General features: G+C 42.4%; 2 protein-coding genes across 2 annotated transcripts; both read right to left on the bottom strand.

Moving 5' to 3' along the window:
* Positions 1-308: 308 nt before the first annotated feature.
* On the bottom strand, positions 309-27072 carry SHOC1 (shortage in chiasmata 1). Its single transcript, XM_033173789.1, is given in 15 exon segments — positions 309-566; positions 1964-2952; positions 4830-4979; positions 6244-6375; positions 9284-9377; positions 11832-11953; positions 13320-13431; positions 14221-14323; positions 15683-15912; positions 16032-16101; positions 17162-17298; positions 20211-20322; positions 21513-21689; positions 23270-23401; positions 26608-27072. Coding segments are annotated over 15 exon segments (3111 nt in total). The 5' UTR covers positions 27041-27072; the 3' UTR covers positions 309-448.
* Positions 27073-36244: 9172 nt separating this feature from the next.
* Positions 36245-38699, bottom strand: LOC117061103 (protein shortage in chiasmata 1 ortholog-like). Its single transcript, XM_033173790.1, has 3 exons — positions 38620-38699; positions 37290-37419; positions 36245-36336 (listed from the first exon to the last, which is right to left on the bottom strand). Exons 1-3 carry the CDS (start codon positions 38662-38664, stop codon positions 36245-36247), a joined length of 267 nt encoding a protein of 88 aa, XP_033029681.1. The 5' UTR covers positions 38665-38699.
* Positions 38700-72089: the final 33390 nt, after the last annotated feature.

The raw sequence follows: 72089 nt of genomic DNA on the forward strand, positions 1-72089 counted from the left end.
TAGAAAGAAAGTGCCCCTTTCCTGTCCAGTCTTGAAATATGGACTTAGCAGCAGTCCACTGGTAGCTACGGATGACAACTTAGTCTGTTGGCCTCGAATCAGGACAACTGCCATTTGTCCCTGACAGATGTTCCAAATTCTGCAGGCAGAGTTGAAAATATAGGCTGCCTTCTAGAGATGCTCCAAATGCGTTATAAAGATGCTGTATAATTTTAGTATGCAGTGCTTTATTTTAATCGTCATACCACCTCTTTGTGTAATAATTTTCCAGGCTTATCTAACCTATTTCCTAAAATCTTCCAAAAAACACACACCCTCCAACAAGCACTACAAGAAAATATTAAAAACTGTTTAAAAGTAAGTATACAATAAATTATAACATTGTTTTAAAACTGCCTAAAGTTTACCACATATAAACAGAAGTGTGAAAGATGAGATTGCATTTCCTTTAAAGGAATTTGAGACGTGTTTGACCATCGCTTCTCCCAGGGTCTTTTTCGTAGGTTAGACGTCTTTTTTTCAGCTGTGGTAACTGGGTGCATTTTAAACCTGCTGTAGGGGGGAAATGTGTAGAAGTGAGCAATTACCTAGTAGGCATTATGCAGATCTAACTCATTAATCCCATTCAGAAGTAAGAAAAAGTCTGCATGCTTAGGCATTTAAAGGAGTGATGTAGCCAAAATGGAGCACTTTAAGTTCCATTTATTTCAGTTTGAGAGGGTTTAGCTTCTATTTAATTCCCATTGGATTAATTAAAGTGCTTACTGTTGGCTACATTGTGCCCTGAATTTCTGTCTTAAAATGGAATTAATTCCTTGCTAAAGCAATGGTGTGTAAGAGCTTAAAATGGAGACAAGGTTACAACACTGAAATGGCATCTTGGATTGTGTAATTATGGGCTTTAACACTATACTATTTATTTCTTTATGTTATTTCTCTTTACAAAGCTCAGAGCTGCTTACATGGACTCCCACATCTGCTAATTTTCAACAACGGTGCAGCATTTGAGTGTTTCTAGGGCATTAACTGATATATTACTTTTTAAATAAAAGGTTTTTAACCAAATTTATTAATGTGTTCAGCTGCACAAATTCAACATTATTAAGGGGGAAATGTTTATAAATGAAGCTTACAGCTTCACATGAGGAAGAATGCATCAAAAGGAAACGTTAAGATTAATGTGCCCAGCGAAGCAAGGAACCAGTGAAGCACAGTAAGAATGTCAGACTGGCTGAACCCTTAAAGACTTTGTCATAAGAGGCTACTTTCCATGGTTGAACATCTAATTAATGCCTGGTCATTCCACAGATCTCAACTTTTTTAAAAAAGAAAATGTATATTTTTATTGAGCATTTCAATGCTCAACAAAGCAGTAGATTTAGCTAAAAAATAAGTATAAAAAGAGAGTGCATAAAAGTATAGTTACTCAGATCTCAACTTTAATCCATGAGGGCCAGTTGAAAGCATTGTTTACAACTCTCTCATAATCACCCTAATTTCCCTAAGGTTCAACAATATGAGCAACACCACAGATTTCAATTAACTTTTCCTCTGTTCAGAGGAAGCTTCCCTTAATGTAAGCCTGAAGCATCATCGTGACAGAATCAAATACATTCAAATATTTAGGGTTACAGGTAGGTAGCCGTGTTGGTCTGCCATAGTGAAAACAAAATAAAAAAATAAATAATTCCTTCCAGTAGCACCTTAGAGACCAACTAAGTTTGTTCTTGGTATGAGCTTTCGTGTGCATGCATACTTCTTCAGATACAGTGTTTCAGTGTATCTGAAGAAATATTTAGGGTTAAGACTAGGCCCAGCATTTCATTCTGTAGGAATGGCCAATTATCCCATTACACAAAAGGACTGCTCATGGTTCTGAGAATATTTCCATAATTTTGAGCAATAGCAGGTGAAAGGGCACGGAGCTATAAGGGGAGGAAAATAAGGAAAAGCTATTTTTCACTTAATCAGAAAAGAGTGGCAGCAAAGAGTGCTTTGTGGTTTTACTATACCTGCTGAAATGTATTCTCTTTGATTAGATGATAACACATTGGGACTTTTCTTCCTTGTGTACTCTCCTGTTATTGGAAAGTCCATAGTAAAGAATCTATCTGGACTAGATAACACTTTGCTGAAACTTGAATCATGGGAAGATGAATCCATTGCTAGCATGGATGAGTGGTTACCCCAAAACATCTCCTCAAACTGAAATTTTGGACCACTATATCCTGTCACACCAAGTTCTCCTAGAAAACTCTGAGAGCTCTGCTGGATTGGACAATCTTCTCTGCCAGAGACAAGATCCCATGAAGATTTGGAATCCTTGCTAGATTTACATTGCTTTACAAGCGGCTGCTTTTTCACCTCAAGTACATTTTCAATATCTTGATGAGCAAGCTTTTGGCCTGCAGCTTTTGAACGGTACATTCTGTTTTGTGCACCATTTTCAAGATACGTATTTGTTCCACCCAGGTTGTATGCCAAATATGGCACTGTAGCTTCAAAGTTAATATGGGGACATCCTTTCACATCATCTGGTGGTAGCTGTGAAGAAGTTGTTCTTTTTTCCACTTCCATTTTTTTCGCAAACGGGATGTACTGTTTCCCCTCTATGCCTGCATTATCCTGAAAGGAATGAACTTTTTCCTGGTATGGTACTGAAGGTGCTATTAAGCTGCTGTGCTTTCCACCTGATTTCAGAGGAGTATAAGACTCATTTTGGTAGTAAACTGGGAAACAATTTTTGCTGTTCTGTACTTCACCATAGTTTCCAAAATATTCAGTAAAGGAACTGTGTCCCTGAAAGCCAGATAACACTGCCTTGGGAAAGGGAATTTCAGAGCAAGAGCTGATAGAGCCCTTTATGTTTTTTTGAAGTGACACAGTTTCTTCTGGAAGTTTTGGCTCTGCTGGAGGGTTCAAGATGTACAGTGATGTGATGTCACTAAAGTGCTGGAATGGAAGAAGCAGATTTAAGTCCACACCACTAGAAAGACATGAAGCTTTTATTGCCACAGCGTTTTCAACTATTAGGTGATAGGGAATACGCCAATCTGAATGCGCATAAAAATGACATCACCATCAAAACCTTAAAGGGGAAACTATATGAAGATTTAATGCTATAGTTCAAGTATAAAATTCTACTGGCTGTCAAATCAAGACTTAGGATGGCATGTTGAACACAGTGCTGGTGTATTAGAACATCTTAAGGTGGTATAAACAAGATTTTATCTTGAAATATCCAGTAACACTAGGGTGGCAGCTGCCTGGCAAATGCAACACAGCATTATCACAAAAAGAGCAAGACAATTGCAGGATTCCTAAAACTATGGCCTAAAATGGTATAGTTTTGGTATAGTTGCCACTGGAAAATCACAGCTGAAGACCCACACTGTAATGGCAACATCCGTAACCCAGTAAAAACAATGTAATAAATGAGGTACATCAGGGCTACCAATACAGGTGTGGGAGATGTCTTGTTAACAATATTAACAAGAAATTACAAACATTACTGTTGTGGCCTAACTATGCTGCAGCAGTTTTTCAGTGGCAACCAAACTATGGGAACAACACAGAATTAGGTTTATATCAGTGTATGTCTACACTTTTGATATGGAACCTTTTTATAAATGGGTTTGCAAGGGGCCGGGTTGGGCCAAGACACCTTGGCTCCTGAGGTGAATCACAAAACGGTGTCTCCCCGCTGCCAGTGAAGAAGGGGTGAGTGAAGATCTACATTGGAAATAATGGTGTGTGTTGCAATGGGAGTCAGAGGAGGGGGGGAAGGAGCCCACTCATGCTGGGTAGGTGCAGACTCAAGAGGGATAGCCCTCGCCATTTCCTTCCTAGAGTCAAAGGAGACTGAGGGGCCGCTGTAGAGGCATTAGGAGGGGGCTTGCAAAAGAGGCAAACAATCCGGCCTCCAAAGAGTGTGCAGCCGCTGCCACCACCACCAATACATTTATTGGAGTCTAGATCTGCTGCCCCTGTGGATCTTGCCACCTGAGGCAGTCGCCTCATGCATGGATCAGTCCTAGCAAGGGACATACAGAATTTGCAGAACAGTCTTGGCCTATTGACTTTAAATTGCAGGTTTTTGCAGCTGGCATGCATTATAGATACACATATAATAGGGATCAAGTTGTAAAAATAAATAAATTCAATGTCAGGAATTTTTCTTGTCACCCTTTTGTTTCAAAATTATACAGGCGGCACCCGTTTTGCACAAGGGCTCCATTTCTGGGCCCCGTGTGTGTCAGCAGAGTGTGCATAAACCTGTTCTGCCCCACCCCCATTCCTCCCTCTTCCATATCCAAAAGGACCCACGTTGGCGGTTGTGCATCAATTGGACACAATGGCATAGCGGGGGGAGGGGCATGGCCCTAGGTGCAAAATTTTAAGGGGACTAACCAGGTATCCACACACAGGCACCGGCATCCATGAGGATTCTTGTTGAAGGCAGCAGAGCAGCTCATGCCCACAATAAGCCAGCACAAATGGAGGGAGGCAGGTAAGGGGTAACTTCAGTGTGGCCTGGCCCAGCTCTCCTCTCTGTGGGCATTGGGGGGATTCGCCTCCCAAGGGTCATGTTGGCTGGCCAGGCTCCCACCTGCATGGGCAGGCAGGCAGTGCAGTGTGGCCCCACTTGGCTCAGGTGAGGCACCCTGGTGATGCCAGTGGCTTGCTTGCCCTGGGCACCGCAACCCATGCTACGCCACTGATTGGACACACCTAAAGTACTGGATTCTTGCATAAACACACTTGCATAAACACATATAAACACAGTCACACACGGTACACAGGACATGCTGGGGTCCTGAATATCTGACCTTCAGAACTTTCTCAGGCACTTCAGGCAGAAGTGCATGAAGCTGGTCAAAAGTTGCTGACAGAAGCCACTCCAGTGAAGAGCTTTTCTTTAACATGACTTGAGCCACTAGAGGATTCATGCATGGAAATGTAAACAAGGATTTCTCTTCCTGAGGGGAAAAACCAGAATTAACTTTGTTATGTTTTCAAGGACAGTTGCAAGTGATGATTGCTTTGTTTTTACTTCAAAGGTAATAGCTTATGAGTTTGCTAACTGATTGCTGCAAAGTAGGATAAAAGAGGTTTCCTGGGTCCAGAATGCCTACAAATTATCCTTGATGATTAGTGGGCCAAGTTAGCAGGCACATCTGCTGTTAGGGGGGCTACAAGTAAATGGGCCACAATGACTAAAAGATAGCTGAAGACACCTCTGGAAGGCAAGAGCCATTTTGGCAAAGACAATCCTTTTTATTTTCCGCTGTTCAAGCTGATGTTACCTACCTTTCTGAGTGGAAATAAGCAAAGACTGGGCTTTTTGAACAGAACAAAGAAAGAAGCATAGGGCTAGTTTTTAGAAAGTGTCATTTGAAAACTGCCTTTCTGGGGATCCGATGTAGGGCAGCAGAGTTTAGTATTTGTAGGAGTTAAACTATACCTCCACCTATGCCCAACATAATATAAATTCAAATATTACAAAATATTTTAAGTCCCGCCACTTAGAAGGAAACCAAAATCCAGTCGCATGCTGAGCTCCTGGAACTTCTCACCACTCAGGAAACTGGGGCAAGCATAACAATATTATAATTAAGTCAGTTTCCAGGAAGCTGGCATTGTGAAAGAGACATTATAAATTACAATTTCAAGAAGGCATTAAAAACAGCTTGTTCCCTTTCTGCCCTGCCTGCACCTGCCATGTTGAAAGCAACAGTAATGAAAGAGGATGAATCAGATTCATTTGCTGTGCAAAATCAGAGTGTGCCAGTGCCTCCGGCCACGTTTTCCTGGAGCACCCACCAAGATCAGGTAAGGCAGGCAACATCTCAGTCTGGTCACCTCTCTCATTCTTTTCTTTGCTAAGCGATGGGCAGACTGCATTTTTACATCTGGAAGACCCATTAGCAAGGAAGGACTGCAGCCTGCCATGTAAAGTGGGTTGCAGTCCTTATCCTCTGGAGGATCCGTTCATGTGCAACACCTGCATTTGAATGTTTCCTGCTGTTGTAGCCTACACACATTAAGAATAAAAGAAATGCAATGGAACAGGAACTCCCTGTCCCTTGTAAGGAGAGGATGGAACCAGTGGCTTTCCAGCTGCTGCTTCCATCAGCCCCAGCCAACATTGCTAATGGTCAGGGATGATGAGAGGCTGGGAGGTTGTACTTCAGCAACATTTGGGAGGGCCACAGGTTCCCTATTTGTTTAAGAGAAACACACCTCTGATGGTAAGACGGAAAGCCAGGATTTGTCTAGCCATTCCTGAGGATGTCTTTGAGAAGTCATCAAAATGTGGTCAGCAATCTGACGAACCAAAAGGGCTGTCTCTTCAACTCCTGGTGCGAGAACCACCTAAAATGTTGTTATAAATTCAGAACAGAGATTACATAAAATGGAACAAAACAACAAGAATCCTTGGCAATTTAATGCCCAGGTTGATGCTGCATGTTAACAATCTCAGCCTAGACACAACATTAAAATAACCAAGTCTCAGTTACCAATTTTCCAGTAAGCTCTATACGCGGAGCTGCCTCATTAAAAAATTCTATCCCAGCTATATCAAGCAACAGCCTGAACTAAGAATTTACATTTGCTTTCATTTATTTTCCAAGTAGAACACCAGGAGCTTAATCAGGATTTTAAAAAACAACAACAAAAATGTACTCATGCAGGTATCCGCTCACATGCCTTGTCAGTACTTAATTAGCATTACAGAATGAACAAATTAAAGGCAGGGAAAAACACAAAAGGGAATGGCCACTTGTATGAACAGGAAAGACCAATGTTTCTTCTCATGTATGAGTTCAAATACATGTGTACTGTATTACTCTGTTCTAATTCGAATTGGGAGGGGGGGAATGAATTAACAGCTAAAATATGCTCAAATGTGGTAAAGCCCTACAGAGAAACTAAAGTTAGTAATTAAACAGATCATATTACACCTGTGTTATAGCAGCTACCCTGTTTCCCAGGACATTTGAGGATGCCCCTCAAAACCACCATCATATCATAGAATACATGTGCACACACACTCTCTCTTTCTGTCTGTCTAGGGCAGGCATGGCCAAACTTGGCCCTTCCACTGTTTTGGGACTACAACTCCCATCATCCCTAGCTAACAAGACCAGTGGTCAAGGGATCAGCAAACTTTTTCAGCAGGGGGTCAGTCCACTGTCCCTCAGACCTTGTGGGGGGCTGGACTATATTTTTTTTGGGGGGGGAATGAACAAATTCCTCTGCCCCACAAATAACCCAGAGATGCATTTTAAATAAAAGCACACATTCTACTCCTGTAAAAACATGCTGATTCCCAGACCATATGCAGGCCGGGTTAGAAGGCGATTGGGCCAGATCCAGCCCCGGGCCTTAGTTTGCCTACCCATGGGATAAGGGATAAGAGGAGTATGACCCAGGGGAGGGGAGAAGAGAAGCAACCAGAGAAGGTGGTGCCCATGGGGCCCTCTCTCAAAATTCCAAATGTGTTCACAACAGCCCCAAAAACACTGATAATCCTTAATTCTTCTAGAGTAAATCTAAGAAGCCCGCAACTTACATGCATTTAACTTGTGTGCATTCAGTTTTACGTGTGTGGCCAAAAAAAATTAAAAAAATAATAAGAGGGGGCGAGGTTCCGGGAAAAATGTCTCCCCACCATTGTACCTAATATGTTTTGACTATATGCAATTTTGGCTTTAGCTGCGATCCCTGGAACATAACCCCCCAAGTAAGTTGCAGGTTTACTGTACTTCTTAAACAAAATAATGTGAAAGATTGAAAAGAGACAGTGATCTCTTCCTCATCATTGTAGGCATACAGCAAGATATAAAGACAAAGACAAATATTATATAAATCTCAATTTCAAAGCAATTATTTAGAGGGGGCAATCAGGAGGGGGGGCAGAGGGAGGTGAAGAAAAACCTAGAGAATTTACATTAATGATGGATTGCTGAGTTGTGATAACTGAGCTTGCTGACCTCTAGTGGTAACAGGGTGTTAGGTTCTTCTGTTCAGACCACAGTGTTTTTTCCTACTGTTGCAGCATGCCAGAATTATTTGAAACTTATCATGTGCCAGTTACAATGGACAGAGCCTGGGCAGAGCAAACAAGCAATACTTGTGACAATAGATAGCGGAAGCTTGTGTGATATAAATTTGCCACAAGATTACTCAGTACAGGTACCGTGATTTTAAACTGCTGCCATGGCTGATGGTTGACGGAGCAATTCTTCTTCTTCTTCTTCTTCTTCTTCTTCTTCTTCTTCTTCTTCTTCTCCAGCACTCAGGAAATGGGTGAGCTTTGGCGCTGGCCCCAACTCCAAAATGCCCTATTTGGGGACCTTACACAGGCTGCTAATGGTAGGAAAGCATGTGCAGACCAAGGCAGGAGGTCACCTCTGCTACATTCTAACTCCCACCAGCAGCATGGAGCAGGGCTTAGAAATTGCCCTGTACATTAACTTATTGAGTGAGTATAGTTTTGGATTGCATCCGCGCCTTCTTCCTGCACTTCTTCTTGTGTTTTGTAGCACACATTTGGGAATGTAGGTTATGTCTCAAGAAAATTCAATCTGCACTGGTGCCAACTGGCTATGTAGAAAAGTGAGAAATGCAGCACTCCAGGAATCAGGTACTCTCATTCTAAGCCTTCAGCCTCGCAAATGAGAACCAAATGATTGCGGTGGGGGAAGCCAAGTGATGACATAAGAAACACAGCTTTATACCGACTCCATTGAAAACTGTGGCCACGTTCACTTGTAACACAAAGCTATGGTTTGTCTTAACTATAGTTTGTTGAACAAAGCAGGATCAATCTTTGGAGTCTTGTTTCACCTAATGTAGGTTTCTGTTTGCTAATCACTTTTGCTGCATTTCTCTCTAGACAGGTGAGCATCTTGAGGCGGAGCACCAACACTAACCAGGATTATGCTTGCATAGTGGATTTAGATGCAACAGGAAACCATGATTTGCACAAGCTGCAATTCATAAGCCAACTTCAAACGGTGGTTTCATATTTCAATTTGTTGATCACTAACAAGTCATAGTTAATTGGTGAAGATAGATTTGGGTGTGCGAACAGACCATATCTTAGCATTTCATACAAACCAGGTTACTATCAGATCCCACACATCCTTTGAGATTCCTTTACAGCAGATATTAAAATCTAACAAATTTCCTATCTTTTGTCCGTGCATGAAGGACCAAATATTCTGCTAATGGAGTTTCACCAGCAACATTAACGAATATATTTTACGAAAACTACCTTTACGTCAAAGTCTTCCGACTTCTGTGCAAATGAAACCAAGGCTCCATAAATCAAGGTTAGGTGATGCAGAGTCTTTCCAGTTAGGCTATACCTAAATAAAGTAGTATTTCATTACACTTAGTCAACATCTGTGTTCAAAATCTATGAAATATTGAACATTAAGTTACCTGAACATTTGCTGGGGAAACAGTGTGATAAAGTACACACAACATTAATATTCTTTAGATTTATCTCTTTTCATAAAATGTATATATTTGGCTTACACTGCATGCCAGAATTCTTTCCCTATGTATCCTTACTTTGTCTTACAATATTTTTCCTTTTGGTGATATATGTATTTATTTTAAAACATTGATATACCACTTAATACCACATAAATAAAATCTCTAAGTGGTGTATGGTCAAATATAGATTCACTGTTATTATTATTCTTAACATACAGAAAGGATGCAATAAAAACCGAACAGGCAACTACATGGTACAGTCAAAAATAACAAAGTTAAAAATGTAGGACTCTTCAGTAACTGCAAAATTGACAAATGTATACAACTATGTCTTAGAGCAGGCCCACTGAAATTAGTCATGCCCACTGACTTCAATGGGTCAATTCCCAGTAAAACTTAAGTTGGATTCCATCCACGAGAATCAAAGCAAGATATCTCAGAATGGGTAGCATTCATACAACCCAGACTAAGGTTACCAGGTTATTTTCAATGGGGACACTTTTCAACTTCAATGGATTTTGTATGGGGACTGATTTGTAAATCTGGGGGCTGTCTCCGGGAAACGGGGACCTCTGGTAACCTTAACCCAGACTTCTCTCCATAACCTCACAAGGAAAGAGCATTTAAGGTAGCTATTTCTGTCTGATCTGAAGAAAGGCAGACTGCACCAGGAAAGTGAATGTGGATGCAGAAATGACCCTGTTCTCTTGTAAATAATTAGTGAGGAATAACATCTTTATGGCTAGGCTGCAGCATTTTTAAGAGGCCTGCACTTCTTAATGTGCTGCTATCCATTTCCTAAACAGCAGCAGTCAAAGCATTTTTGTTAAGGTATGTGCAGCAATCAGACCCATAACCAGCAATTTTGTGGTGAGGGCAACTGAGGATACACAGGACTGGGATAAATAACTTAACCATAACATACGGTAGTTAAATATATTTAAGGATATTCCGTTGTATGAGATATTAATAAAATAAACATTTTAGAGTACCGTATATCGCGGCGTATAAGACGACTTTTTAAGCCCGAAAAATCTTCTCTGAAGTCGGGGGTCGTCTTGTACGCCGGCAACATCATGCGATGTGACCCGGAGTTCCGCCCCGCCACTGGCTGCATGGAGCCTCTCCCCGGCGCTCCAGCCGCAACCGCTGCCTCAGCCGCCATGGAGCCCGGGCTGGGCGTGGGCGGCAAGCGCGGAGGCTTCCTGTGCGGCGACGGGGAGGTTCTCCCCGCTGCCCCAGGCGTCGCTGCCGCCGCCTCAGCAGCCGTGGAGGCCGTCCTGCGCTTCAGCGGCAAGCGCGGAGGCCTCCTTTGGGGTGACGGGGAGCTTCTCCCCGCTGCCCCAGGCGTCGCTGCCGCCGCCTCAGCAGCCGTGGAGGCCGTCCTGCGCTTCGGCGGCAAGCGCGGAGGCCTCCTTTGGGGCGACGGGGAGCTTCTCCCCGCTGCCCCAGGCATCGCTGCCGCCGCCTCAGCAACCGTGGAGGCCGTCCTGCGCTTCAGCGGCAAGCGCGGAGGCCTCCTTTGGGGCGACGGGGAGCTTCTCCCCGCTGCCCCAGGCATCGCTGCTGCCGCCTCAGCAGCCGTGGAGGCCATCCTGCGCTTCGGCGGCAAGCGCGGAGGCCTCCTTTGGGGCGACGGGGAGCTTCTCCCCGCTGCCCCAGGCGTCGCTGCCGCCGCCTCAGCAGCCATGGGGGCCGCTGTGCGCTTGGGCGGCAAGCGCGGAAATCTCCTGTGTGGCGCGGGGGACGCTCTCCCCGCCGCTGCCGCCGCCTCAGCAGCCATGGATCCCGGGCTGGGTGAGTATACCCCAAACTCTGTTTTTCCACATAAAAAGTTGGGGGGTCGTCTTATACGCCGAGTCGCCTTATACGCCGCGATATACGGTAAGTGTTTCCATACTGAACATTCAGGGGAAAGGTCTAGAGCAGGGATGTCTAACTCCCAAGAGGCTGTGATCTACTCACAGAAAATAACAACTGCCAGCGATCTACCCCTTTGGGGGGGGGGGGTTCAGGTCAAAGTTGTTGAGTTTTTTATAGGGAGGAAAGCCCAGTTATTAAGAGCAAAATGTAAGACTTGAGTAAAAACTCAAGTTCCAGCGATCATGTGAAAATTGAGGGCGGAGGGGCCGGATGCTCTCAGGAAAAGGAAAGGAAAAGGAGCCAATTGACCTGTTGGACATCCCTGGTCTAGAGGATCTCCTCCATTACAGATACAGCCTTGGCAGAAATATTGCAAATCCAAGCTCTCACTTCTTAAAAAAAAGATGGCATGCTTCTAAACCTCATGAACTAGGGTCAAACAAAAGATATGAACTTACTCTGAATTTAGTCTTTCTTGGGAGTATAAAATAATCCAACAGGAGCTGTACTGGAGTGACAGCACCACAAGTCTTAACACAATAATATCAGAAGATTTTTCATAACCAAGTTCTTCCATGTTCTGCAACAAAATAAGTATAAAGCAAGGAGCTGATTGTATATACAAGACTATAGCTATCATCGAAAATTGTTGAAGCACAGGATTTCACTCCTAATTTGGAAAGTGAGTTTCACTTTCTATAAAACAGGGATAATTAAGCTAAGGTGTGCTTTGAGATTCATATTACAGAAGCCTATTAAATCGTAGCAGAATCAGTGAGTGTGCCTTAGATGTTTCAAAAGTCACGAATCTCTTAAACCCTACAACTAATTCATGCAGGATTAAAGTGTGGATTAGAAGAAAAAAAGAACCACCAATATTTTTCCTTCCACATGAGTATTACCACATATTTTTGTGTATAAGACAATTTTTTTCCTTTAAAAAAATAGTGATTAGGTAAAGGTAAAGGTACCCCTGAAAGTTAAGTCCAGTCGCGGACAACTCTGGGGTTGCGGCGCTCATCTCGTTCTATAGGCTGAGGGAGCCAGCATTTGTCCGCAGACAGCTTCCGGGTCATGTGGCCAGCATGACTAAGCTGCTTCTGGCGAACCAGAGCAGCGCACAGAAACGCCGTTTACTTTCTCGCCAGAGCGGTACCTATTTATCTACTTGCACTTTGACGTGCTTTCGAACTGCTACGTGGGCAGGAGCTGGGACTGAACAACGGGAGCTCACTCCATCACGGGGATTCGAACCGCCGACCCTCTGATCAGCAAGCCCTAGGCTCAGTGGTTTAGACCACAGCGCCACCCCTCCATTTATCTGAGGTTTGTAATTTTGCAGGCTCAAAAGTCTGCCTGACAACCTTCATTAATTCACTTTATAAAGTTTATGCCTTGAGTAACAATCACTCACTTGATCTAAAGCTGTGTTTCTGTACTCACTTAATTGGCATACCAGAGTGAGAACTTCTGTGCTCAAGTCCGCCAACCAGGCTCCACCTCCTTGGCAGCCCATGATTGGGCAATTTAGCCTTGGTGGGCTATTCTGCCCTGTAATGTGGCCAGTGGGGGATTTTACAACTGTCGGCTGCTGGGACGTGATTCCTTGCTACGAGGGAAATGGAGGACAGCCTGTGAGGGGCTGCCAACGCTGTCAACCCAGAGCAGGGTAAGTGGCCATCTCTGTACTCACTTATCTAGCAGTAATTTTCACTGACTCAATAAGGTTCACTTCTGAGTAGATATGCACAGGATCATAGAGCAAAATACACAATATATTTAGTAGGTATACAAAAGAACAATCCCCCCTTGGAGAACAGATTATCATGATTATTACGTATTTTTTGACATATTCTCATGTTAACTTATTACTAAGCTGTGAAACATCTTAGACCCCTTCAGTGTCCAGGACAGCATAAAACTACGCAAATACACATATTTTTTACCTGAATAACGATAGCAGTGCATTCATCTACAGTAATCACGATATAACGGTCCGTGCTTCCAAAGAACTGTAATGCCTCACAGCACTTCCTCTCAATAAATGTAATATTGTACCTGTACAGATTAGTCCCTGTTAGTAGACCAGCTGTGTACATTTCAGTAACCCAACTGAAATACTTAAAATTGTGCTCTTCCTGCACTGAATGTCCCAAGATTGTTTCTCATGGTAGTCTTTCTTTGCCCATGTCATCCAGCCCTGCTAAGTTCTAAGAGGACTTTCCTCACCTCTCCTGCACCCCACACCTCTGCCAGTTCATTGCCTGCTACTGAATTACCTGACAAAAGGCAACCCCACCACCACCACCCCAACTGGAAAAAATTATATTTTGCTTGTATTTTAATGAGGGGTGGGATCTAATTCACACTTCCAAAAGCAACAGCCACCACCTGAAATTCACATTCTCCGAATTTTGCAGTACAACCAACCTAGGTGTCACATATATTCAGGTGAAATGTGCATAAAAACCACATATATCAGTGAAAATGACATACAAAAATGCATTATATTATTAGTAACTGCTTGTAAAAATGTGTATATTAGTAAAAAAATCTATAGGAAAATGTTCTTGTTAGGATAAATTTGCACCAAAACGCTGGCAACGTTTTTAAATGCAAATTGCTGAGGAATTGTGGAAAACTGAATTTAGGTTTGGAAAAATGAGAAGCTGTGAGAAACCTAAATTGACAGATTCTTTCACCCTCAACCGGCCACATTTAATTGAGAAGTAGGTTGCAAGTGAGTATTAACATTCAATCCTTATTAACAGCCATAGAGGAGGTGAGGAGGAATTGCAAGCTATGACAATGGAAACGCAAAGAGTGTGCAGGATGCTCACTACTTACTTGGACTCCAGTAACTGAAGGATTTCTGGGGTACTGAGAAGGCCCTCAGAGGTCAGAAAAACATATGGAATTGGCAGTTCCAGGAGGACAGACCCAAAATTATCTGGAGAAATCTCTTCTAAAGAATATTATTGTTGTTGTTATTAAGATTTCTATACCACCTTTCATCAAAAGGTCTCAGTGCAGTTCATAAAAACACAAGATAAAAGTACAATTAAGTAGTTAAAACAGAAAACAAAACAATAACCCCCCCCACAAACATATTTAAAATGCTTTAGAATATTAATCAGCCAAAGTTGAAGAGGAGTGTTTTTGCCTGGCACCTAAAGATATATAACGGAGACGCCATAATCATGCTGCTTTTAAGTGAACTGTGAGTCAGGCAGTCCTGGAATAAAATCTCCTCTCAATCTACAGGTATATGCAGTGGTGCCTCGCAAGACGAAATTAATTCGTTCCGTGAGTCATTTTGTATTGCGAAAATTTCGTCTTGCGAGGCACCACTGTACTGTAGTCATAAAGTAAGCCATACAGTACAGTAGCAGGTTTTTTCCATGTTTGCGAGAAATAAGTCATAGTGATAGGAGCAAAGGAGAGTTCCTGCATCCTCTCTTTCTCTCCCCGCACTCGCTGGAGAATGCGCTCCTCCCCTCCTGCCGATCAGCTGTGAAGCGCAGAACAGGCAATTCACCCATTGTCGCCTCAGCGGCCCCTTCTCCCACATGTCTGATTGCTGTCTCCTTGCTTTTACTGAAGGCATAAAGCAGCCTTTTAAAACCCCTGCTGCAGTGAGGGCATTTTTCTTCTCGCTGTTTGCTTCCTTCTCGCTGTTTAACATTTTGTGGGTAAAGGACTGGCAGTTTACGTATCACACCCTGCTTTCCTGCTGGCTCAATTGCTCCTTAATTGCTACCATTTACCAAGTCAGCAATCTTCTTTGTTTTCTATCTCTTAGCATTTTCTGCCTTCATTTTCGTCTTGCGAAGCACGACCATAGACAAATTCATCTTGCGAGTCACCTAAACAATTGTAAAACCCTATCGTCTAGCGAGTTTTTCGTTGCGCGAGGCATTCGTCTTGTGAGGTACCACTGTAAAGTGATTTTAGGCAAACTACAATCTTTCAGCTTCAGTTACCAATCTTTACTATGAATACTGACATACTTTATAAGGTTGCTGTAAGGATTACTGAAATAATGTATAAGGAAAAGATTCAGATTGCTGAATTATATTTTTTTAACCCCATTGGAGTTGACTAGCACAAAGCAATATATTAACACTATATATTAGTTTCCCCATTAGATCAGAGCACAGCACTAGTTCTTTTCTGCCTCCACAACTGTATAGCTAGGGGAGGAAACCCTGTTTACCACCTGATTTTATGCCACTTTCATTTCCGGGAGCCGATTTTATATAACCAATTGAAAAGATATTGGATCACTTTTTATGAAGCAAGCCCAAACCTATTTGAGTTTTATCATCTATTTAGTATTTAAACATTCACTTACCGATTCCAAATGTTTCTGGAACAGCAGTTATGAAAGTTATGTAAGAAACATTCAGATTTTTGCAAATATCAAGCCAGCAGGATTTTTCTGAATAATTATACTCCACCACTAATGAAAAATGAGTCCAAGGGAAATCGGGTCCAATATTCTGATTATATACAACCACACAAGAGGATCTTTCCAAACTGCAAACGAAGCAAAGACGTGGGAGTTTTAGTATGACTACCTTCAGTTACATCCTACAAATCCTTTCTGTAATAATTTCAAGATCCCAGTATATTTTCTAATAATGAAGTATACTCACCTACTTATTACATCTTGGCTCTCTAGAAAAGTCCCTCTTTCCTCAGAATCTAAATACACAATTTTCAAGCCTGTTGGAAGACAGAGCTGCAAGTTAGCGACTCAAATTAAAGGTTCATTTGAAGCTGTGGAAATTGTCATACGGCCAATAATAACCAATAATAACATTTGTCAGGTTCCATCAGACAAGAGAGTATGAAAAATACCAGCATATACCTGTAGTAATTATATTTACTTTATCTTTAATATTTATATAAATGTGCAGGGAAGTTCTCTGTTCTTTTTACATTTTGTGCACCAAGTTATTAGGTATCAATCTTTAAAGTGCAACTTCAGATGATCATCTGTTGTCTTAATGAGATATGAATGAGCCTTTGTTTTCCATACATTCAGCCCCTTGGTGTGAGACAGCAAACAAATAGGAAACTTTTCCATTTACAATACGTAGTTTCTGATTTCCTCTGGACCAGGAAACTCTGGTTAGCAGCTTCTGAACAAGTCTGGATATTAAGCCACCTTCAAACCATAGCTTAATATCCTGGTTCTTCTGAAGCTGTTAACCATAGTTTGCCACCTGGACAAAATAGAAAAGCTCATGCAAATGGGCTGTATGTCCTACGAAAAGTCTCATTCATATTTCATCCAAAGGCAGAAAGTATCATGCTGTAATGACTGTTAAGTGACCATCATTTGTATATCAGATTGCTTTCTAACAACCATCTAATGTTTCTACAGCAATTCAGAGGTGCATGCTCAATGGCTTTTGTTGAATTGGAAAGATTTATTAATTGAACGGCAAGGAAGACTTCTGTGGGGCTTCAAGCGATGATCACACTTGCTTGTGGAGGAGCTGATGCAACTTTATATTCTAGTAGTCCTACCTGGCTCTCAATGCTCACTGTGCTTGTTTTTAAATAAACACCTATCATGAAATCACTGCAGGTGTCTCTATCTTGTCCAAAAGGAAACTAAAATATAGAAATCACCATTGCTCAGAGAACTACAGAATATATAATAATATTATAGGAGTTTGAGATTCTGGTCCAAGACTTTTGAATTGAAATATGCAAGCAAGGATGCAAACATTAGGGTATATACAGTTTCCAAAGCAATACAAAAAATAACATTTACCTTGCACCGTACTGATGGTGTTGATTAGTACATCTGTTTCTTCATCAAAACCCATTCTAGTCACAATGACTACCTGGCACATCATAAATATGTATATATATAATATGCATTTTAAAAACAATAACACAATGATCAGTCTGTATTTGATATTTAAAATATTTGAGAATAATTTGAGATAGTGGTATAAATTTTCAGGACTTGAGGATTAATCCATAGCTGTCAACTTTTCCCTTTTCTTTTCTATTCGGAATAAGGGGATTTCCCTTAATGAAAGGGAAAAGTTGACCGCTATGGATTAATCACAAGAAGCAAGAGTAATTTAGATTAAATATGAAAGTAGATTAATGGATGTAGAAAAAATAAGAAGCAAGACAATGCAAAAACTAGTATTTGTAGATGCTCAGTCCTAGGCTTTGCTGAGCAGACTACCCCTACCCCAAGGGTGGGGAATTATTTCTCCAACACTTTGACAAGTGGGCGAACTTTCCTTCCCTGGCAATTCACGCTATGCTAAAAATTCTGTATAATGATTCCAGTCTTGGTTTTCACCAGATATGCCAGCCTTTGTATATAATTTACCTTATTTTGATCGTTCATATTACTCTGCACCCATTTGGACATTTGATGATGCAGTTCTTTTATCTTGGGATTGACTTCATGCTTCTGCATGGAAATCCGCACAATCTCCAACAATCTACAAATATTATCCATCCTGGAGTCCAGGAAGTCTTTATATCTATCTTTTGCGTTGAACAAATATCCTATTTAAAATTAATTACATCAATCATATGCTTTACAAAATCATCATTAACAACAGTAACAAACTAGTTTGTTTCTTTTTATTGTCCAATACGAAACAACCACAAAGCAACTGTCAAGTTTAACATTAAAACAACAACACCAAAAGAAAAATATATACCACAGAAACAGCCATAAGCATAATAAGCATATTCCCTCAAACCTTATAAATACTTGACTCGTTTGGAGGTGACATAGTAATGCTGTAAAAATAAACCAAAAATACAATGTATGCATCAGCCACAGGCTTTTAACATTATTGTGGCCCATGATAGTTTTACTGGTAATTTAAAGATTGGCCAATATTGCCCTTAAAGGCTGCATTCTGTAATACTGAACCAGCCACCCTCACCGAAATCTTCCAGGCTCAACATATATTAACTCTTCCCTTTCAACCTTTAGAAATATTCTGGAGGAAAATGTGCCATGCTAGGGCAAAATGTGGTACTTCTGTGACGAATAACAGCCTTAAGTTAATTCATGCTCTGATGAAATGAATATGATATTGAAACATATTTAGAAGAAGATACAGTGCTAGCTCTGCTAAGGATATGCTAGGCCCCACCCTCATTAGAACTGGGATGTGGGGATAATGAAGAAAGCCCCAGAGCAAAATCCAGGAAAGCCTCAGAACAAAGTCCTAAACTTATTGCCAAAACTTATTGGACACACAGAGGATCACCAGGTGTCCAATGAGTTTTGGAGGTGTTGGAGCAAAGATGAGAACCTCACCTTATCGTTCACCCATCCAATACAGTTCTCAGCAAATTGTCCTTGCTGTCTTTGGACAGTCTGAAGGAGTGATGCTTTTTCAGGAGATTGAGTGGCTGTAGCCCCCCTTTCCTATTGCCTTTTTTCTCCGACTAGAAGCCCTGCTCCCCTAAGTGCTCCTTTCTCTCCTTCCCCATGGTGGCTCCCTTTTATCCCCTCCTGCACAGCAAGCAAAGAGGAGTTGAGCAGTAATTGGCAAGGCAATCACATTTCAAGGGCACTTCCCAGCTGGTTGTGCCTCCTTGCCGCCAGTTGGATTAGGCCACAGATCCATGCAAAAGACAAATTCCAGATAGCTAGATTTCTAATCCCAATAATGGGAAACTAGCAGGGGCGTTCCTAGCCCCTTGGCTGCCCGGGGCGGGAAGCCAAGAGGCACCCCTGGGGGCGGGGCATCGTGCCGTATGCGTGCGTCATGACGTCATGACGCACATTCACAGCGCGACGCCACGCCCCCAGGAAAAAAGAAAGGAACGTAGCAGGCGCTTGAGAGCGCCCGCTTTGCTCCCCCCCTTCCCTTTCGGCTTCTTTCAGCGCCGAAAGGGGAGAAAAAAAGGAAGCGAAGCGGCGCGTTTAAGCGCCAGCTTTGCTTCCCTGCCCGCTTTCTCTTTCGGCGCTAGCTGGGCTGTGACTCTGCAGCGCAGCCAGCGCCGAAAGAAGCCGAAAGGGAAAGGGGGGGGAAGCAAAGCCGGCGCTTAAACGCGCCGCTTTGCTTCCTTTTTTCTCGCCTTTCGGCTGCTTCTTTCACCATTGGCTGGGCTGTGACTACACAGCCCAGCCAGTGCCGAAAGGGGAGAAAAAAAAGGAAGCGAAGCGGCGCGTTTAAGCGCCGGCTTTGCTTCCCCGCCCGCTTTCTCTTTCGGCCACCGTTCGTTCCGTCGCCCCGGGAGCAGCAGCACCGCACACACTGTGCGCTGCTGCTCCCACGGCGACGGAGCGAGCGGCGGTGCGTGGGGGTGACAAGCGGCGGCCCCTCCCACCACTCCCCACGCACCACCGAGCGAGCACCCCGTCCGTGCAGCGCTGCTGTTCCCGGGGTGACGGAGGGAGCGGCGGCGCGTGGGAGTGGAGAGAGGGGCCGCCGCTTGTCACCCCAACCCGCCACTTATCACCCTGTCACTGGGGGCGTACCGCCCCTATCGCCCCTCCCCAACGACGCCCCTGGAAACTAGACTTCCACTACCTATACAATTTTTCCATGACACCATTAACGAACAAATAAAAAAAAAGTTACATTCAAGACATTTTCACAGCAATTCCCTGCCCCCGCCCCACAAATATTTACATGTTTAAAGAAGTGAGGAATTGGAACAATAATGAAGAACTGAATTCTCATTCAGATCTGTCATCAAAATGATATAAAATATGAATGGATTTTTACAATGTCACTAGTGCCTCAACGATCTACAGCAGTGTTCAGGTATTTTCATGCTGTGTTTTACTAAAATTACAAAGAATTATTATTTTTTATATATAAAACATACCTAATGCAGTGTCCAAGTTACATGTTAATAACAGGTCTCGAACTGTTACCAGTAAATGAAGAGCAACGGCATGTTTGAATACTGCAATCTCTCTCCCCTCTTTGATACCTATTAAAAAGGCACAGAAATGTACAGTTTACATAGGATTGTTCACACAAATATTAGAATTATTTGGTAAATGTGGGAATTGCACCTTTTTATGACAGAACTCTATATGGGGGGCATTTAAGGCCCTTAGATTGCTTCCACACTAGAGCTCTTTAGTGCTACTGAGTCATTACATTTCTGCAGTTGGAAGAATTAAAATGGTGGTTCCACATGGCATTTCATATACAGCCACATTCCCCTATATTCTCCATACTAAGATTCCACAGCCTGTCACTACTAGCATGATCATACAAGGCCCCATTTTCCCCTGTTCCTGGCCAGTTAATTGCCCTCTTCCTCCTTGCCCCTTTCTTTTACAGTGATTCCTGTTTCTTGGCAACAGACACATTAATTAACTTATTCCTATTCACTTAGGGCACTGAATTGCCCCTTTCATTAGTCAGTTCTTACTCAGTTTTCATTACTTGCTTCCTCCTTGCATTTAGAGTAATTGTATCTTTTTTGGTATTATTACAATTGCAGTATTTCTATAATATTTTTTAAAACAACAACAACAAAAAACAGCTACATGACTGCAATTGTCTTAAAAATGACTCCAGATCTGGTGAAAAAGACAATACAGAAAACACTAGATTGCTGCAGTTTGGCAGCAACATCATTTGGATTCTCTCTAAAAGCCAAGTGAACAAATGATGTCCATTCTGAAAAAAGCGGCTATTACAGCATCCTTGGAAAATTCAATCAATTCCTAATACCATGAATTAAAATGATTGTGTGTAGGAGATTCTCAAAGGAGACCCTGAATAGTAGTTGCCAGGACAATTATCCCTGTCTGCTAAGTTATAAAACTATCTGAAGAAGTGTGCATGCACACGAAAGTTCATACCAAGAACAAACTCAGTTGGTCTCTAAGGTGCTACTGGAAAGAATTTCCTATTTTGTTTATAAAACTATTACATTTATCCCTGAGTAATACAAAGAAGGGGACGGCAGAGGATGAGATGGTTGGACAGTGTTCTCGAAGCGACTAGCATGAGTTTGGCTAAAATGCGGGAGGCAGTGAAAGATAGGCGTGCCTGGCGTGCTCTGGTCCATGGGGTCACGAAGAGTTGGACATGACTGAACGAATGAACAACAACAATACAAAGAACCCTGCTAATGTCATAAACAATTCATGAATCTGTCCTTACCAGTCACACCTTGTTTAAAAGCATCACTGATCACTTTCTCCTGCTGTTTTAAAAAATATCTGGTGGTGTCAAAATTAAGGGTGCGAAATTTCCATTTATGCACGTCAAAACTCATGAGCTCTTTCAAAACTGGAGTCACTGCAGCTTCAAGGATATGATATGCTTGATATTGACTCTCTGGAGAAAACACCCCCCCCCCCAAAAAAAACCAACAACTTCAGGTTGGCAGCACATGGTTAAATTATGTACAGTCTGATGAGAATGCAAAATATTTTAACAGCCCACAATACAGAATTTAAATCACAGACTTTTAAAATTTTCTAATGTTGTATCTAGTACATGGGTCCCCAAACTAAGGCCCGGGAGCTGATGCGGCCCAATCGCCTTCTAAATGCGGCCCGCAGATGGTACGGGAATCAGCATGTTTTTACATGAGTAGAATGTGTCCTTTTATTTAAAATGCATCTTTGGGGTATTTGTGGGGCCTGCCTGGTGTTTTTACATGAATAGAATGTTTGCTTTTATTTAAAATGCATCTCTGGGTTATTTGTGGGGCATAGGAATTCGTTCTTTTTTTATCAAAATATAGTCCGGCCCCCACAAGGTCTGAGGGACAGTGGACTGGCCCCCTGCTGAAAAAGTTTGCTGACCCCTGATCTAGTGAATATGCTATTTTCCAAATAAGCCTTTTGTTGTACATAAACACTAGGTGGCATCATTGTTGCCTTTTTAGAGAACAAATGTAGAACATTCTACAGTAGAAATATTTTGCTTCAGTTTTATCTTTATCTTTTATCTTCGTGCCAGGACTGCCCAAGTTTACTTTACATCTTCAGATGCAGACACTTTAGACATATGCAGATATTATAGGCTCTGTGTCAAAACCAGCCCTACCATTAGGCAAAGGGAAGCTGCCCCCTCAGGCAGGGGATTGTGGGAATAGGAGAGCGCCAGTAGTGTTGGAGGACAGAGCCATTGATGCCACACAGCCAACCCCAAGTCTTCTAAGTGAGCCTGTTGCCTGTGTACTGTGCTGCTGCCAGTGTTGAAGTAAGATGCAACTTCTAGCCTGATGGGCTTCTGTAGGTGGCATGAGGGGCACACCATCTTGTCCTTTGCCTCAAGCAGCAAAATGTCATAGGTTGGGCATGCTACGTGTAAGCAAAGGGCTTATCCACACCTCTATGGGCTTTCTATATCCACATGGACATCTTCTTTCAACTCATAAAAATGGCAATTCTACCTTCTACAAGCTTGTCTCTCTCTTAGTCTTTCACAACATCACCATGACACCTTTTGACTGTCTAATAAAATATGCACATAGGAGCACCAGCTTCCTAGCATTAATCAGCACAAGCAATTACAGTGCAATTACAGTGGTTTTCAGTCTTTCTACGTTCTGGGAACCATTTCTATGCTTATTTTATTTATTTATTTATTTTGCCAAGTAGCTTGAACAGTATTTTCCTGGGCCTCACCTGAATTTCAAAGGCGGAATTAATGTCTGAGGAGATTTCCAAAAGGTGGCACTTCCTTAAAAAAGCTCAACAACTTACTGAAATATGGCAGCCCTACTGAGCAGAATACATCCAAGTATGTATCTAAAGATTGGTAGTGATGAGCAAGCTCCCTTTCATGGAAGCTTAACTTGCCATTGTTGATATTCTAATTCTTTGGAACACTGAAAACCACAGCATAAATAAATACCACCCATAAAAGAATCTTTTAACTACCAGGTGTCTTAAAAATTTCAGTACCTGATGCTTTAATTTGAATGGAAACTATTTCTTCATTTTCCTTTGTTTGCTTTTCCATAGAAACTGCTTCGTTAAGGGTAAGAGGACTGATATTGTTTTCCAGTGTTGGGCTCTTCTCCTTAGCATCCAGAACTTAAGAATTACAACAACAGAAAAAACCCACAAGTGTTATAGGACAAGCTATAGGACAATTCAATCCCTTCCCTTGAATATTATACTATTTCACATTCAACCAGGAATTGAGCAAAAGGGGAACTGTATATATCAGGCATAGGCAAACTCCGGCCCTCCAGATGTTTGGGACTACAATTCCCATCATCCCTGACCACTGGTCCTGTTAGCTAGGGATGATGGGAATTGTAGTCCCAAACATCTGGAGGGCCGGAGTTTGCCTATGCCTGGTATATATCATTTACTTTGTGAAAAACGTGGATGCATGCAAACCCCCCCCCCACACCACCTGTTAAAATCATACTGTAATCTCTGAAAAACCTACTCTTGGAGAACACTTCCAGGTGCAGTTGTCAGGTGAACCGATTCAAAATACCTTAAATCCGGCAAGCCACATAGGAACTATGATGAATGCCAGACTGATCTAAACTAATTCAACCAGCAGGCTACAAGAACAGACTAGATCTTGCTTACCCTGTTTCTCCTAAAATAAGACATGGCCATAAAATAAGCCATAGCAGGATTTCTATGCATTTGCAAAATATAAGCCGTTCCCCAAAAATAAGCCATACCCCGAAAATAAGCCATAGTGACGTGGTACCTCCCATTAAAACAGCCTGGAGAGGCGTGGCTTTGCAGCCTACCGATGCGACACGGTTAAAATAAGACATCCCCTGAAAATAAGCAATACTGTGTTTTGTTGAGCGAAAAAAAATATAAGACGGTGTCTTATTTTAGGAGAAACACGGTAGCGAGTTTCCCACCCACTATATATATAGTAGGACACCTATTATGGAAGGAAGGTTTTAACATCTTCAGAAGCCCTAAAACATTGATACAATGGCAACAATCAATATACAGATGTTGCTTCAGCTTGAGCTCGCTAGATGGTAATGCAGTAAAGTACAGATGTTCTACTCTGGTATGAATAGAACAGAGGTCATCAGTTCCTGCGACTCTGCATTTAATGATGTTTTAAAAAGCAGGAAAACAAAAGAATGAAAGTGCAATATGGTAATTGATTCTGAATGTTAACAGATCTTAATTAAAACCACTTATGTGCACACATACTTAGCTAATCCCATTTCAAACTAGGTCACAAAGAGGTAGTTAGTATTTTGTGAGCAATCCCTCTTTACACTTTTATATACACTCAAGTATCTTATCATCTAGGCGGAACAACACCTAATAACAGGGATTCGTCCACCTTCTATGCCAGTGTTATCTGTTAGGGTGTTTCAGAGAAGGCTCCACAGGGCAGGAAAGAGTAAGATGGATAAGACATTGCACCAGAGCCTTTTGATGCAAAGGAAAAACAGGATTAGTGCAACTCTATGCTATCATAATGCCTTGCCTACTCTTCTTGCGGTTTGTAATGACACAGTGAGAGATCTTATGATCCAGTTCAAGTTCCTGCACTCACTACTCTGTGGAATCAACTGTTACAATTTCCTGTAAAGCATGTGCTGTCACAACCACGCCCAATGCGCTTACAAGCCAGTTCACTCCAGTCATATGATAAGGTGATTAGCTGGCTAATCACTGAAGCTGTAATTAATGGGAATTACTTTCAATCAAGTGTGTTGAGGAGGAGATCCATGGAGAAATTTCAGGCTTGCATCAGAATGGGAATGGGAATGCACACCCCACCTGCTACTGAGTGCAGGATTGACTCTGCCATTAGACTAAGTGAGGCAGGCTGCTTCAGGCAGCAGATTCTTGCAAAGCATTAAAGGGAAGCAAATTGTAAGTTATTAAAGGTTAAAGGCCTGATTCTTTAAATATTGCTCCTCAGTACAATACTAGGCATACACTGCTTTCCCACAAGATCCAGTCAGAATGGCACCACTGTGCCCAACAACAGATATAGGGCAGAGAGTGCATTGCAGCCCTTTCAAAAAATATTATTTTAAGACACTTTCATACTGGAAGTGACATGTGACCCACATTTAGGTGATCAGATGTGATAATCACATGCACAGCTTTTTCATTTGGTGTGCATTTCACTGAAAGTTGTGGTTGGTTGTGGTTTCCCAACACAGGCACACAGAGAAAGAAGTCACACAGGATAATATTAGAATAACTCTCATGGCTACTAGCCTGCCCCCACCCCCTAAAAGACTCCTAGAAATTGTAGTTTTGCTGGGGTACTGAAAATTCTGTTCTCCTAGTTCCCCTGCTCCCAAATAGAACTAGAGCTTGAAGGGTTCCCTCTGGCGAGGGAATGGCTGTTTAGGCCTGTAGTGTAGATATGCTCTAAGTTGTATCTGCCTCTAATTACTGTATGTCTCTTTCTGAACACGCTGGCTTACATAGGCTATACCCGGATGTAGCTTTATTAGATAAAGGAGCAAGGGAGCACTGATGCTTAACTTTGCTAAGTTTGAATAAATAAAAATATTTTTAAAACTTGGAGGGGGGAAATGTAATTATTCTGGATTAGAAAGTTCAATTTTTACAGTGGCTTTTCAACCCAGGGCAATTTTTTTTGGGAAAAGAGGGAGCTAAAGTAAAAATGCAATCCGTTCCAACTCAGAAGTACACCCCAGAGAAGTGGCTATAGGATTGCTGCTTAATTCTTTCTTCTTCTGTAGAAATATACTAACTTCTCAGTTGATGGAAAAGATGTAAAGCCTAGAATTATGTCGAGTATAGCTTCTGTGAAAGAGCACTTTGGGTGCAATCCTATGCTACCTGGAAGGGCATCCCAGGGGTCATAGAACAGATCAGATCTGCCCATCGGACAGAGAAAGAGCAGTAGCATCGAAGAAGGTTGTGAGTCTCATTCTCCAATTGGGACAGGTTGTCTGACCATCTAGTCCAATCCAAATTGGATCTCTGACATCAGAAGTGCCCCAAAGGGAAAATGCCAGGAAGAGTCAGGCATCCTAAAGTCTTTGGGCCTCTTGTCATGTTCCCAAGGCAGGTGAAAATTTATAAACACTTTTGAGTGTGTCTAAGTCTGCCCCTCAGCCTTTTCTTCCCTTGGAAGCAATGGGAAGGAAAGCTGTTAAAAAGTATTTTTGAATTCCAGAAACCAGTGGAGGAACATTCTCCCCACCTAATTTTGCTCTGCCATCAGAGCCTTGCAAGGTGTTGAATGAGGTGATTAAACCTCCTTGGTTCCCCCTTCAGCCCAAAACCTTCGGATCACTGCCTTAAGCTACCTTCTGCTTGGATATCCACATTGTTTGGTTCCTCGTTTTGCATGATCATATGTTGAGACCTCAGCATGATAAAGTTGCTCAAAAGGTCAAAATCATCTCTATATTTCCTAGGCAGATCAAATCCATCAGGCATGTTATTTCCTAATGCATTCTTTGCTTCAGTAGGTGCCTCCTTGCAACTGAGAAGTTGGACTTGATCGTTTTCTTCTTCTGGGTTTCCAAAATGCCCTGGTTTTCTTGTCTCAGTCTGCAGTTTCATTTTTCTGATGTTCTCCTCAGTAGGTGCACTGTTGTCACCTACAGTAGATGTTGTGTGTTGTATATCGACACCTAATGCAGGCTCCAAGAGCATTGGAAGAAGTTTCTCTTTCTTTTGAGGAGACAAACAAGAACCCTTTGTTCCACTACAATCAGGGACACTAGAAGACTCCATTCTGTTGTTAGCGCAGGAACTTGTCTCTTCAAGGGATTCTAAAAAGAAGAATATATACATATATATATATATAAAGGTTTTCTCCCTATTTCCCATACAGTCGTACCTCGGGTTACATATGCTTCGGGTTACGTACTTTTCGGGTTACGAACTCTGCTACCCCGGAAGTGCAACCCGAAGCGCGCACGATTCACACATGCGCAGAAGCGTTTTCACAGTCTGCACATGTGCAAAAGCAGGGTTTTTTTGTTTGCGCACATGCAAACCAAATTTTTCGGGTTACGTACTTTTCGGGTTACGTACAGCGACCCGGAACCAATTAAGTACCTAACCCTAAGTACCACTGTATTTTGTATCTGTAACTCTATTCAGATGTTCGTTCAACTGTGCTTCAACAACCAATGTAGCTGTGCACACACCAGCCTTGTACCCAACATCCCCATGGATGCCAGCCCTGTTGCCTGCTACTATCAACTACAAAGCATAAGACTGTCTATTAAGCCAATTGTTTTTGTCATTTCATTCTGCGGGGGAAAAACAACACCTGGCAAAATGCCCAATACTTACTGTCCATCTGAGACGTAGGTATTTTTGAGACCACTTCTACATTGGTATGAATAACCTCGTCTCCAGCACTTAAATCTGTGTTCAATTCTTCTAAAACACATGGGCTAGCACAAGTTTCTGTTAAATTAATGCAGTCATCTTTTTCCAGGTGGCTGAGCACCAGTATGTCTTCATGTGCAGACAGTGGGCGCTCACCACTTCCCCGGTGGGCATCAGTTGCGGACCTTCGCTCTCTGCCTCCTTCCTGGCCTGCTGGACCCGCATGGTCACTGGCCAAGGTGGAATTTCCCTCGGCCATCTCACCCATGGGAGTGTTATCTCCTTGCAAGTAGCCGGGTTGAAATTCTATAGCTGAAAGCTGTTGACATTTAGGTACAGAAGTCTGATGCTCTGTGAAAAATGGGAAAACATGCAATTCTCATTAATTCCTACAAGAAGGGAAAGGTATTAAGGGAAAGAATGCACATTTTAAAATAAAGGCAAAGGTATATACAGTGCTTTAAACTATCTTTGCTGTGAGTCCTGGAAGACCTGCTTTCTCCCTTGCAAAATTTGAAGAGAAGCTAAGATCACTCTGTAGCAGGAACAAAAAAAATCTGAGAACAATCACTATTTATAGTTACATTTATATGAAGCCTTAGAGTTCCACATGCAGAGCTCCAGAGATTTCTAAATTACATTACTCTGCCAACCCCCCTTCAGAGATTCAGAATGCAAAATAAATGATAATAATAATAATAATAATAATAATAATAATAATAATAATAATAATTTTATTATTTATACCCCACTCATCTGGCTGGGTTTCCCCAGCCACTCTGGGTGGCTTACAGCATGTGTGTGTGTGTGTGTGTGTGTGTGTGTGTGTGTGTAAAACATCAGACATTAAAAACTTCCTGATACAGGATTTCCTTCAGATGTCTTCTAAAAGTCATATAGTTCTTTATTTCATTGACATTTGATGGATGGGCGTTCAACAGGGTGGGCACCACTACTGAGAAGGTGCTGTGCCTGGTTCCCTGTAACTTGGCTTCTCACAGTGAGGGAACCGCCAGAAGGCCCTTGGAACTGGACCTGTGTCCGGCCTGAACGATGGGGGTGCAGGCGGTCCTTCAGATGTACTATAGATATAGGTATACAAAGCTCAATAACTTTGACCTGAAAACCCCCCCCCCCCAAAAAAGGGGTAGATTACTGCCAGTTTTTTATTCTGTGAGTAGATTGTAGTCTCTTGGGAGTTGGACGTCCCTGCTATGGATCTACAGCTATTCTCCAAAATATCTCAGCTGTCTCAGATTTGCCTGTCTAGAAAGTCCTACCTGGCCTGCTGAGTTCCAGTACACTTCTGCTCTGACTGGCACAAAGTTCTTGTGGGGGACAATATTCCAAATTCTCTGTCTCAGGAGCAATTTTCACTTCAAAGTCTGAAAAAGACATTATCAAGAAATTGAAAGAATTGTCTTTCTCTGTAGAATACAAACAATGAGAATTGATTATTTTGTTTTCACCAGTTAAAATGACCAGCAATAAAATAATGAAACTAGGCAATATCAAACCCAAGAACTAGGGCTATCCTTACCTTCGCTGGTTATTTTGAGATTCTCATTTTCATTTCCTATAATTTCCAGAATTTCTGAAGAGTTTAGCCCCAAGCATGTGAGAATCTCACTATCTATCTAGAAAGAAAAACAACTGAAACAGTTATTTCATACATAATATTTCTCAAAGCAGCTTGAAGAATTTTTATATTTGAACTAGCAAAGTATTTTTTAAAGAATCTTGTATAAGTTTGGGTTGGATTTTTGGAAGACGCCTGTACGTGAATTTGTTTTATGTGTGTAGATCAGTGTACGCCGACCAACGCACAGTCTTCGCAGTAGGGCTCTGTTCTGATGCCATGAAGTAGTCATGACAAACCAGTAGATTCCTATCTGCTGTAGCCTTCATCCGCCTTCACAGCTGTTGTAATATACCATAATATATCATCTGCCTGTTCTGCCGTTGAGGACTTCTTGGATCATTCTTTGTCTAGCTCCTTCCCTTTGACCTTACCGCCTTGGGTGACCCTGCTGGGAGTACGATATTCACGACAGCTTCGCTCACAAGGGTCATAGGAAAATGCAAGCCCACTCACCACGACAAGGTGATGATCTTGGATAAGTATAAAATTATTAAATAGTGTTATATATTGCCTCAATATAAAAGCATCATTTATTAGTTTTACCACAGAAGTAAAACAAATCTAATGGCCTCAGCACATAGATCTAGGTGCCTTTTATGGGTGCCAATTGACCAGGAAAAGTGGCGTAGCCCAGGGTAGAAAACCTTTCCTGGCCTGTAGCCCAGACCACTGTTTCCTCACCCACTGGCAGGCCAAATATAACTGGTGGGTAGGGTCACCTACTAGCAGAGGCATAGGAAGGTCAGGTGGTACCCGGTGCAGAAAATTTCTTGTCCCCCCCCTTGCAAAATGGTTTTACGTTATTTCATATTTTCTTACAAAGGAATAATAACAAGTAATAATAATAATAAACTTTTATTTATATCCCGCCCTCCCCAGCCGAAGTCGGGCTCAGGGTGGCTAACATCAGATACATAACATTGGTATAAAATCAAACAATAATTAAATTACCTCCTTAAAACATCTCAAAATCAAATTAAAGTCTAATTAGATTGCTTTCCACAGGGTTAGGCTTGGGAACAGTAAGTGCTCCACTGAACTGAAATTTAAGCCTTCACGACATAGGAAAACAGCCAAGTAAACAGCTATTTTGGTGGAGGAGGGTCAAGATATTAACCAATATGCATGAAATTTCATATATAGCTATATAATCCCTAGTATAGTAAGATAATACCTTTGGAGCAGGCATTTTAAAAAAAGTTTTTTATGAACCGCCCTAGTAGGGCAGTAATTGTTCCTTGATAATTTGTCACCCCTCCATTATGGAACCTGGGGCGGTCTGCCCCCTACGCCCCCCTCGCTACACCCCTGCCTACTTGTTAATCATCTGACTTCACTATGACATCAGGATATGCTCTCCTTTGAAGTCCCAATTGTCAAGAGTGCAAACAGGAATGCTGGGCTGCTTAAACTGAACAGGATGAGTGGGGATGAAATCTTGCTGCTTTGATTTGTGCAATCCTTTTCCCTGTTGGGAATAGTCACATGCACCTAATGCAGGATTTAACCCCTCCCATCAGCCTTGGTTTGCAGGCCTAATCAGGGGTCCTAATTCGGCCTTCAAGATCGTTTCCTCCCTAGCAACATCCACACATCCTACATCTCACACCATTTATGGCATCCCATATTGGCCAGATAAAGACACAGCTGCAAACAATATTAAAAGTCACCCTTGATTGCCCCATAGCAAGTGGGACTTGTACCGGCACCTTTTAAATTTTGCAGCAAATACAAGACCTGCTGGGATCAGGTAACTACAGAGTGTGGCCAACCCCTACCAAAACCAGGGCCTAAAGTCAGTGCTGATCAGCTGGGACTTCATGCCCCACTGGGATTGGCTTCACTCCAGAGTTTCCAGTAGGCAATTGAGGAGTGTAGCTGATCCAGCCCCACCTTAGGGAGGAAGGAACACAGGATCCTATCCGCCAGAATGAAAAAGTTCCCTACCTCTGCTTTATATGCTGTGAAGCTCAACATTATCACCAGCTTCTGGGTGCATATTGAGCTTTAGCATATGTGAGCGCATGGGATTTTATAAACTACTCTTCTACTACTCTATCAATGCAACCTTTTTATCATCTAAGGTTAATCAAAGGCAGGCAGAAGCCATATATATATACAAGGTATCTTTGGAAGCATGGCAAATGATTGTAAAATAGTTTGCATGAGTAAATTTCAAAATATTGCATAGCAGTTTGATAAGGACGATATACATGCTATTGATTAAATAAAGTAACTTACATACCTCCTCATTCTTTAAAGAAACTTTACCAAAATTGTCCTGGTGTACTTTCCCTTTTGCTTCAGATTCCACATTCATTTCAGATGTCACATTCATTTTGAAAGCAAAACACTCTCTTTTAAAATCAAAGCACAAGTAATTGCCTTTTAGTTTCCTGTTTTACAACTAAATAACACATACACATTTCCCCCCTTGCAAAACCACATAAGTATGCAAAACCAGTTTGTTCTTGGCAGTTTTATAAAAGTTGGTGAATTGTGGGTGGAAAGATCAATGAGATAAAATTAAGCTTATGTAAATTAGAGCTTAGTTTAAAAAGATCAAAAAATAATAAAAATGTGCACAAAAATTATTTGTGGCCAGATATTAAGATATTAATCATGTATATCACCTATTGCACAACATCTAGTTACATAGTACCTGAATATATCCTCTTCTGTTATCTTATCTTCTTGATAATTTAAAAGGGGTTCCTGTACACTGAAAGGTTTCTGTACATTGAATTCGTTTATTCGGCTCAAGAGCATATGCGGAGTAGGTCGATGTTTAGCATATTGGGCTAAATAGTCCATGAAAACAAATTCATTTTCAATATAAAAACCTTTTTAGAAATGCAAATAAAAATACAATAGTAAGTAATGTGATAGCTTTGCAGATCAATTCATATCCTGAAAAGTGTCGTAGAAATCTATATCTCTCTATACAGTACTGCATTTGCACTAGTTCATCATCGCAAAGCCCCCATTGTAGGATTTGTAGCGCCACATCACATACCTGGATTTGCATAAAGTCAGAGTGCAGCCCCCACCAGAGACTTTTAGTGTCTCACCACAACCCTGGATTTGCATGAAATCAGGGCAGAGGAGGTGTGCAAAAAAAAGGCAAGTTGCACAACAGCAGTAGCTTTCGAGACAGGTAGCTCCACAGTTTTTTAAGCCACATAATAACTGATCTAAAACACGCAGGCAAGCAGGTTCTCTGGCATGTGCAATTTTCACACTTCTGTGACAGCACTGTATTGATAATTACTGTATTTTTCCATGTATAAGACTAGATTTTTTCCCTTTAAAAAAGTCAAAAATTAGGGGGCGTCTTATACTCTGGGCCACCCCACCCCCCATTTTCTTAAATCTGAGTCCCCAAAAATAGGGGGCAACTTATACACGGGAGCATGTTATAGACGGGAAAACGCGGCATTGAAGTGTGAAGTACAGAATGCTCATTTACCTTCTTCCTGCTCATTAAGTTCCACTGGAGCATATTTAGGATGTAAATAACTGTCTTCATTCTTCATAAGCATATAAGCATCTTCTATGTCAAACGGCGAACCAGGATTCGAACTTGGAACAATTTCTATATCTTCTTTATGGAAGAGAGTGCTTGAAGTGGGTTTCCTGAAAAGTGGAGAGTTAATACTTTTTAGTTGATATATATATATATCCATATTGGTCAGCTACTATGGCCTGTTAGAAAAGGGGCTGGGACCCAAACACTTGTCATGTGCTGCTGCACTAATTGCATGTCCCATGTTGCAGCACAGTAATTTCACATAAGGTCACTTGGTCTTAACTAGTAGAAGCGGGACTCTGACAGTCCTTCTGCCTAGGCCAGGCATGGCCAAACTTGGCCCTCCAACTGTTTTTGGACTACAACTCCCATCATCCCTAACTAACAGGACCAGTTCTAGTTACAGGTAGATAGCTGTGTTGGTCAGGGATGGTGGGAATTGTAGTCCCAAAACAGCTGGAGGGCCAGTTTGGCCCCCACTGGCCTAGGCATTATTTCAATAGCTAAAAAAAGCCTCTATCTAGAGACATACAGGAAAAACCACTGTAACCTTGTGCATGGTCGCTCGTGATAATAAGACACCAATTATGGGGTTTTTCTGGTAGGTAGCAAGCTGATCAGCTGTCAAGAGGTCCTTGTTAGGTTCCTGCCTTGAGACATCTGGAAGGGGAGCTGTCATAAATATAAGCTTTCTCTTTTTCCACTCAGGATATGGGAACCTGGAGGGAGGAGGAGAGGGTGGGCTGTTTGAAATACTTTGTGGTCACTGTTTCTTTTCTGCTGGGGCTAGAGGGAGAAAGGGGTCTCGTCCGGACAAACTTGGGACTTTCACTTCTTTGACAGCTTGGCTTTGTTTGCATATAGCCATATGTAGTTGGAGACTGTTGCCAGTGGTGCTTCAGTTTTGTTAGTTTTATCGTTTCCTTATCTGTTGTTGGGTATCTTACTGTTAGGGATGTTCCTATGGCCTTAGTCCAGAGAAAGGTGCAAGAGGAAAATAGTGGTTCCAGCTAGGATGTGTATTTCAGAGAAGGGTAAGATTTCCTTTGTTCATGCATAGCGCAGGCTTTTACTGCAACTACTGTATCATTCATTGAGGCTTGTGCTAGTAGAGGCTGTGGGTGACACACAGCAAGAAGATAGAATTAAGTCATTGTCCGTAGTTATTTTAAGGACATTAGACCAATGACAAATTGCTGATGAGGAAAAATGTCTCATAACTCCACAACACAGAATGGGGCCACAGTAGTGATGACTTAATGCACATTTTTGCCTCTGTGCTTTCTAAATTAAGAATCTGATCTAAAGGCTACGCCTCTTCCTTTTAAAGTTGCCCTCTTTTACTGACTTTGCCTGTTTCTATCAATGTATGTCTGAAACTTAATTTACTTGGCTCTCTGAGTAAACTCTTGGCTTTATAACAATAGTGTCAGCAGAACGTCAATACAATCTCTAGAATTAACTAAATGCAGGAGACAAAAGGAACAAGGTCATCCTATGAAAAGCATTAACTGACTCTTATGTGAATGTTATAAAATAACATGTCCCTCATATATCAAACTAAAAGGTATCAACCTGAAGACATAAAAAGGCTTTTTCATGAATGACAAAGTTGGATAACCCCTAATACACCTTTCTGTAATGTAATTTTAACATACTGATTAAGATTCTGTCCCCCATCTCAGAAAACTTCATTTCATTCATTAAATATATATTCATTATATTCTATTGAACAAAGTAGACCTGTGGAATTGTTTTAAACTGTTTTAATGTTGTAATGTGCTCTGGGACCTTAGGGTGAAGGGTGGGTAAATAATAATAATAATAATAATAATAATAATAATAATAATAATGATAGTCATTTACTTCTGTCTTATAAAATGCTGTGGTGCCTCCCTTCATTTTTTGGGATATACTATAACATAAGAGAATGTACATTGGCAGTGGCAGAGCTTCATGCTCCAGCACCGGGGGCGGGAAGCAGGTGGGGGCGGGGCTGGCTCACGTTCTGGGGGCGGGGCGCACCGAGATGAAACCCTATCAGGATCCCGCTGCCCGAGGCGCCCCACCCCCTACGCCCCGCCCTTCCTACGCCAGTGTACATTGGTTTTGGTTTTCTTTCTTTGTACAAAATTCGATGGAAAACTTATGATATAAATTGTTCTCAAGGAAAACAGTGCAAAGCAGCAAAACAGGATATAGTTCAGTCCTTATGCACATGAAGGACAGGAGTGCAGGAAGACAAATGTGATGAACAAGGAGGAGGAGCCAGCCTGGTTTATTTCTTCCTCACACTTCTTACTTTTATCTACCTCATTCTGCCTTCTGTGTGTGTATGGAGGTGGTTGTTGTGGGGATTAAATGAGGGAGTATAGAGTCATGTACACCACCTTGAATTCCTGGGGGGGGGGGGAATGGGATATAAATGCAATAAACAAGCAAAAAACAAATTATTGCCGCCCAAGTTCCCTATATGGGATGGTATTCAACTCACAATAGACTCACTGAAATTAATCACAAGGACCACAAGGGTCATCTAGTCCAACCGCCTGCAATGCAGGATTTTTTTCGCCCAAAATGGGGCCCAATCCCATGACCCTGAGACTAAGGTTATCGGTGGTATTCAATTAGGTTTTGCTTTGTGTTCACCCACTGAAATTACAGTAGGTCCATTAAGGGTCAATTGCACTTCTGGCTCTGCTTGAGACACCAGGCTGTCTTGAATTGCCTTAAAAAAAAAATCTTCCAGTAGCACCTTAAGAGACCAACTAAGTTTGTTATTGGTATGAGCTTAGTTGGTCTCTAAGGTGCTACTGGAAGGATTATTATTATTATTATTATTATTATTATTATTATTATTATTATTTTGTTTCGACTATGGCAGACCAACACAGCTACCTACTTGTAACTTAAATTGCCTTGGCATTTAACTTGTGAAAAAAATAGTTTGTGAAAGTGATTAGTTTTTCTTAAAGAGTGGAGAATCTCATCTATTCTTTCACAGAATGTGGTTTAGTTGAAAACTGCAGGAACAAGACTTTCACAGAATATGATTCAGCACCAGGAAATTTCAGTGGCATCAAGGTATTTTTTCATTACGCTCCTGTATACACTGTCACACTAACAACAGGGGAGCTCTCCGTTTTCCAGGTATTAACAGAGCACAATTAAAGAACAAGATGGACTTCGAATTTATTTTTCCTTGAAAAGCTAGGTGTCATATATTGTCTGGATTTTGCAGATGGTACACTGTGGCCAACCTCCAGAACAGTGGACACATACTGCACAGCTCAAGGTCCACTACTTTAGAACACACAAGATGTGCTGTAATGTTGACTCTGTTTTTTTTAAGCCCATGCATCCCATCTTAAACACATTTACTTGGATACAAGCGCATCAACACTATGTAACGATAAACGAAGAGGACTCACTCCTCCAAGAAGTCTTCCGTATAAAGATGTTTATTCCAGAGTTCAAGCACAGGACGATCCATAGCAATTTGAGTGAGGTCAGGTGTAACTACAGCAAAACAAAACAAAAATAGTTAAGAAACAGTAAGGGATGCAGGTGGCGCTGTGGGTTAAACCACTGAGCCTCTCGGGCTTGCCGATCATAAGGTTGGCGGTTCAAATCCCCGTGACGGGGTGAGCTCCCATTGCTTGGTCCCAGCTCCTGCCAACCTAGCAGTTCGAAAGCACACAAAAGTGCAAGTAGATAAATAGGTTCTGCTCCAGCGGGAAGGTAAATGGTGTTTCCGTGCTCTGCTCTGGTTCGCCAGAAGCAGCTTAGTCATGCTGGCCACATGACCCGGAAGCTGTACGCTGGCTCCCTCGGCCAATAAAGCAAGATGAGCACTGCAACCCGAGAGTCGTCCACGACTGAACCTAATGGTCAGGGGTCCCTTTACCTTTACCTATGACAATAATTACGAAAAATCATTGGTTTCTTGGTTCCAGTTTCTCAGTTCATATTCTGCTCTGGCCTTTTCCTTCAGCCACCTCATTCATTGGACTCTTTACCCAATGGAACAATTCCCAGTCTTCAGTTTGCCCACAAACCTACCCCATCCCTAGGGCCTCTTTAGGATTTGCTTTAGGACAAAATTGGACTTTCCCTCCACACACAGTAACTGGACTATAAACATTATTTGAATAATTGGATTGATTGTGAATAGCATTCCGTGCCATTAGGTCAGCTAGATCAGTGTTCACTGCCACAAATACAACACAATATGGGTATGATAGCCATTATGTCTATGGTGTGTGAACAATTATTTTGATTATCTGATTGTATTGAATTGCTATAATCTGTCAAAAGGATGCTTAATGTGGCTAATGTATTTCTAATACAAGAAAGTTGTCCACATATATTTTGTAACTTTGGCAAGTTCTCATGATCCTTCTTTTTCATCTGTGGCTGATTGTTCAATTTTTTAAAATATAATTTAAATGTAAAAGCCAGATACAACATACCTCTTGTCCAGGGTCTCCTATATGTATCATCAGCCAAGTTTCCGTTAAGATTATAATTTTTATCTTGATATAAACCAGAAGGGATGTGAATTGAGAACAATTCAAAGGAAAATCTCTCTCTAGCCACTTTCTGCACAAGAGAAATGTATCGCATAATTATGAGTGCAACTACGGTATTCCACTTTTGCTCATATTAAGTAGTACGCTGCTTTCCAATTGGAACTATTCAGCTGTTTTATTTGGAGTTCATTCTATTTTCCCTAGTACACAGTCTCTTTACATGCATGCACATTTAAACTGATAAAAACCCAACAACTACATTTTCAAATTTTACTTTCCTAAACCTCAAGCAAAGATTCTCTGATTTAAATAGAAGAGACCTGAGCAAATGCTAAACATTCCTACTGAATTTTATAGGGATTTCTTAACCTTAATTGGATTGTTTTATTTATTTCAAAACATTAAACATTGCAAAATGCCATAGTGGGGCACAGTAATGAAGCAATAGAAATGAAACAAGTTAAAACAGGTTGAAAAGTTTTCAAAAAGCAAATCAGATGCTGCTGGCAAATCCATTCACTTATGCCAGGGAAGTTTTTAATGGTTGATGTTTTATTGTCAGATGGGCAGCATATTATTATTATTATTATTATTATTATTATTATTATTATTATTATTATTATTATTATTATTACAATCAACACCACTATGTGCGCATTAAGAGTCAAATTAAGTAAATTGTAAAACATATTAAACCACAAAAATGTATTCCTTTTGCAAAAATGGATTTTAAAAAAAGATTTATATTTTTATGTGCTCGCAAGAATCTAGCAAATTTTTTTTTAAAAAAATCAGTAAACTGTCTCAGACTGTTGGTTTTTCAGATAATTGTGTTATTTTTATGCCTTGACTCAAGCGATAAAGCCACATCCTAACCACTAGCGGGTGTAACTTAGTTCTACACCTGCTGAAGCATACAGATAATATATAAATTCAATAAATAATAAGCCGTATTTGAGTTGCAAGCTGCCCTATAAACGAGCGCTCTACCCACAAGCCATTCTAAATACAAGTATTAAGCAAGTCTGCAGTTACCCAGCTGCTACAACCTTGCGGCTTTTTGAAAAAGCAACATTTTTATTCCTCACAGCATGAAACGTGAGCAGTTATTTGTTTGCCAGAATTTTTTTTTAATCCATGTTGTCAAAATAAAATAAAAGTGAAACAGTCCAAATACTTGCTTTCTGTGACTTAACAAGTGGTTTTTATATTTAAACGTAGCTATCACACTACCGAGACAGCAAAAAATGCCAAGCTTTAGCCATTGTACCTCCTGTAAGTAGTCTATTGCATGGTACTTCAAGGCTGAAAACATGATGTTTTCTGATCAAAAGTTTGGCTGCCTGAAAGAAAAGCAAAACAATTCCAAGTCTTCAGACAACCCTGCTAGCGATGTTAATTGCTTACAATAATCCTTCAGATATCGTATAAATTTACTCAGAAAGACTTGTAATGAGAAATTTCCTATCTTTCTACATTTATTTAAATTTTGAGTCATTCTGTAATGAGTGTAATTAGAATTGGAAAACGTAAAAACTGCAATGATATAAAGGTTAATTTCGAAAGCCATGAGGCGGGAGAGAAGGAAGTTGATAGGTTCTAAGAGCCAGGGCGGTATAGTGGATAATGATGATGTGAATGTATAATATTAAATGGAAAATAAATAATATATATATGTGGAAAGCAAAACAATTCCTTAAAAGAACATGCAACGCTGCAGTTTCCACCCCTGCAGCCTCCTTTTCTCAGAGCCGGAATTTGGGCGCTGTGGGCCCACAGACAGTGCAGAGCTGAGGGGGTGCAAAACTGAGAAGAAGCACAACCGAGAAGATCCATTTTGGGGCGCCCAATGTCCGCCATATTGCGAAAGGTGACCAAAGTCTCCTTTTCTCTTCTTGCACACGGGAACAGGAACGGCGCTTCTCCCATCCCGTCCCCTGGATGACAGAACGAAATCTCCTTGTTCCGATTCGTATTACTGAGAGAAATAGCGGAGCATTTACCGTTCGTGATCTTTTGAAAATATGATCTTCATATCATCACCTCACCCCCTTTCTCCTTAGCACAAATGGAGTGGGTGGGTGCCTTTACCTCACAGCGAACAAATAAAAATTAGGCCCCAGCGTGCTTTTTTTCTTTATTAACTAGGCCAAAAGGCCAACAGGGGGCTTCTGAGCCATCTTGAAGCCTCCCTCACACCAGGCAGGAACGTGTCGTCTTAAATTAAGTGGGACTTGGAAGCAGAAGCCATTTTATATTTTTGACCGTGAGCTGGGGACTCATCCACTGACCTGTTTCACCCGAGTTTAGCCAGGTAAATGTTAGAGCCTGAAGGAAATTTCCCTCAGCAGAGGGATTTTTTCTTCTTTTAGAAGGGGAAGAGGGATTATTATTATTATTATTATTATTATTATTATTATTATTATTATTAAAAGGTAAAAATTATCAGGAAGCAACACAAGGTGGAAATGTCCTGGTCAAGACAGCTGGTCAATACTTGCAGACAGTGCCAGATTTACATATAAGCTAAACAAGCTATAGCTTAGGGCCCCACTTTCTTCGGGGGCCCCAAAAAAATTTAAAGGGGGAAAAAACTGGATGTACATTTCCAAAATATAAGATAAAAAACGAATAAAATGAAACCTACATACAGCAACAGTGTTTTGCGTTGTGTAGGCTCCTATGATGTAAGTACTGTAATGGGCCCCGCCTGCTTGTATTAACCGCAATTGCATTGTACAGGTTATAACACTTAATTTCATATTAATAAAGCTGCTTATAATTATTAGTAGTTTGCATCATATATTTACTCCTATTATTATTTCATGTTATAGCAAGTTTCTAGAGACTAGATTATGAGTCTTTGTAAACCGTGTTTCTAAAGGAAATTTTGTTATTGCCAAATGCCAGTGTGTTTGCATTATTAAGTTGGTTATGAATAAAAAATCATTTTAAGTTAAAGCTTAATAATTATTTCACTATTAATACACTTCTTCTTAATTGTATTTCACTATTAATATGCTTCTTAATTGTATTTCAGTTCAACAATTACTTTGATAAAATACATATTTTGTTATGTGCAAATGGCTATTAGGTCCATAAATTGCCATTTAGCATATATTCAACACAAAAAAACAGTGACAATTTGTTGTTGACAAAGGGCAGCTGGACATATAAAGGGCCCCATTACCTTCAGTAGCTTAGGGCCTCATCAAACCTAAATCCGGCCCTGCCTGCAGAGTGGTGCCAAAATGCTGAGTAAAATAAAATAAAATTATTCTGTAGTCATATAATGCCAGAGGTTTGGCTTCTCTCTGTGCTCCTCAGCCAGTCGTTGCATTTCACACCATATGGCTTCTCTTAAAGGATCCTGGGAACTAGTTGGTGAAGGATGCTGGGAATTGTAGATCCATGAGGGGTAAACTACAGTTCCCAGGCCATGAGGGTTTTTTTGGGGGGGGGGTCAGACAAGGTCAAGGAAAACCAGGCTGTTTTCACTTGATTTGGCAATGATCACTATTTAGTGTTCCATACTAACTTTAAAATAATAGAGTATATTATACTTTATTATATCCTTGTATCTCACCAGTATACTGATATTTCTGTTTTTTTAGAGTTGCATAGGAATCACTAATGTTTCTGCAGAAACAGCCTCCATTACAGTATATGTTTCTGCTCTTTTAAAGAAAATAGCCTCACCGTTAACTCTTTCTGTCTGTACACAAACACAGTTGGGAAAGGGGCTGGCTTCCACTGTAGTATTTATTATGATTTTTAAAGTAACCCCTCCAGTTTATTGAAATCCCAAATCTTGGATCCAACTTACTGTTATAATTGCTATAAGCTTTTGCCACCAAGAACCATATGATCTGTTATGGTGGCAGTTTTTAGATCAGGTACATCAGTTTGGTGCATTGCCTTTACAGAAACCATCCTGAGTGCAGTGGAATTAAACGGTATAACATAGATGTTCTGAAACCTTGAAGTGCCTTTAAAAAAGAAAACAACTCTCTGGATTCCATAAATTAAACTTTTGTGTTGTTTTCTGCCCGCCTGTTGCCAGCACACAGAGATTTTCAGCATCCCGTACAATGAATGCAATAAAACAGACGGTGCAATCAGTAATTAGCCATGCATCACACCAGAATAGGCAGCCTCTGAACATACTTGGAGTTCCTTGGCAAAAGAAAAGAGATAATGTCATCGTGAAATTGCCTGCATTGTACAAGGGAAAGAAGCCTCTGGGCATACGTAGAGTGCAAGATAAGTAACTGTACTTGCAGAGACTGCGCTACCAGACTTGTGATATGTTAAGTAACTTGCATGATTTTATATTTTTGAAAGGAGTATGGTGGGTGTTGAAAGAGGGAGGTAGGAAGGAAACTTAATGCACACTAGCTGCAGAGGACACATCCTCTGTGTGTAAAGATGTTGTCCACATAGCTTGCATCACTTGCAAAGAGATGTCTATATATAAAACCCCAAACCACAGCAGTTCAGAGGCCCATGCAGCCTACAACAGGCCCTGCTCTCAGGGTTTATTGTCATTTCCCTACAACCATAATCTGCGGCCTGTACAAAGAAGTTAAGAAAAGTAAATTATACACAAACTTTTTCTTTGATGACTGCTGTTCTTCTTTCCATGGAAAGAGGAGGAAAATGGGGGGAAAGCCAGCACCTAGCACTCCTAACAGTTGTTTTAATGGATTGCCTAATCTAAGTAAAAGTGTGCAGATTTGTTGCTGTTTTAGAAGTTTTCGTGACTCTTTTGTAGATGACTCTTCCCCCCCACTCTTTTAGTGCATATTTATGTGTGGAATGGGGATTGTTGCATGGAACATAATTCATCCAGTGTATGTTTTCTTGGAGATAAATCTATTGAGTTCAATAGCACTTGCGTATCGAGGACCTCAAGCCACCCCCCCAATGACTTGACACAGGAGACATAATTTTTGTTTGGGTTTTTGGCAATAATTTAGGCCACAACTTTATTTAAATACAAATTCGGTGAGTGGTTGCGTAGGCATTGGTTCAGACTACTGTCCTACCGGGACAGAGACTGGCCTAAAACCAGCGATTGGGAGAATGCCTCTGAGGAGAGTTAAGGAGCGGGGGGCGTACACGCTACCCTCTCCCCATGGTCCCGGGGACTCGGCCACGGCCCTAACCCCTACCGGGGCTCGGACAAAGCATAAGAGTCGCCAGATTCCTTTAACGGAATTCCCAGTATCATCATGATTCTGGATGGGTACCGCCCAAACCAGCAGTCCACACAGGAACCAATGCCTAACCGCCAACCTTACAAGTTGTGACAAGTTGCTACTGCAGTAGGCGAAACCAAATGGCAACAGCCAATCAGCCAGATGGACAAATTCCTACTGGGCCTCTGCCCCAAAGCAGACGACCCCATGACAGGCAGTTGCAAGGTCAAGCACAGAGGCCTAAGAAAAGAGGGGGGCGGGATAGGTGATCAGAAGCCGAAGCCAAGAGAGAGATCACCCTGCGTGCAGAGGAATATATAGGACGCTAAGCTGTCCATCACAAATTGCAACATCTAATTTTGCCCAGTAACTCCTCTCTGCCCTATAGCTGCTAAGGCCGGCTAGCGGCCCACCCCACAGGAAGGGATGAGTCTTGCCAGGTCCCGATCGCAACACGTGCTCTTACTCATGGTAGAACCCGATTTACAGTATAAATAAATGCATGTTGGTATGCATTCTAAGTCTTTCAGGTGGTTTAATATTGATTGGATCGTATACATAATTTGTAATTTAGGACAAGTTTCTCAACAGATTTTACTGAGTGAAGATATCAGTGCAAGATCTACTTTATCCCTATAAAAACATTGCAACTGATGGAGAGAGTTTATGCAGTGGGAGAGCAGGACCCACCCATTCCTGTGTTCCTGCTCAATTTTGCACATTATATATTATGTTTACATGGGTGTCAGCATGTTCAGAGCCCAGCTCAGGTAGATCCATGCCATTGGTACACTCTGGTTTTTTAGATCACATGTAACCAATGCAGGCTCTGTGGGTGGAATGGAGATTAAATTGTTTGCACATAGGCTGTAATGCTAAACTCATTTATGTAGACTGAGAGGAAGCCCCATTGCATTTAGTGGGACTTACTTCTTAGTAAATATGGTTAGGGTTGTGCTGTGAGTTCCCACCAAAACTCTTAACTCTTCACAACTGATTTCAGTGCAGGCTCCTGTGCAAACATGTGATCATCAAGTGAGATCATGGGCTAGTTTGATCACAGTTCTGGACCACATGCACATTGCAAACATCTGCATAAAGCTTTCCTTAGATGTGACAGCATATAGAGGACTTACGCCTGATTCGCTCCCTCAATTTGTATGTTGTCCTAATGCAAGTTAACCAGAACATCCGCAAAAGCGTGAATATATGTAAATATTTTATGAGTAATTCATCATGTGCACAAACCAGGCTTAATACATCGAATATAAAAGCAGATTAGTCTTCTGAGGCAACTCTGCAAAAAAAAAGCTGACTAACCATGCAGAAAAACAAAGCAAGTAGAACAAATATGATCTCAGCAATATGCTTCACAGGTAGCATATATTCATTCCTCTCATAGGTAGTTTTTGCCTTACACTGTAATTCCTCACAATTATTACTAAAATATGCATAGCCTAATTGGTCCAAATATGAGAGAAAGAAAAAATAGATATAAGTTTGCACTGAAAAACAATTACAGAAAATATTTTTTAAAAATATTTCCTGTTAAACTTTTTCATGTCAGAGATTCTTAATTATTACAGCTCTCTTCACCTTTGTAACTTTAGTTGTTACTGTCTTCCCAATTTCCACACAATATGTTGCCTTCACTACTATCTGCTGCAATTAAAAGGCAGCACTTTTTGAAGCCAAAGATTCAGGAGATATTCTTTCCTGTGCAGTTAAAACCCAGTTGCACAGCAAATCCACCTATGGTTTCTTAATTTTTATGCTCGGTGAGACGGCATTATTTCCTGACAAAAACAAATCAGAGTCCTTCCTTTGGAGAGCTTATTCAAAACCGCATCAAGGGCTTGTAGCTGTGATGCTGTTCCACCTGGAATAACTACTAAGTCTGATTTTGATTACCGGGTATCCGTCTTCTTAACTTTGGGGGTAAGGTGCCCTCTAAATGCACCCACCACTAGCATTGCCCCCCCTTTTTTACAGAATAGCTCCAGGCCTCTTTTTCCAGAAGACCAATAACCATTAATTCAGGTCATTAATTCAGTCGCCATCCAGCCTCTTTTTTCACATCCCACAACTGTTCCGTCGGAAAGTGTTTCTTTTGGAAGTATTTTTCACCTCAGTATAATATATTGCGATGAGTTGGTGGGGGAGTAGGCTGCATGCCTGGGCCCTGCCTAATTCCTGGATCCAGCATCGATTCAGTTCCTGGACTAGGCAGGCTAGCTTCCTGGTGAGGTAATGCATGGGCCACTAAAGTAACCAAGGAAGTGGCTCTGTGCCAGGTATCAAATGGGTGGACCCTCCTTCCTCAACTCACTGGCAGTTAGAAAGACAAAGGTAGAGCTGAAAGTTGAGTTATGTGACCTAGAAGCTGACAGGCTGCAGGCTGGACAGCTGGGAGACAGAGCTATGCTTGATTTCTGTTGGGATTCAAGGCTGTGACTATGGGGCAAGCAAGTCCCTCTTGGGGTATTTATGCTGTGAAGACACCACAGCTTCTCCTGTCCAATGTTTCTGTCCACAGTCTCTCTCATTCCAAAGGAAACACAAACCCTGTGTAACCCCTGGAATATCACACCGCTCGGAGATTGGGGTGGCATGCAACAATTACAGCTAACACTGCTATAAGGTGCATTTCCCCCCGCCCATCCTTCATGGTATTCACAAGGACAGATTTCACTCCTTTCTTTTTCATGATCATGCTGCTTGGCATATCAGAGAACATGGGCGTTTCGTCAGCATTTCCAATTTGGCTAAGATAATGGTTGCGTTTCCTCCTCAGGACAAGGACATGCCGTTGGTATTGGACGAACTTCTCATTGAAACTGGAAGGCAACCGCTGAGCAAATGATGTCCCACATTTAAGTAAGAAGCCACTTCTTTGCACAAATATACTGGCACCATTCAAATGCTTTGCGGCTGATTGGGATTCCATTTTCTCTTTGTTGTTTTACAGTGGAAAGTTCACACTCATCAACCTCATAACGTCAACCACATTTAAGCCCTCGAAATGCTTTCTGCATGGAGATGGGATTCTGAATTTATTCTTCTTTGATCTCCAATGACGCACATTCTTTTCATCAGCACTGTATTTCCTTCCTGTTTCTCTATTGTTTGTCACTTCAGCATAGTTAATAACTTCCATTTTGAAATTTGTCAACGTCTCAGCCCCCAACTGATAGATGTTTTCCCCTGACATGGACACCCATATTTCTACTATCTAAAAACACGTGCTACCTCACACGATGAATAACTCACTAGGCAACTAGTGCCACCTGACAAGAATGATGGGTGATGCTTTTACAGAAACAACCAAAGTATATCAAAGTTCTGCATGGTTCCTGAGTCCTCATCTTACATTAAGGTTTCTCTACCTTTACTTTAGGCCACACTTAGGCTTATACAAGCCAGGTTTTGGGGGGAAATGCAGCCTGTATTTGGACTAATACAACAACTTTGGGAGAATAATTTAGAGTATTAAATATATTTTCTTAAGTACATTTCAGCTATAGATTCACATGTATGCTTGTGTTTGTGCGAATGTGTATTGCTCTGTTTTCTTTTTACTTTTGCACTGGCTTTATTAGTTCCATTTTAAAAATGGCCTTTAAAATTGCATTTTAAGTTACCTTGAGACACGCTATAGTAGGCAGGCTGTAATGATTACTGTCAAAGTATGACTTGGATGTGCCAGGTTCAAAGCCCCACTCAGCCATGAATTCACTAGGTGACCTTGGGCCAGTTGCCATCTCTTAGCCTATCCGACCTCACAGGGTTGTTGTGGCCTGTCTCACATGATGGTTGTGAAGGAGAACAATGTACACTGCCCTGAGCTCCTTGGGGAAGGGCAGGATCAAAACATAATTAACTGTATGCACAAGATAAACAACAGTGGACAACGCACCATAGGTATTATGAGTTCGAAATGAAGGGCTTGCATTATTTCTCCTCATAAACCAACTGAAACGAACATACAAGTCACCGGAATGCAGCTCATACAGTCAAGAATCGTCACTTGTAGCGTGGAAGCTTTCAGAACCTCGGGTATTAAATTATTATACTATCATGAAGTTTTCCCTAGTATAATGCTTTGAGGATTAAGTGCATTTCTGAGGAGTCTGGTATATGCAGTATGTCTTATTCCTCAAAATATAACAGCTTTGATTACTTCAAGAAAGCTGCAGTTACCTGTAATTTGAAGAGGGAAAAGAGTTTACTATGGATAACTACTATAGCTTATCTATTTTCGATGGCATTGACCTAGTAGGGGACAGATAACAGCTGCCTTGGGGTAGAACTAAGATATTCTGGCATAAAAGCTGAAAAAACCATACTATGTTCATAGTCTTTGGTAAATTGGAGCAGATTTGACTATTCACAAATCAGCAACTCTGGATTGGTCTCTTGAATTGTTTTTAAAACAACAACAACCAGCAGCAGCACACCTTTGGGTGCAATTTTCATGATTGCGTGTGCCAAATTTCTGTGGATTTTATCTCCCCGACTGCAGTTCTGTTAGCTGAACTGTCAAACTTGCGTTTTATGCTCAAGAGATTAAAAGTGGTTTGAGGTTCAGTGTTGAGTGTTACAATCATGAAAATGAATGTTCAAATGCATATCGTACATTATTGCCTCATGTAGGGTTGCACCCCTTTAAGTCTAAAATGTTTCTTTGGGCCATTCCGTGAAAAATGAGCCTGATAAGAATGCTAGATGAGCGCTGGACTTTGGTGAGGAAGATTCCAAACGTGCAGTCTAACCATTTTTTTAAAAGCTAAAGACAAAAGAAGTTTATTTTATGGACCTTCTTTTCAAAAGTCCACCCATGTAGTCTTCACAGAAGTGTTCAAGTTAAAGGTTTTCTGATGATTGTCCCACCCGTGACAGCATTTTTTCCTTAATTTTGTATCGTTAAATTTCTTAAACTTAATTCCTGATTGCATAGTTGTAACCAATAAACATTGTTTTAAACAGATATGCTGAGTTTATCATTGATTCACCTCCCAACTCACAGAGTTTTTCCATAAATCAAACTTATCTCAAGCTCCATGTCCTTTTTTCCCCCCACCCGTGACAACACTTTTAACATTTAATAAAATTGTCAAAAATATCCATAAAAATAATTTAAAAATTGTAAAATGTTCAGTATCTTATTAAGAACATAGTTTACATTTTGGTTGTTAATTTTTATGTATATTTACATTTTTACACATGTGTGAATACCAAAAAACATGGTCAAAGTGTCCCACCCGTGACAATGGAATGGCCCCTTTTTCACAAACTTAAATGCCCGGTGTCTAGATATGTAGTGTAATCTTAAGTTGTGTTTTGTCCTGTAGAGCTTTAAAAGTCAAAGCAGGCTTTCCCCCCCCCTCACAATACTGCCCCCCCCAGCATAACGTTTGATTGACTGTAATTAAATTTAATTAGTACAGTCCACTTTTAATTTCTTTACAGCGAAGCCTGCTGGCACACTCTAAATACGGTGGGTGTGGGGTGAAATGAGAAACACAAAACTCACAGCTGTTTTTGTCAGAATTATTTAATGTCAATGAAATGGTTTAGAATAGAAGATACCTTGTTTTGTGACAAAATAGAACTTGGTTCATTACTATCCTGACCTTTGCCTCATTTCTTTGCGGAGAAATAGTGCCAACCATTCTCTTTTCCACAATGATATCAAATCATTCCCAATTAACAATGTGAAGGACTAGCTTCCAAAACGGCTTCCAAAATGGCTTCCTACGCCAAACCCATTGGCTGCTTTTCAGTACTACCTTGCTTTGTAGCAGAAATCACAATTCCAGATTTCTATTTACAGGTTCTTCTGTGTAGTAAACAAAGGGCTGAAACAGCCAAAAGGACAGACATCGGTGATTTGATCTTTTTGTCTCTTTAAACTTGTATAAAAAGTAGTCATTGGGAACTCTGATTTAGATTGGGGCTACTGTTTGGGGGAGGAGAGTTAATTCTCTCCTCAGCTGCTGTTTGTCCTGTCAGACACCAGGGAAGTAGTGCAGATACCGAAACACAGGTGTAAAGTATTCCTAGCAAACTACCTTCTCAAAATGTCTCCTAATAGTGTTCAAGGGCAGTTCTACATTGAGAATTCTTGTTAAGTTTTAGAGAGATCTAGGTTAAGTTTTTGTGATAACTAGGTTTCAGTGTAGCGTGCATCAAACATGACCTACACCAGGGGTCGGCAACCTGCGGTCCATGGGCCACAAGCGGCCCAGAGGGGTCATTTAAATGGGCCATGAGCCACCCCTGAACCAAGCCACCCACTCGGCGAGTCCCCACGCACTGCGCTAAACTGGCGGAGCGGAGACTGGCTTCTGGGGCACCGGAAATCGCAGATGCGATCCGGCCCATGGAATGATCTCCATGGGAGTGAACGGGCCCAGGCAAGGTAAACCTTGTTGACCCCTGACCTACACATATAACTTTTTTATCACCAATATACAGTATAAGCAAACTGTTTTTTTTATCTCTAGTGCTTACAGCGCTAAGTAAACATGCAGATGTCATTAGCGTTTCAGTGTTAGAATGCTTTTTGCTTTGTTCGTATCAATTGCTGTATAATACTAAATTTTTAGAATGCTGCCCAGGCTTCAGTGAGCTTGCTAATCCCTCTTTTTCATTAAATCAGTATTAGCAGAGACAATGGCATGTCCTATCGTCTTCCCTTTTCCACAATGCAGTAAGATATCTTATGTAGATACATGAATTCCAATGAGCTTCATCCTCTTTGTATTAATGAAAAAGACCTACTGCTCTGACTCATTATTTGGTCTGGCTGATTTCATCTTAAGCAGAAGTCTCCTGATATGATCACTTATCACTTGGGCAGCATCTTGATGTCTGGAAATTGAGTTTCCAGATTATTTGTCATCCATATCAGCATAAGCTTTTACTGCTGTTTCCTCGTTGCCCCTGTTAGTGAAGTGGTAGTCATACCTATGGAGGTGTAGCAGGGGAACAAACAGGGGGAAAGACAGAGCAGGAGGGAATCCCTACAGACATGGGAGAACTCAAGCATGCTGGAAAATTCTGGGTTGGTTTTTTTTTTTAAGTTGTGCTCCCCTAAACCAGCAGGGCACACGGGCAACTAATGTCCACTGCTCTCATGCTATCCACAGATGCTGGCAGGGGAAGCAAACAGCTTGTGGCAATTGAGACAGTTGCTATTTTCAGGTGGGATTCAGTCACATGCTGGCAAATTCAGGTTGCGCAATTAAGGTTGGTTTGGCCCTCCTGTGCCACAAAACTGCCCCCTCCTCCCCGAAACACACACACACACATTTTGTGTAAGGAAAGTGACAGGGAAATGCACTGGCAAGTGCGGAGGTAATAATTGCTTTGACACAATGACATCTCACCTGCCTAACAACAAATGAGAACGAATGATCCTTCCGTGACAAATAATCCCTCTGCCATCCTGTCAGGATGACTTTTCAATAAAAAGGTTGTCTGGTTCCCTAAAACAAAATTCAGGAATCAAGAATTGAGTATCGCCTCCAACAGAAGAGTTCTTACATTCAGAATGCCTTAGGCGTAATAATAGAAAACTGGAGTGCTTTTGCAAATAATTTGTTTTGAATCCTCCCTTTTTTCTGCATTGCAATGTTGTTGTTGTTGTTTAAAAAAACCAAGCAAAAAAAAAGCCCCCCTCTATTTTAAATTGACCCCTGAAACTGTTACTGTATATTCTGGCGTATAAGACTACTTTTTAATCCAGGAAAATCTTCTGAAAAGTCGGGAGTCGTCTTATACGCCGGGTGGAGAATGTGCGGTCGAGTATATCTCAAACTCTATATTTTAACTGGAAAAGTTGGGGGTCGTCTTATACGCCCAGTCGTCTTATACGCCGGAAAATACAGTATTTACTTTGTGGGGTGGTGGTGGTGGGGCAGACGATATCTGGACAATCTCTATTGTTTGTAGTATCTATTCCCCACCTTTCAATGTAATCATTCACCTATGCAGCTTGTAATAGGCTATGAGATGGTTTGCAGATAATGCTAAGTCAAATTATGGTTGAGAGTGAACATGCAGGTCCCTAAAGAAAATATTGTCACTCCTGAGCTCCTCCCCATGTCCTGTTGCTGCAGTGAGCTAAGCCATGGTTTGACTCCGGGGCTTGTGGCTTGTGCAGCTCTGGACAAAGCAAAGTTAGTTCTTGGGTTTATAGATTATGGTTTGTCTGGAGGAGACAAACCATGAACCTGAGTTTGGGAGTGGCTCTCCTGGTCAGTCAGAGCCACAGCAAGAGCTTCCCAGCAGGAGCAGCATCACTGCCACCTCCTGGGAGAAGCAAGGTATCAGCAGTGAGGTTGTGGCTGTGCAAAGGCACAATTGGGCTGCCAACAAGGCACTGCTGTGGCTCCACCCCACTAGGTGAGTTGCTCCTGGATATAAATATAATAAATATAATAAATAAATAAATGCCATTTCTGGGGTCAAAGCAGTTAACAGAGGAGAAGAAATGTAAAGAAAAACATACACTAGAATAGAATGGATAAGTGTACAGTACATATATTCATAGATATTTAGTTTGGTAGTTGGCTATTATTATTATTATTATTATTATTATTATTATTATTATTATTATTATTATTATTTTGGATTTGCTACCCATCCTTCAGCAGCAGATTCCAGGGCTGGTTACATTTAAAACAACAAGCCTATCTGTTCTCATATTCTCTTCTGCCTCCCCCCATTTATCTTCTGAATCAAGTTATTACTCCAGTTAACTATGTCAGTTTATGTTTATTTAATAATGCATAATGCACTTGTTAAAGTAATTCATATAGCCCGGAGCACTGTTGCTGCTCTGTGTCTCAAATGCCATCTCAGAGCCTTGAGGTACCCGTTGTATTTCTGCAGTCAGTTATGAAAGCCTTTTTTGCATTGTCATATTGCCAAACACCAAAAGTGTTCCTAATCTGTCATCTTCAGAAAACAAAAGAATGCTGGTTTACGCGGCAACAAAACTATTCGAAACAGAAACCTCATGCTCAGTTTTGATGCTGCACAAACCAAAGTTTGCCCTTTTGTGTGTTTTTTTTAACTGATGCCCCTAGAAGTACGTCCTGTTTGTATCTTTGTATGCATGTGCATGTGTGTTGACGTGTGTTGTGTCAAAAATTCTGGCAACAGAGTAATATTAACTGCAGTAGCCCGATGTCCTCTGTACCATGTGCAACAACCATTTATGTACTCAGCTGAATAGACAGCAGTAGCCATAGAAGTTGGGACTGTGGGGCTGTTTCTTCATCAACAACACTTCTTAGCACGTGAGGAAAACTGGAAAGGCAATGTATGCCTCATGGAATAACAAATTAAGAGTCCATGCTAAATGCAAACCTCAGAAGAGGTGATTTTCTTGAAAATAATTTATTAAAGAAGTCTGCTAAGAGCAGGGGCATAGTGGGGGAGTGTCAGAGGGAACCCCGACCCCGGGTGTGGACTTTTGAGGGGCGCGAAGCTGGCACCCCCATGCAGGTGCAATGGGGAACCAACGCTCACAGAGAGGAGCATCTGGCTAGGCGTCGCTGGAGGTGCTGTTGTGGGAGCACCTGGTTCACACCTGCTAAGTACCGGGTCAGCTGGCCGGGTTCCCCCTGTATGGGCAGGCAGGAGGTGTAGCAGAGCCCTGCTTGGCTCCGGTGCTGGGTGTCGTCGCTCCAGCTGTGTCAGCGGCGAGAGCTGAGGTGCCGCAGTGGGCTCCTTCACCCTGTGGCGTGCCCCCACGCTGTGGCGTGCCCCCCCGTGTATGTACCTGCCCCCTCCCTGAGAGCCCCGGGCACCATGAGCTTACTCAATGTTGCTGACTAAGAGGACCTTTAAAGAAAATAATAATTGGGATAAATGTTGTTGTTGTTCAGTCGTTCAGTCGTGTCCGACTCTTTGTGACCCCATGGACCAGAGCACGCCAGGCACGCCTATCCTTCACTGCCTCCCACAGTTTGGCCAAACTCATGTTAGTAGCTTTGAGAACACTGTCCAACCATCTCATCCTCTGTCGTCCCCTTCTCCTTGTGCCCTCCATCTTTCCCAACATCAGGGTCTTTTCCAGGGAGTCTTCTCTTCTCATGAGGTGGCCAAAGTACTGGAGCCTCAACTTCAGGATCTGTCCTTCTAGTGAGCACTCAGGGCCGATTTCCTTGAGAATGGATAGGTTTGATCTTCTTGCAGTCCATGGGACTCTCAAGAGTCTCCTCCAGCACCATAATTCAAAAGCATCAATTCTTCGGCGATCAGCCTTCTTGATGGTCCAGCTCTCACTTCCGTACATTACTACTGGGAAAACCATAGCTTTAACTATACGGACCTTTGTCGGCAAGGTGATGTCTTTGCTTTTTAAGATGCTGTCTAGGTTTGTCATTGCTTTTCTCCCAAGAAGCAGGCGTCTTCTAATTTCGTGACTGCTGTCACCATCTGCAGTGATCATGGAACCCAAGAAAGTGACATCTCTCACTGCCTCCATTTCTTCCCCTTCTATTTGCCAGGAGGTGATGGGACCAGTGGCCATGATCTTAGTTTTGGGATAAATAGTATTTCTTTTTTTCTTTTTAAATTTTTAAATATTTTTATTGAAAAAAAATTAATATTAAAGCATTCAGATAGACACATACAAATATACATACAGTACACACATACATACATTCCCCCCGTACCTTGTATAGAAAATTATTGGTTATGCCTATACATAACATTTTACATTCCTTTTCACCCCTCTACCACCCTTAACCTCCACCACCCTTCCACCACCCCCCACCTCACCCAGTGCTGGGCTTCCAATCTTCTCAGCTGCAATATATTCTGTCTTCTATCAATTCTGTTATATACTATTAATTATACTATTATTTTCAATACTAATATTTTGAATTCCTGCTTTTCTCCTTCTAGCTTATTTTTTTCTCACGGAACTTGTTTCATTCTGATAGGAGTTCAGGTTTTTCAATATAATTTTGTATATATCCCCTAAAGGCATTCCATTCCTTTTCCAACCTCAAAGGGCAGGTTGGAAAAGGAAAAGAAAAGGGATAAATAGTATTTCTAAAGTGCGGTAGAATAATGGGAAGAAGAAGAATGGAAGCCCATAAGCACTATCATATCAGTTTAACAGCTTGGAAGGCTTTATAGGTGGAAATAGCATCTGTTTTATACAGTATGTAGGAACAAGCTTTAGGTTGTTTTCAGAAGTGATGCAGAAAGAGATTGTTTTATTGAGGTTTGTTTGTTTGTTTGTTTGTTTTAAACAAATACTTCTTATCATTTATCATGAAGAAAACGAGCCAGTGTCAGCCTTGGCTCACACAGCAGTGCAGTTGAGAGGAGCAGTTTGGAAGCTTTCACTTTCATTTTCGAATCACCGCAGCTTGCATTTCGTCTCAACCTGACAAATTGTGGTTAAGCTTAACCATGCATTGTTTGAACCAATATGCTTTCAGCTGAAGGGCTATGAACTAAACACTCATCGCTTTCCCAGTGAGCATCGGCTGGAGACCCTTGCTCTCCACCTCCTTCCCAGTCAGCCGGACCCACATGGTTGGCGGCCAATGGGGAATTCAACTTGGCCATAGCAACCATTTGGGGCATTACCTCCCGGCCCATAAGCTGGGTTCAAATGGGCCAATTAGGGCCCAAGCCTTGGGGAATTACTTTGCTTTCCGGCTGGGCGTTGGCCACAGCCACGACATTCCTTGCTGGCTAAAGCAGGGCAGAGCAGAGGCACCCCTACAGACCCCATCCAAATTGCCCTTCACAGTGGATCAGGCATTTGGCTTGCTCTGTAAAATAACCAAAGGGGGCAAACATATCCCAACCTCCATAAAAGCAGAGACCAAAATATTAAGCTAAACATTTAAAAGATATTAAAGTTGGTAAAAATATTAAAGTGATGTTAAAGGCCTGGAAGAACAAAACTGTCCAGCGCTGAAAAGCCATCGGTGCTGTTTTGCCTGTCTATGTGTCCTCCACTTGAGGCTCAAAAGTGCTCTGTATCAGCTCAAACAGATTTAGGAATAATTACAATGAGATTTGATCAAGCTGCAGTAACGGGTTGTTGTTGTTGTTGTTGTTGTTGTTGTTGTTACCATTCACAGGTTCACTGTGCAAGGACAAAACCTAGTATTTAACAGCACTCGATACCTTATGAAACATTTTTAGGGGTGGCACTTTCCAGGCCCTTTTAAGATGGTATGGGCAATGCCTGGTGAAATCTCGAAACGCAGAATGCACTGAGCAGTTTCCAGTAGATGTTTCGATTGCAGAATTTCAGTGGCCTGCAGAGGGCAGAGCCACAGTACACAATGAATTGCCGCTGCAGTACATCATGACTAGTAGTCATTAGTATCCTCTATGAATTTGTCTAATCCTCTTTTAAATTCACTCAGGTTGGTGCATTGTAGTAGTGAATTTCAGCCGTACCTCACAGATTTCTGCTTCTTGGCACCAGCATTTGATATTACTTTGAGATTAATATATCTTTAGAGCAAAATATGCAACCTCCGGAACGTTTCTCATCATCTGTATTACATTTGTTCGACTTAGGTGCCTAATCCATGTACCTGCTTTGCTGTGGAGTGGGTTTGGCTGAAAGAGAGCTCTCTCACTTGAGGATACCAAAGTAAATTTCATGGCTGCACAGGAAATCTGAATCCAGGTATAGGCAGCAAAAATGCTCAGGCACCATGTATTCCAGTGCCAGACAGCCCTGACTCTTATGCATTCTTCCAGCATGAGTCATCCCTCAGTCTTAGGCATTTCTTCTTTCACTATTCTGTTGCTTCATGTACCTTTAGAAAAAAACATACATCCCCACTAAAAAAATCCTAGGTATGCTATGATCTACCAACGTGTTTAGATTTACGAATCAAGACTGCACACTTGGGATTTCATAACAGGCAAGGCATAGTGAATATGAGCGGAAGGATCCTGCAAAGGCACTCTTGCATAAAAAGAGAAGTAGTATGTTGCTGGATCAGAGCAAGGTAGAACAGAGCTGGACCAGCTGATTTGACATAGATTGTCCATTTGTCCATCACAGTCCACCTCTTTTCTGTTCTACTGAGGTGAAAAATAGGGACAGTTGTTGCACTGCAGTGGTATCTGAAGCTCAATTGCAGGTGACTGTATGAGAGGACAGCTCACCATGTTGTTGTTGTTGTTGTTCAGTCGTTCAGTCGTGTCCGACTCTTCGTGACCCCATGGACCAGAGCACGCCAGGCACGCCTATCCTTCACTGCCTCTCGCAGTTTGACCAAACTCATGTTAGTAGCTTCGAGAACACTGTCCAACCATCTCATCCTCTGTCGTCCCCTTCTCCTTGTGCCTTCCATCTTTCCCAACATCAGGGTCTTTTCTAGGGAGTCTTCTCTTCTCATGAGGTGGCCAAAGTACTGGGGCCTCAACTTCAGGATCTGTCCTTCTAGTGAGCACTCAGGGCTGATTTCTTTGAGAATGGATAGGTTTGATCTTCTTGCAGTCCATGGGACTCTCAAGAGTCTCCTCCAGCACCATAATTCAAAAGCATCAATTCTTCAGCGATCAGCCTTCTTGATGGTCCAGCTCTCACTTCCGTACATTACTACTGGGAAAACCATAGCTTTAACTATACGGACCTTTGTCGGCAAGGTGATGTCTTTGCTTTTTAAGATGCTGTCTAGGTTTGTCATTGCTTTTCTCCCAAGAAGCAGGCTTCTAATTTCGTGACTGCTGTCACCATCTGCAGTGATCATGGAACCCAAGAAAGTGAAATCTCTCACTGCCTCCATTTCTTCCCCTTCTATTTGCCAGGAGGTGACCATAGGTTCTTAGAAAGCTCATGATTTTCATTGCAAAGCCACTGTCAGGCAGGAACCAACCCCTATGACAGGTTGCCAGGAATGGATAAGACAAGGAAAAGTCCTTACCATCTGCTTTTTATTCAATATTCACAGAGAGATGGTTCGGAATGCAGCCTCTTGGAATAATGGTGTTGCCCTGAGTGACTCTCCACCCACCTTTCTCCCACTTCCTTCTCCCCTACGGATGGCACTGAGGGCCCTTTGCTTCTGAGCTCTTTGCTCTACTACTTTCAAGGCTCGCCGTTTTCTGGGAGAGGGGAGGGTCTGAAATGCTTTCTAAAAACACTGTGTCCATCAGCTGTTGCCCTCCTGGTTCTTCCTCTTCCCCCTTTCCTATTATTTCCCAGTTTTCCCCCTCGTTTGCCTCTGAGCTGTGACCTCTCTCAAACCCCTGTTGCAATTCTGAACTGTCGTCTTCTTCTTTGGAAGGGTCAGGCTGGGGGGCGATCTCCACCATTCCTCTTCTGCCCAGTCCCTGACAGCCATCCTGGATGCCTGTCATTTCTGTTCTGTTCTTTTAGACACATTTTTGAAGGTGTACAGAGGCATCCATGGCTGGTCCTAAAGCCAATGGAATAATACCCAAGTCATGGAGCAGCCTTAGAACTATGCAGGAGGAATTCACAGTCCATTCTTGTTCCGCAACTGATTCCGGCTCTACCAAGTATTGGGCAGCAGGGGGAGAAAACAGTAAATAATAGGGTGGAAACCATGCAGTAAATAATAGGGTGGAAACCCTCTTGAAGAAAAGGCAATAGAAAAGGGTAGATTAGCTGCTTTATGACATTTCTATTTAAAACAATGTTTTGAAGCTGAAACTGGGGAAAGGTGTCATTTTTCCATCAGGCTCAGGTGATAACACAAACATATTCCAACAACACTGATTAAAACAAAATCGAAAATTCTTTCTAGTAGCACCTTAGAGACCAACTGAGTTTGTTCCTGGTATGAGCTTTCGTGTGCATGCACACTTCTTCAGATAACTGGAACACTGATTAAGTATAAAAATGGGAGCATGTGTCTTGCGTTCTGAGAGGCTGGGTGTGTGTAATAGTTGCATCAAGTTAGTACTAATATGTGGTATTTACATAATGGAGAGAAAATGCCAGTACATTCCATCTGGCACTAGCAAGTTGGAGATAGTCTTTAATTAAATGACTATCCATTCAATCTGAATTACTAAGCCCATTAATTAGTGTGCCATGGCCTGAGTAGTTAGAAATAATGAGGGTGCATTTGTGTGTGTTAGTGTTAATGTGTTAAAGTTCACACAATATTAATGGTGGTTCCAGACTGACTGTCACTTGGCCATTTGACTGGCTGACATGCATGACACTTTGGCTGCCATATTTCTGTTGCAGATTGTATCTTTATCTTGTTTAACACATTTTATATACTGTTTGATTGTCATAATACCTCTAAGCAGTTAAAATGTGCAACGCCGCACATTTTGCCATCTTTTTGTAAAGTACAGGTGAAACTCGAAAAATTAGAATATCATGGAAAAGTCCATTTATGTAAGCAATTGTTTTCATTAGCTACTGGAGTTTAACATATGAGATAGACTCATGACATGCAAAGCGAGATATGTCAAGCCTTTATTTGTTATAATTGTGATGATTATGGCGTACAGCTGATGAAAACCCCAAGGTTGAAATTGTTAATTTGGGGTTCTCATCAGCTGTACGCCATAATAATCACAATTATAACAAATAAAGGCTTGGCATATCTCGCTTTGCATGCCGTGAGTCTATCTCATATATTAGTTTCATCTTTTAAGTTGAATTGCTGAAAGAAATGAACCTTTCCACGATATTCTAATTTTTCGAGTTTCACCTGTACAAGGTTGCATTTTCCCAGGTCTGGTTGTATCTTAAGTTAGAATACATTAAGTTAGAATACATTCCTCTGTCTAGTAGTCCCTCATCGGCATACTTCCATTGTATATGCTCTCAGCATGGGAATTCTTCCTGACTCTGGAATTTCCATTCAAACTTACTTTTAGTGATAGGACACAACTGCAGCATGGTTCCTTCTCCTACTGCTAACATGGAAAGCCCAAGGAGGACCATGCAAGAAGTCCGACACTGCAATTTCTTCCCATGGCAGCATCTCCTCTCCCAGGGGGTAGAGTGACACTTACTCAGAGGTAAGTAACACCTTGATGCAGACTCCTTTTGTCTGACCTCAGAAAGCCTCAAACTGCTGAACGTAATATTAGAAGGAGTCCAATAACCTTGCTCCCAGAACATCTTATTGCTGACAAGGAGAAAAGGTTGTTTGCAGATCAGAGAAAGAGAGTGAAACGCTTGGCTAACTTACAGTTAGTTTCTTTATTATGCAAAGCAGAACAAGAACACAATGAGACTTCTAAAGGTTGCTTCTGTTTTGATGAAGGAGTTGTCTGGACTGGCTTGTAGCTCCCCCTTCACTCCTTAGCCCTCTGTGTCAGGCCCCTCCTCTCTGTGTCTGCCTGGCTCTCTGCTCAGCATCATGCAATAAATGCCTCGTTCTAGGAGTGGGGGGCTTGCAAGCTGTCAGCAGAGAAGCTATGAGAGTGGCTCTGTGGTAGAACTGCATAGTCTAATTCCTGTCCCTGCTCTGTGTTAGGGCACCTGCCTGTTTCTGCCTCTTTGCTATCTCTCAAGCTCCCTGCCTCCAGCACTTCCCAGCTCTTCCCCTGCACTGGGGTATGGCCGGTTTCCCACCACCAGGAGCCAGGATCCAATTCCTCTCCATCTGTGCTTTCCCTGAGGGGGTCTTGGTCAGGCAGCTTCCACCACACCTACTCAGGATTTTGCCCTGGCCGTGCCCCTTCTCCCAGGCTACCCCTTTACTGCCTCTGCTTGGTGCTCTCTTGCTTTTGTCTGCTTATCAACTGTGATAATGTTTGCTTGGGTGGAGGTATGCATGTATCAACCTCTGATTCTCCCCCCCCCCCAATACAGCCTCCTGTAAAAAGGTAAGAATCACATGCATGACCTGTTCAGTTTTTCCCTTTGGCTCCAGCCACGTTGCCTCTTGAAAGTTGTATTCAAGGAAATGCAGCCCTTGAATGGAAAGGGCTCCCAACCTTTGCTGTGCAAACTGTGCTCTGATGAGCATTGTCTGCTTCAAATGCTATTTACGAGAAACATTTTTAAGCCCGTCTTTTTACCTAAACACAGAAAGCACTGAGTTTTCCACACAGAAAACTTTTCCGGACACATTACTGCCTACTTCAGGCGTTGATTAAGGTAGAAACATGTGGAACCTGAGCTCAGGATCAAGCCCACTGATCCCACCTATCTCACCTCCTGTGCCGGCAAGGGCCGTGTTTGCACAGAGCCTACACCATTTGTACACCATTGCCCCATTCCTGTCAAAACAAGAGCTAGTATGGGCTGGGAGGGATGAGATGGACCTTTACGTCCCTCCTTCCCCTCCCTCTTTGATTCCAGGTTGTTGGGAAGTGGGTGTTTCCCCCAAGCATTGCCTTTTTAACCCTTCCCTGGCATTCTTGGAAAGGAATGGCCAGAACGAAAGGTGCCTTTTTGCTCTGAGCAGGCTGGAAGGCAGAGAAAGAGGGCGGGGAGAGATGGGGAAGAGACTCACATAGGTCCTCAAGGCAACCCTCCCACCTACATGGCCCACACCCAACCTAATCTATGACAAGCATCTTTTTATTGTTGCAGAGAAACTATCTTCTCCATTCCCATGTTCCTTGACAAACAGGCACAATCCTAACTCTTGTCTCCCAGCCCAGGCCAATGCCAGGTTTGGGGGGGGGGGGAGAGATGACTAGATTAGCAAGGTGGGGAAAACAAAAGATGATTAGATGAGCAAGCTTGGCTCTCTTGGAAGAGGGTGCCAACCTCTATCGCGTCCCGCCTTGGCAGAGCAGAACCCACTCCCCAGTCAGCCAGGTAGGGAAAGGGGAATTGGGTTAGGCGGGTAGAGGGGCAAATGGCCCTAAGGATGGCTGGAGTGTCCCTAACCATCAGCTAGGCTAGGAATAACTGGGTGTTTCATTTTTTTTATAATTCCCAACATTCCAGTTCCAGCTCAGGATCAAGCCCACTGATCCCACCTATCTCACCTCCCGTGCCTGCAAGGGCCGTGTTTGCACCGAGCCTACACATGTACACCATTGCCCCATTCCTGTCAAAACAAGAGCTAGTAGGCCTGAAGTCATGGGCTTATACCAGTCAGTGACATAAAGGAGCTGTCCAACTAGGAGAGAAGGCTAGCTTTGAGGCCAGGGTCCCAGACACCATTGCTGAAACATCAGTGGTGCTGCTCACAAAGGTAACTAAAGCACAGACCAAGAAACCGAATAGACTGGGTGCTGCACCAGCCAGGCCGCAACTGAGGGTTGCTGTATTTAGCCTTGCAGCCCTACCCTTCCTAATAAATTTTTAGGAACTCTGATCAGGTCTCATCCTTGGGACCAAAGGTAGTGAAATGTGAAATCATATTTGTTCTTGGGGTCCAGAAGGTGATAATTGGTGGTGGTGGGGTATCCTGGTGTACAGAGGAAGCCTAGACCTGTGGCAACATATATATCATGGAGGTCCAGTGGTTGAGTGTCCTAAGTAGCAGCTGCCTTGAAAAGAGGCAACTCCTTCCAGTTCCCTTACCTCTTCCAAGAAAGTCCCATCTCTCAAGCTTTGGAAGCTGGCAGGTGCTGGGTCCTAAGCTCCCATGGACACATTTTTTTTTGGTTAGGATATGGACTGTATGTGGATGAACCCATAGGTATCCAGGGTAGTATGGTCACAGGTTCTGTGCAAATGGCTCACTGAAAGTGTAAAGATCAGGAGGACAGCCTATGAGCACAATCCCAATTCCTGCCTTTGTTGGTTAATTTTGAATGTCAGAAAATCACAGTTTTAGGGGGAAATGTTGATACTGTGGTTTGTTCACAACGAAATTCTACTCAGAGTGCAACCACTTTGAAGTGGTTTACAAAACATAAAAGCTGATTGTACAACGCTGTTAAAATACAAAATAATTAAAAATACCCCACAGTGAAAATACACAATAAAACAATCACAGTAAAGCTTTAGCACATAAATGACTATGTTTAAAATAGGCAATAAAACAATCCCATTAAAACAACACAGCAATTAAAACAGCAGTTAAATGGACCTAAGTCAGACATGTCAATTTTAAATGCATCTGCTTTGAATAGGACTGACACTAGGTACAGCTTCTGTCTGGATCTCATATACTGTTGTTAGACTCATGTCTATCCATTCTTTTGCATATCCAAAAACTGACACTCAGGGCTTCTTAGTGCGTGTATATGCAGGAAAACAGATGTCTGCGTGCTTGCTGTCCTTGAGTATATTTACACAGGTGTGCAGAACGTACACATGGGACACCCAAGACAGCTTCTTTTGAACCAGACGGAGCCCCCTACACACACACACACACAGACACACACTTTTGCCAAATGTATCACATTTTCTCATTGTCAAACATACTACTTGTGCTTTTTCAGGGAGTGGAAGGGAGTGGGAATGTCAATAGAAGTCCACAAAATCTTGTCAAAAAAGCTAGCAACTCTTGACAAAATAGCTAGCCCTTGTAGTGCTTGCCATATCTTTTTGTAAGCAGCAAACCATTGGTTTTTGCAATGAGCAAAAAGTAAAATCTCTGTAATATAATTATACGTTAGGGTTATGGGTGCCGCATGCCCCCAGAGAATCCTGTGTCTCCTCCTTTTCTCTTCCCTGTCACATCTAGTAAGGCCAAGGTCAGTGGTGTGGTGTTACCATCTTTTGAATTTCGTGACTCCATCTGTTTGGCTGTCATTTGCAGGGAAGGGGGTGGAAACTATCTATTTTTCTTTGTATTTTGCCAAGGGAGCAGCAGACATGTAAAAATGCCTGCATACAAGCTTCAGGTAAGTGCTATGCTTCTTGGCAGACTAGCCATGGTTTTGTGTTGGGTGAACGCTCTCCATTGCAAACAGTGCGTGATGTGTAGGTTGCACTGAACCTAGTCCAAAGACAAATGGTTTCTTTCTTCACATAGTTCTCACGCCCTACAAGAATGTGATTTTTCTTGACAATTCAAGAGGAGATGCAAATGGGACCTCACCCATGGGAATGTAAATGTAAACTGTAAACAAGTGACAAGTCCCTGGTGAGTCAATATTTAAGGGATGTCAACCCAGCCAGGATTAGCAAAGGGGAAGAGTTCCGCCGACTTTAGCTACTTCCCATTATCCTTTAACCCAAGTGAAGTGAAGCAGTGCTACATGGCAACAGTGTTCAGTGAACTTTACCCATTGTACAGTCCCTTGGAATTTCCCAGAATGCCCCAGAGTGACACTAAGTCAGGGGCATTATAGGAAATCAAGAGTGGCTAGATGCATCAGTCTGATGCTGCTTGGAACACCAGACAAGATAGAATTAACAGGTCACTGGGACCCTGGTAAGTGCCCAGAGTTGCCATGTGCTAATTTTAATGACCTCCACACTGGGGATCCTTGAAGCCAGATTTCTGAATTTGGCATTTGTTTTCATTTTGTTGATGTCGGGGATTGCTTGCCGAGATGTCTTAGGAGGTAGAGAGCTATGTTCTGCTATCTCTAAGTGGCAGTATGCTACCCAGTTGTTTTTTTTTAATCTTAAAACATTTTGCTGATGTCTATTTTGGACTCCACTGAACATAGAAAACAGGCAGGAACTTTTGCCGCTTCCAGGAAAGCACTCAACCCTCTTAAACATGCTGAAAAGTGTTTCTCATTGTGGTCATTAACGGGCAGTCAGGCTGCAGCCAGCATGCTTCCAAGATAGCAGTCAGCAGCACTGAAGGATGGGAAGCCACACCTGTTGATTCCCAGCTCCTTGGAGTGCTTCTTTATTCCAGCCACCATGTCCCTGAATCTTGCCGGAGCAGAGTTGGGGCCAACCGGTTTGCATCCAGGTTTCTATTTCTGCCAGGCAGCAGAAATAGTGAGAGAGTGCTTTAACTAGGACCAATGGGAAGTAAGGCTAATTGTTGTCATCAGCATACTGATGATGACATGGCTCGTAAGGGCCGCAGGAAGTTGAATGAGGGGTTGAATGAATCCTGAACTAAAACAGTGATGGTGATGACAGTAACAGTGCAAAGTCTGTCTCCCACCATAGCTGTGATGTAGTCGGTTCCAGCAGAGTCAGAATTTTTTTTTCTTGTGGTGCTTGAAAGCAGGTATAAGGAACTTCATGCTGACAGACCACATGTGACCCTCCACTGATCCTCCACGCCTCTCTTTGTGGCCTTTGTGACTTTCACACCCTTTCCCAGCCTTGCTCCATACCTTCAACTGGGTGCTTTTGCCTGGCTGAAAAACACCCTTGGACTCTGATAGTTTTATCTTGCTTGTCTGGATAGAGCATGCACAAAACTAGCCTACCATATAAAGATAAAATTTGTATCTGCTTCTCCCCCCACATTTGCCTGTGGCCTTGCCCACCCATGGCATATGCTGCTACCCTCAGAAAGTAATGCACCCCTCTTCCCAAAAAACTGTCAGGGTGCTGTCAGCGGCTCCCGGCTGGTGGCCCAGGAAAGTATAAGACAAGGGAAAGTTCCTTACAGTCCTTTTTTTATTCCAAACTTCACAGAGAGAGGCTATAGAACCCAGCTTCTTGGATAATGGCATTGTCCTGAGTTAATCTCCACTCCCCACCCCCGTCTCTCCCACTTCCTCATTCGTCACTTCTACAGGTGCTGCTACATGCCCTCTGTCTTTGAGCTCTTTGCTCTCCTACTTTTAAGGCTCACCGGGTTCTGGGAGGTGGAGGGTCTGGAATGCTTTCTAATGACAACGTGTCAGCTAGGTGTTGCTCTGGCTCTCCCATGATTTCCCAACTTTCCCTCTCATCTGCCTCCGAGCTGTGACCTCCCTCAACCCCCTGTTGTAAATCTATACTGTCTTCCTCTTCCTTCTCCCTGGAAGGGTCAGGATGGGTAGGCGGTCTCCACCATTCCTCCTCTTCCCAGTCCCTGACCAGGATGTTTCCTAATAGGCATAACAGGGACAGAAGTTCCTAAGAAGATGACCAACCTATGGATGTATGTGACAACAACAGCTAGAACATTATATGCACAGAAATGGAAAGAAGAGCGAGTTCCAACAAAAGAAGAGTGGCTTTTGAAAGCAATGAGCTATGCAGAAATGGCAAAGCTGGCAGTGAAATTAAGAGATCAAAATGATGAACTTTTTACAGAAGAATGGAGGCCTTTTGTGGACTATTAAAAGAAAAATACTATAGTCAAATGAAATCGTGCGCAGGATTTGAGATAAAAGCAGCGGAAGAAAAATTGTACAGTAATAGGGAAACATTGTAATAGTGAATTTCCCACAATTCTCTCCTTCATATAGAAGGAGAGAACTTTTTTACCAATCTCAGTTGGTTTATAGTTACCGAGTAATTCCTCCGTTTTGTAAAATGCTAAGCAAAACATACAAATTTCCTTCTTTTCTTGCCCAGGACTCCAGCTCTCTGCCCATATTTGAACTACCATTCCATTAATAACACCCACATTCCCCTTCCTGGCTCCACCCAAAATCAAAGAATGCTCAAAAAGATAGTTCGGCAGCAGCTTGGGGCAATTGTATCTAGTGGTGTTGCTCAACAACTGATGGTAAATCTTCCATCAGCAGAATGGAGAGGGAAGCCATAGGAAGGGCGGGGCGTAGGGGTTGGGATGCCCCGGGCAGCGGGATCCCGATAGGGTTCCATCTCGGCACGGCACGCCCCCAGAACTCTGCCACTGCTTTAAGCAATTCCCTTGTCCCCTGAGGCCCCCCCCCCCATAAATCTTCTGCAGAGCGTTGGATGTCCTTCAGAGCAAATTTAGGGATGGGGAATAGCTGAAAATGGCGTCCTTTACCATTCTGTGGACAGCAATTGGAGCTGGAAATCAGTGCAGAAAGGAGCTGCCGCCATGTGATGCCTACTTTCTCCATGGTGCAATCCTGTACAATTGAGTGCTGCCTTTGCCCGAGGCAGATAATGTAGTTTCCCCACCACCACACACAGAGATGCATGATCAGCACCTTTATGGGAAGCAATAGTGAGGCAATAGAGAAAAACCTGTGAGATGGGCCCTACCCATGTGGTTGCGTCATCTTCATGCATTCCCTGTGGGATTGCAGCAGGGGAGAAAGCACCTGAAATGTTCAACACCTGTGTGTGAGATTACTGTAGAAGCCAATCCAGAAGTGTAAATCATGTTTAGCCAAGTCTTAAGCCATTATCTGAGACAGATAATGTAGCAGGAAGCACCATAAAGATCTAAGTGAAACCATCTGGCCCCATTGATATCTGGCTATAAATCCATTTTCGTTTTCGTGAACCTGATTATGTGCAGAGCTCCATCCAAAATGACAGTATCTTGGCAGCCTGCCCCCATGGACTTTGTGACTGAAAACTATAGCAGCTTATGTAATGCTTATTTCATGATGTGTTTGCATGGTTATATCCCTCCCTCCCAGGTAAATAATGACACAGGACACATTTTATCGAATTAAATGGGCGTAAAGGCCACAACTTTATTGGTTACGGATGTTGAGCGGTATTGGCTTAGGCATTGGATCCTAACCACTATATCTGACCCCCAACCCGGGTGTTGGGGGTCCGTGAAGGGTTAACCACCAAGGGCACCACCCCGAAGCATATCAAGGGGAACTGCCCCCGTGATCACCGTTGGGGCGTGGCTCAGGCCCTAACCTCCCTAGGCTTTGGACGGGACCACACCCCTGGAAACCTTTAACGGAATACCCTTCCAATGAGGGGCAGGTGATGGCGCTACCTCCCCTTTTAACCTCTATTGATGTTATCCAATGCCTAACCGCCAAACCAAAGTTGTGACGAATTGCTACGAGGTAGGTGAAAAAACCCGATTTGGCTAGTCCAAATGGGAAAAAGTCCTACCAGGCCCCCCAGCCAACTGGGGCGATCAACCGGAGTCCATAGCAAAGTCAATAGCTAACCTAAAGGGTGGGTGGGCGGGAGAACCGATCTAGATGGGGGCAGCGAAAGGAGAGGGGGAAGGATTCCCGCCGTCTCCAGTTAAAGGGCTGATAACCCCTCCCCTCAGCCAACCAGATTGGTCGGCCACTGGGGAGAGGCGCCGGGAATCCTCCTATCGTGCAGGGGCTGTGTATCAGCCCCTGCACACGTGCTCGGGTCGTGATACCCACAACGCCACCTCCTGCCTATAGGCGGAAGTGGCTTTAGCAATAGTGCTGCAAAATCTGGGGTTGTTTGGCCCAAGCTTGGTCATTCTAGCTTTTCTGAAATAAGAAGAACTTCCTTGGCAAGAAGTTCCAGGCCTTAATTCAGTCAATAGGTTCTAGAGCTGTTGAGTTATCTGGGCCAGATTTGGTTCACTAATGTATGCCAGGGCAAAGACTTCCTGTAAATTTCGCCCCACTCCTCTCTCTGTTTGCCCCCCAGATCTGCTTTGGAGAGTCAAGAGAACCCCCAAAACAGCACGTGGGGGGAGGAAATGCTTGCACTGATGGAATGTCATAGCAAGACACTGAATTCCATCCATTGTCCCAAATTAAAGCATGCTCAGTTTAAGTTCTCCAGGTCTCAGGACTTATTTGCCAAGTTTTCTGGTGTGAAGTTTTACAGTTGCTTTTGTATTTTTTACTGCATTGTTACATAAGCAAATGTCTCCAAATCCTGTGTTTCATCACTATAAATATTTGGCCTGTGTCATGAGCTCTCCAATAAAAGCAAGATTCAAAAGTTCCACAAAAGCTGGAAAATAACAAGGCAAAACATTTTTCTGCCCTTAACCATTAACAGGAATTAATTTAGGACTTACTTACTCCACACCCAAACCCATTGGGGGTGTGTGTGTTGCAGATATTTGTTTCATCACTTCAGTTCCTCCCCACACAAAAAGAGAAAACAGGTCAAGTATTGGCTGTAGTTGGAAGATGTGGAGTAATTATTTAGATTTACAGCTTTCCAGCTCTGTAAGACTGAAGGTAATATTATCTCCATAATTGACTCAGTAATTTACCTCACAACAATCATATGAAGCAGATCACTAAAGCCTTGAGGCAACATCACAACACTAGTCTTGCTTGCAGGTAACATTGAGAAAAACCATGGTTAGGTGTGAGTGGACAAGTGGACACAGAAACAGAATTACTGCTGTTTTGCTCCTCCCCGGGTCCTGCTGCCACTGCACTACCCATAGCTAATCCATGGTTTGATTTATCATTACATGCAAACTTGGGCTCTTGGTTTGTCTCCCCCAAGAAAACTACAAAATGTAAGCCAAGAACAAAGGTTTTGCTACAGCTCATGGGTTGTTTGGAGCGCAACAAACCATGGGCTCAGAGTTGTATACAGGTTTAGCTCTGGGTACAATGTCAGCAACAGGTTGGGGGACAAGTAAAGCAGGCACAATTTGCACACCGTGCACCCAAATGTTTGCTCATTTGGTTTAGTACTATGTGCAAACCTGGGCCCCCCAATCCATGGGATTATTAGAAAACTAGTCCAAAAATCTAGATGTACAACTACAGCGGAATATTCTTTGTTTCAACATTTGCATCAGATTTCTAAACAATGTGATTCAAGTCTTCCGGTGTAGAAAACCCATCACTGGTCTGTTTCATCGGCGGTTTGGCTACCAGCTAAAGACAGCTCCCCGGTGGCTGCCTTCCACATCACAGTATGAAAATGGCCCCTTGTGTGGATGGACCAGATGAGGTATGTGCTTGTCGTGTGAGCACCAGTGGACTTGATCAAGAGGTGGCATTGTTATGGGAAGAATGCACATGATCCACACATGTGAGAGGGAGGTTTTCAGCCATAGGGGGGTATTTTACAGTGATAAGAATGCCACCACTGTGATACACACACATACAAAAAATGTGATAAAAAACTTTATGTAAACCAATTATTTATATTATAAATATTATTATGTTATGTTATGTTATGTTATGTTATGTTATGTTATGTTATGTTATGTTATGTTATGTTATGTTATGTTATATTGAGTGGCTAGCCGCCCAGAGTGGCTGGGGAAACCCAGCCAGATGGATGGGGTATGTATGTATGTATGTATGTATGTATGTATGTATAAATCAATAAATAAAAATATTCTACCGCATGTTACTTTTTCTGTTGAGGTTTTTTTTTAAAAAAATCCTCTTTATCCTTCCCACTACTCTGTGCAAGAGGCTGACACATTTGCTTTTAAAAGCTCATCAGGAAAGAAAATTGAAATCAGGTTAGCATGGAAACCGCATTTACTATAATGTGAGTTAAATATAGATGCATGGCTTTTGCTTCGCTTTTGAAAGACTGCGCAAGCAACAGAAACTGTATATGCACTTCAGAGCTGTGACAGTGACAACTATGGCTCTATGTATAATGCAGAACTGTGGTTTGGCAATTTGGAGTGCCGCTATGGCAGAGGTGGTTAAACCCAAGGCATTGGAGACGGATCAGCCCCTGCCCCAGACCCCACCAAATTTGGAGTCAATGGCAAAAGAACCTCAACAGACAGACATATTATGTCAGGCTTCCTCAAACTTGGCCCTCCAGATGTTTTTGGCCTACAACTCCCATTATCCCTAGCTAGAAGGACCAGTGGTCAGGGATGATGGGAATTGTAGTCTCAAAACATCTGGAGGGCTGAGTTTGAGGAAGCCCGTATTATGTGATGACCAGCAAGGGGAGCACCCCCTTTCCCTTAGTTGGCTTGCATGGATTACCTGGGTGAGTGGGTGCCTGTTTATGTGTGCATTTTTATTTTATTTATTTCATAAAATGTATATACCACTTGATTGTAAAAAAGAAAAAAAAACCTCAAAGTTGTTCACATGTAATAGAATGTAGGTAGTTACACACACTGCTGTCCTGCAGCCCCTAGAATGTTGGTCAATGATGAACATTCCTGAACTATGGTTTTGTATGCATCCCCCCCCCCATGCATAGGGTTTTTCTCCTCTGCCTCCTGTTTTTTGCTATCCCTAGTTGGAAGTCCAAACTATAGTTAACACCAACTTTCAAAACGCAATTTGCCAACACACTTCGAAACATAACTTTGCTAAGTTTTATTGCCTATGCAAAAAAAATTTTTGACTGGTGTATGGAAAATCACATGAATCTGACCTTTGGAGAATTTGTAAGTAAACCATTTTTTAACTTTCCAAACATGCGGTCTTTTCCTGTGCTGGGGGAAGAGGGAAACTTTGGAAAGCAGGTTCTCCACTTAAGGAGAGCACGGGTTGCGGAAGGGTTAACAGAACAACTCCCTTGTTGCTGGGTGGGTTAGTTTGGATGGCCACAGTTTGGACTGGGCTCATCAGGTTGCTGGGGGGGGGATGAGCATGTTGCAAGTTAATGATTGACAGGCATTGTTGTTTAAATTCTTGCATGCAACTTTGAGGTTTCACTTTTGCTGCGTGCAACTGATCACCTGGAACACTTGGACCGTCTGGAGGACAGTGGAGCGATCTTCTCATTGTCTGGATAAATTTCTGTTTCCCCCTTCTTTCCAATCCTCTCCAATCCCTTAATTACTTTAATTCCCCCTTTCCCTGTTTGATTTCCCACCCCACCCCTGTATTTTGGGGGTGTGCAGCGCTGTTGGCCGTATATTAATTTAGCCTTGGGCGGGAGCACTATTGTGAGGTTCTTTTAATACTGCAGCTGTTGCTATTGCAAGCGTGCTTTCCTAGCGTTTTGACGTGAGCACTGTTTTGGGCTGCTTCTTTTTCATTTCGTGTGGGCCTCATCATGACAAAGATCCTTAAGAGCAGAATCAGTGAGGCCTACACGGCCTGCACAAATCTTTCAAGCCTAAGCCTGCTACTGTTAGCAGAAAATGGCTGAGTCTCTGTGACACGTGACTCATTCTCTCCATAAAAATAATAATAATGTATCAGTTTGTTTGCAGGCTCAGTGTGGGTGTGACTGCCTGAATGTCTGTGCTGTTACTGCTAATGCATCTCTGAAGCAGACAGAGTGGAGCCAGTCTGTGTATATTCTTTAGCTATGCTGTTTCTGAACAAGTTTATTTTCTAAAAGTATGTTTTGCCCTGATAGGACAGTCACCATTTTAGATGTCTATTTTACTTAGTATTACTTACTGGGCCTATTCTATTGCTGGGTAGGTAGAACAGAAATAGAAATACTTTATTTTCACTGTACCACATGTTTACAGTGAGATTAGACTCTGTGTGCTGTCGTACTACCACCAACCCCTAACGTCAGCTGCAATGTTGCTGTCTTTCATTCAGCAGCCTCACGGCCCATAGGTAGAAACTTCTTTGACCTGTTGGTGCGGCTTATCATGTTTCTATATCTCCTGCCCGAGGGCAGCCCATTTATGATATTATTGACCCCCCCAAAAAAGAACTTTGGGTTTCCTGAGGGGGTGCTTCCCTCAAAAAGGGCAAGCAGAGGTACCTGGACAGGCGGGGGGGGCCCCACCTCAAGTCTGTTATTTCACTGGAATAGGGCTTTCCCTTAATAGGCCTAGTGGTCCATGGAATACTGCAAACGACTGGGCTGTTTAACCATTACAGCCTTAGTGGTTGGGGGGCTTATTGTTCCATAAATAAATTTGAATAAACAAGGCAATTCGGACAGGATTTGATATGCCAAGGGTTTAATAGCTCAGCAGCTTGGTCTGTGATTGTTTTGCTTGATTCCTTTTATCTGTACGCAGCTAGAATGGCTCCAAAGAAGGCTTCTGCGCAGCCTGCTTCCTCTATCCCAGCGAAGAGGGCTATTAAGGGGCCATCCCAGTCACTTTGTTTGCCCAATCCTAGTTGTGCTGTGGGCCGTATTAAATCCTTCATAGTAAGTTTGGCTGGTGATCCAGAAGCGTTAGCCCGCTTTGCATCCGGAATGGATGGTCTCCTTCAACGCTCCGCCCGTCAAACCAGTGCTCAAATAGGGCCACCGCCTCCGGTTGGGGCTTCGTCTCCTGCTACATCGGCATCCAGCGAGGAAGGAGAGGAGCTCCCAGCATCAGGGGTTTTAAATTCTGATTCCCAATTTTCACGGAGTCCAGTTCCTTCCTCTCCGCAGGCCCCGGTGCGGGTGGTGGGAGCATCAGCTCGGCAGGCAGCTAGGAGGAGGGGGCAGCAAAAGGCCCCCTCCCAATCCGGGAGGTCTTCTCAGTCCTTACCCGGGCCATCTTCTGGGGTTGGTATCTCACCTGTTTCCTTTCCTCAGCCTCTCCCAGGTACTTTGCTGCAGGATCATGCGCCTGAGTCCTCTGCAGAGGTCAGCCAGCCAGTGCCAGCAAGAATGTCTTCAGGCAGAAAGCGTCACCACAAGAGACTTTCCAGTAAGCGGGCGAAAAGGAGCCGGGGAGACTCTTCTTCTGCAACGGCCTCTTTCAGGTACCTTGGTCCAAGGGGCGATTGCCATGACGGGAGCACCTCTTGGTGGTGCAGCAATAAATGCTGGCATGCTTGCAAAGCTAAGCAGGTTCTGGTGCGGTTCAAATTGGATGGGAACCACCTGTTGCGATGCATGGAAGTTGGTCAAAATGACCCTCAGCTTGTCAATTCTTTGATTCCGTGACACCACTTGTAAATAGGCGCACAAACTTTTCGCTGCTTACTGCTTAGGCAGGCACCCTCCCTTTTGGGGGAGGGAAAAGGGGGCCCACAGCAGCAACCCAAAACGCCCCCTGTCCAA

The sequence above is a fragment of the Lacerta agilis genome, chromosome 16 (genome assembly GCF_009819535.1).
Source record: "Lacerta agilis isolate rLacAgi1 chromosome 16, rLacAgi1.pri, whole genome shotgun sequence".
Taxonomy (NCBI): Eukaryota; Metazoa; Chordata; class Lepidosauria; order Squamata; family Lacertidae; genus Lacerta; species Lacerta agilis.

Coding starts and splice junctions, on each gene's coding strand:
- LOC117061103 (XM_033173790.1), bottom strand. CDS start 38,664: ATGTTTTCAGCCTTGAAGTACCATGCAATAGACTACTTACAGGAG. Junction 37,420..38,619: donor CAATAGACTACTTACAGGAG/GTACAATGGCTA, acceptor TCTCTTGTGCAG/AAAGTGGCTAGAGAGAGATT. Junction 36,337..37,289: donor TAGGAGACCCTGGACAAGAG/GTATGTTGTATC, acceptor GTTTTGCTGTAG/TTACACCTGACCTCACTCAA.